At 36.3% G+C, this 72089-nt stretch overlaps 1 long non-coding RNA gene and 1 other non-coding gene across 3 annotated transcripts; one reads left to right on the top strand and one right to left on the bottom strand.

The window, feature by feature from the left end:
• The first annotated feature begins 6250 nt into the window (after positions 1-6250).
• On the top strand, positions 6251-6357 carry LOC142170006 (small nucleolar RNA R71). The gene has a single exon (XR_012699625.1). It is a non-coding gene; the product is annotated as a small nucleolar RNA R71 (small nucleolar RNA).
• Positions 6358-33181: 26824 nt separating this feature from the next.
• Positions 33182-56226, bottom strand: LOC107793896 (uncharacterized). Of its 2 annotated transcripts, XR_012699356.1 has the most exons (4): positions 56065-56226; positions 55724-55814; positions 55265-55311; positions 33182-33309 (listed from the first exon to the last, which is right to left on the bottom strand). It is a non-coding gene; the product is annotated as an uncharacterized LOC107793896 (long non-coding RNA). The 2 variants fall into 2 exon arrangements; XR_001649833.2 differs by lacking the exon at positions 33182-33309 and having other exon boundaries at positions 53617-55311.
• Positions 56227-72089: the final 15863 nt, after the last annotated feature.

Here is a 72089-nt window from a genome sequence, read left to right as displayed (position 1 = left end):
GACGAATGAACATCACTATCTTCACCAATGCTTAGTGCGAACTTCAATTTAGCACTAAATGGTATAGACTTCATGAAGTCTCTATCACTTTCCTCTGGCTTCTTAACTTTATAGAAAATTACGGACCACAGTTGTTTGAAGTTATTAATGATCACATCAAATTTCTGGTCAGTACTCAAATGTCACTCAACCTGAAATGAGTTAACAATACATGCACACTAGTGGAAAGCCAACAAAATCCGAAAAGAGTTTCACCCAGTCCAATTAACACATAACAACCTCCAAAAGATGGCTCGCTACTCATACTTTGCGAAAATTACCATTTTGTTGTTGAGGCAAATTATCAAACAATTGTTGCTTAACTCAGAACTTGCACCTTGTGCAATTGATGGAGGGTACTACCCTCCCAAAGCGACGAGAATCATCGTCGACAATTACGCAACACCATTCAACTTCAATCCCAATTTGAATTATACATATGCATCGAGCCACTTAGCACAAATAAAGCAAAACTCCTCTTTTTTTTCTATCCTAGGGATAGAAAACATTACACCAAACTATCAACATGGGGTGGTGGAATGGGGGTAGAAGAACATGGGCTAGGGTCCGACCAATAATGACAAACCTTAGAATTAGGGGTGACGGGGTAGCTGTGCGGCGGCGGGAAATGGAATAGAGTAGGGAGAGAGAGAGAAAAGAAAAGAGAGGAGAGAGAAAGAAAAGAGAAGAGGAGAGATATACACTTACGAGGTCATCGGATAGTGGTGGTCGCTGGTCGAAGCAGCATCGGTAGGGGAGAGTATCGGAGAGAGAGGGGGGAGTATGTAGCGAGGGGTTGGGTTCTTTTCGAATTATTGAGGAAGGGAATTAAGGAGAAGAGTTTATTTGAGAGAAGGGCTGCGTTTTTTAAGACTTAAAAAAAAATTACTTACTAGTTGTGCTATACCTGTGCTATAATTCATTAGCACACTGTTAAGGAGAAAAATAATTCCCCTTATTATGTTATCCCTGTGCTATACTCTCTTAGCACACTATTAAGGGAATAATATTTTTTGCCTTGTTGTGCTATCACTGTGCTATACTCTCTTAGCACACTATTAAGGGAAGAATTTTTTTTGCCTTGTTGTGCTATCACCGTGCTATACTCTCTTAGCACACTGTTAAGGGAAGAAAAATTCGGCCTTGTTGTGCTATCCTTGTGCTATATTCTCTTAGCACACTGTTAAGCAGATTGTTTTTAATAGTTACAACAATTCGTGAAACTTTCAAGCTAATCCCTTCTAGGGTGACCTTATTTGCTCCACGAACTTCGTACTTGTGTATTAATCCTGCAAGACAAACAAAACTAACCAACTAACATTAATTTACCCTAACAAAAAAAATGAAATAAAATACTAATAATGACTTAAAGTCGTGGGTTGCTTCCCACGCAGCGCCTTATTTAACGTCGTGATATGATGCAGGCTTTCAGGATTCCGTTTCACTCACATATTGGGGCTCTTTTAAGTACATCACATCTTTTTCTCTTTTTTCTTCAATCATTCCAAGGTAGTATTCAACCTTTACCCATTTACTTTAAACCCGTTAGTTCCACCTTCGGACTCAATTTCTACAACTCCACTTGGGAACACTTGCACAACTCTAAATGGTCCTGACCATCTAGATTTCAGCTTACCCGGAAATAATCTCAATCTTGAGTTGTATAACAACACCAGATCTCCGGGTTTGAAGTTCCTATCTAGAATGTGCTTATCGTGCATCATCTTTATCCTTTCCTTATACAATCTTGTACTCTCAAATGCCTGGAACCGGAACTCCTCGAGTTCATGCAACTCTATTACTCTACTTGTGCCCGCAGTTTGCATATCCAAATTCAACTACCGCAATGCCCATAAGGCTTTATGCTCATGCTCCATCGGAAGATGGCGGGCTTTACCAAACACCAACTTGTACGGAGACATAGCGATTGGAGTTTTAAATGCTGTGCGGTAAGCCCATAATGCATCATCCAACTTCCTTGCCTAATCAGTATGAGTCATATTCACTGTCTTGGTCAGGACACTTTTGATTTCCCTGTTGGACACTTTCACTTGCCCGCTCGTTTGCGGGTGGTAAGGTATGGCAATCTTATGGCAAACTCCATACTTTTCTAGTAGCCTTGCAAAAGCTCTATTGCATAAATGAGTTCCACCATCACTGATTATAGCTCTCGAAGTGCCAAATCATGTGAAAATATTTTTCTTTAAAAATCCTATTACTCTTTTTGCATCGTTTGTTGGAAGAGCCACAACTTCAACCCATTTGGAGACATAGACAACTGCCATTAATATGTACTTGTTACCATACGAGATGACAAATGGTCCCATAAAATCAATCCCCCACACGTTAAACACTTCCACCTCTTGAAATGTAGTCATCGACATCTCATGACGGCGAGATATGTTGCCAGTTCTTTGGCACTCATTACAACTTTTCACCTAAGCATGGGCATCCTTGAATAGAGTGCCAATACAAACCCGACTCCAACACTTTCGCAACTGTCCTAGTTCCTCCAAAGTGCCCACCATATGGTGAAGCGTGACATGCCTGCAAAATAGAAGATTGATCTTTCTTGGGGATACACCTCCGGATCATATTATCCACACAGATTTTAAAAAGTAGAGGGTCATCCTAATAATAAGACCGACAATCACGAAAGAATTTTTTCTTTTGGATCGAAGAGAGTTCATAAGGTACAATACCGCTTGCCAAATTGTTAGCAATATCAACATACCAAGGTGTCTCCTCTATTGTCACTGCTAGTAATTGTTCATCCGAGAATATCTCTGTTATGTCTTCAACCTCTACTTTGTTTTCAGCTCCCTCCAACCTTGAAAGGTGGTCTGCCACTTGGTTCTCCATTCCTTTCCTATCGCGGATCTCCAAATCAAACTCTTGTAGCAAGATGACCCAATGGATCAAGCGTGGCTTGGACTCCTTCTTTGCTATCAGGTACCTAGGTGCAGCATGGTCAATATAAACAATCACTTTTGAACCTATCAAATAAGACATGAATTTGTCGAATGCAAGTACCACAACCAACATCTCTTTCTCAGTCACGGTATAATTGAGTTGTGCACCGCTTAGCGTTCTGCTTGCATAGTAGATTGGATGCACAATTTTGTCCTTTCGCTGCCCCAAAACTGCTCCTATAGCATAGTCACTCGCATCATACATTAGCTCAAAAGGTTGCTCCCAGTTAGGTGCAACAATGATTGGTGTAGTCACTAGTCTCTTCTTCAACTCCTCAAATTCTAACCTGCAATCATCAGAAAACACAAAGGAGTGATCCTTTTCAATTAGTTTACATAAGGGATTAGCAATTTTAGAGAAATTCTTTTAAAAATCGCATGTAGAAATTGGTGTTCCCAAGGAAACTTCTTACTGCCTTGACCGAAGTGGGCGGTAAAAACTTTTGTATCATGTCAGCCTTAGCATGGTCGACCTCAATACCCTTACTTGACACTCGATGCCCTAAAACTATACCTTCTTGTACCATAAAATGGCACTTCTTCCAATTCAGCACTAGATTCGTCTCCATACACCTTTTCAACACTCTTTTCAAATTGTTAAGACAATCATCGAATGACTTTCCCACCACTGAGAAATCATCCATAAAGACTTCCATAATATCTTCAACCATGTCAGTGAAAATGGCCAGCATACACCTTTGAAAAGTGGACGGTGCATTGCATAGGCCAAACGACATTCTTCGAAAAGCAAAGATGTCATACGGACAAGTGGATAAAGTTTTCTCCCTATCCTCAAGGGCTATTGTGATATGATTTTACCCCGGATATCCATCCAACAAGCAGAAGTAAGACCTTACTGCCAATCTATCCAACATTTGGTCAATGAACGGTAGGGGGAAATGGTCTTTCCGGGTGGCATTGTTAAGTTTTCTATAATCCATGCAAATTCGCCAACCCGTGACCATATGAGTAGAGATCAACTCATTATCTCATTCTGTAAAACAATCATGCCACATTTCTTTGAAACACATTGGACTGGGCTTACCCAGGCGCTATCTGAGATAGGAAAAATGATGCCCACATCCATCCACTTAATCACTTCCTTCTACACCACTTCCTTTATGTTCTGGTTCAACCTTCTTTTATGTTCCCTAAAAGTCTTGTGCCCCTCTTCCAAGAGAATCTTATGCGATAACAAACCAGATGAGATAATAACAGGTAAAGTAGAGTTAAGCCCTAAGAAAGCATACCTGAGGTGAGCTAGAAGCAGTTTTAGGTCCAACTGTGGTGGCTCCTCTATTGACAATTTCACAGGTGGTGTTTCTCTTTCTTCTAGGTGTAATGGCTCAAACTGAGATTCCCTTTTCCAGAAACCTTGACCTTCAAAAGCCATAACCCACTCTGCTAACTCTTCAACATCAACTTCTTTTAAAATCATCAAACAAGCTTCCAATGGGTCTCTGACATGAAGAGTCTCATCCTTCTCTTGTAGTATCACATCAACTGCCTCCACTAGCGAACAATTTGCAAATTCGCTGGGCCTCCTTATAGATTGTTGAATATTATTTCTTCATTGTTCAATCTCATTTTCAACTCTCCAGTCTCACAATTAATCAATGCTCTCTAGTAGCTAAAAAAGCCCTTCCCAAAATTATGGGTATTTCTTCGTCAACCTGGCAGTCAAGAAACACAAAATCGGCAGAAAATACAAACTTTCTCATTTGAACGAGCAAATCATCCAGAATTCCTGTTGGCTTTTTCACTGTGCGATTAGCCAGTTACAGCAATATTGACGTTTTTCTAGCTCTACCAATGCCTAGCTTTGTGTAGATTGCCAAGGGCATCAAGTTAATACTGGATCCTAAGTCACGCAATGCTTTAGCAAAAGCATAACTTCCAATTATGCATGGGATAGTGAAACTACCGGGATCAGACAAATTTTGAGCCATAGGCCTTATCACACAGTACTACAAGTTTGAGTTAGAGTCACACTAGACAGGTCCTGGAAAGTCAAACTTTCGAGACATCAAATCCTTCATCATCTTAGCGTAGCCTGGAATTTCCCGCAAAGCATCCATCAGAGGAATATTCAATTGAATCTGCCTTAGCATTTCCATGAATTTCCTGTATTGATCATATTTATTTTGCTTTGCCAACCTTTGAGGGAATTGTGTTGGGGTTCGTTTCTGCCCACTGCTCTGTGTCTTTTCCTGATTAGAAGTCTTTTCCACTACCTGTTCTGGAAACTGTTCAATTTCTTTCTCTTTGCCTTTGTCAACTTGTGCTTGTTCAATTACAACCTCTGTGAGCTCCGTCGACTCATCCATCTCGAATGGCACTGGAGTAGGTGGCACTGTCTCTATATTAGATTGAGCAAATCCTTGCTCTCTGTCCAAATCCCTTTCATTCCTGAGACTTACTGCCATTAACTAGTTCTGGTTCTACTATGTTGGATTGATGTGTGTGTCTGTAGGCAATGTTCCTTGTGGGTGATTGTTCAAAGAAATGGACAACTGACCTAACTGAGTTTCAATGCCTTTAATAGCCGATTACATCTTTCCATTAGTCCCAATGATTTGTTGTAGCATGCCCTTGATTTCTATCATATTACTGTCTTCTTGTCTGGTCACCTGCTGTTTTTGAGGTTGTTGGTAAGCCAATTGTTGTTAGTGTTGCTGATTGTAACTCGGTTACCTTTGATAAGGAACAACTTGGCCTTGTGGTCGTGCTACCATATGATTGGTATTGTATTGTTGCTGGGCTGGTCTGTACTGCTGACTTTGAGGTCCCCATTGCTGTCCACCTTGCCTCTTACCCCCAAAATTATTTACATAATTCATGTCTTCTCTGAAGCCCTGATTCTCATTTCTCCACTCCACGAGCAAACATGCGGCTGATTGATGCATGAAGTGCATATGCCTCCATTTGCTGTGTCAATAATATGAACCTGTTTCGTGCCCATCTCGTCAATCTTCATTGTCAGCAAACTCATCTGGGTCATTAGAGTGTCTATGTTTTCTGCATTTGTATTGTTTAGGTCAAGAGCAACAAAATGCACTATTAGAGTGAGTGTTGTATCCCTCGTCATCCAGCCTGAATTTTGAGCCGTCTTTTTAAGAAGAATCTTACACTCTGTGAATGATTTGCTCAAGAATGCACCCCCAGCTGAAGCATCTACATTAGCCTTTAGACTATTAGCCAAAACCATATAGAATCTCTGTCCTAGCATCTGATCCAGGATGTCATGGTGTGGACACTTCACCAATATACCCTTAAACCTCTCCCAGGTTTCTTGCAAAGTTTCAGTTGGTTTTTGCCTGAACTGCAATATCTCATCAATATGCCTTGCAGTCTTGTTGGGTGGATAAAACTTGTTTAAGAACTGCTTGACTAGTTCCTCCCAAGTAGCAATGAAGTTTATTGGGAGTGAATTCAGCCAACTTTCAGCCTCCCCAGTCACTGAAAATGGAAACAGTAACAATCTGATTGCTTCGTGTGTCACATTCGGCTGTCTTTGAGTGACACAAATTGATAGAAAGTTCCTCAGATGTTGTTGTGGGTCTTTGATGTAAGACCCAGAGAACAACCCTTTGTTATGGAGTATGTTGTTTGTAATTTAAAAAGTTTTCGCTTATATCGGAGGGACTGCAATTGCAGTTGCCAGATTGTCAGCAGTTGGTTGCGCCTAATCATATAGAGCAGCCTCCGGCACAAGAGTTGCTACCACTCTGATGTTTTGGGTCAACTCGATTATTTCAATTGTTCCCGTTGATGTTCTCAACGTCACCCGTTTCAATTTTGATTTGTTCATTTTGTTTAAGCTGTTTGCCCTTCTTGATAGCCCGATTCAATGTCCTGAATGCTTTCTCGGGATCTGAGAGACCTTAAAATAGTTCACCAGTTCTCAAGGAGCTTCTAGGCATGCACCTGAGGCACAAAAGAGTTCAAACGTGAGAATTTCAATGGAAATATTTTTAGCACCACGGAAAATTAATATAAACTAAAAATCCTAGCAATTCTTTCAAGTTGTAACTAATAACACCGTTAGTTCCCCGGCAATGGCGCCAAAATTTGATCACGCCCTACTATGCCTTATAAAAAGGAATAAGCAGTCGCTGCAAAAATAATTCGATTCAAGAGTCCGGAGTCGAATACCACAGAGAACCAACCTATTTGCCACAACATTTCAGTATCACTAATGATAAGCTCAGACAACTTCCAAAGTTCAAGATTTGATTTATGAATTAACAAAAATTACTTAACAAAGAAAAATAGACAATAAAAACTATCAACTAGAAAGAATGAGGTTGAATCAAGGATAAAAAAAGGTCTAGGGTTTATGATTTTTCCAATTGCCGGATTAATTCCTAACACGCTAGCTATAATCTCGCCGCACTACTCTCTAAAGATGATCGGTTCTTATTTATTGCAATTATCTCTCGATCAATTACAATAATTTACTAGAAGTATTCTCTCGAATTACTCTAGCTGACAATTCGTACAACTCATAAAGATCACGCCAAAGCTTTGTTATCTCTAATCCCACTTTTAAATCCAAGTAATTAATCTCTTAAATTACTCAGAAGTAGCATTGTTCAATAATAATCTAATTAAGTATTATCTCTCAAGCAATACAAGATAACTAGACACGATTAATCAAGGGCCCTTCAATTAACCACAAGAAGCACATAGTTGAACAATTAGAGAGTAAAAACGGCTCAATTATATCAATACGCAATCAAGAATTCATCCAACAATTGGTTCCATCAACCCTAGATGACAGGTTTAGCTACTCATAATACTACTCAAAAATACATAAACTATTATCAAACCAATATTCATAGAAATAAAGATAGAAAAGTAGAGAGAAACTCTTCGATTCGTCTTCTTGAATGAACTTGAGGATCTTTCGGGCTCAACTTTGCTTCAACAATGGTGTTTCTTGCCTTCTCAGGTCAAGCGCGTGGCTGAAATAAGGGTTAGAAGCTTTTATATCACGTCCCTAAGTCAATTGACTAAGTTGCCCCTCAAGATAAAACGTAGGAAAATTTGCCCTTGTGCTATAGTTGTGCTTCGCACAAGGCCTGGTTGTGTTTTTCAGATTTTTCTGTGCTTTTCTTGTGCTTTTCCTAGTTACTTCACTGCCTGGTCCAATTTTTCTTTTCTTTAAAAATTGTCTTTTAGCTTCATTATTGCTCAAATCAGCTCTATTCTTTACTCTTGGCTTCCTACATAACAAACTTCAACAATTAAGCTCAATTGGTCATCTTTCAACATTCAAAACACCTCAAAAGACACCAAAGTAGGGGTAAAATATATGCGATTACATGTAATTCTAGCATATTATCAGCCGCCTATAAGCTTCTCCACTACGCAATGTTTTTACCCTTCTCTTTTACAAACTCTTCTTCTTCGAATTTTCTTAGAGATTTTCTGTAAAGCCCTCTTCCTCAATAAAATTTTCTAACTCAATTTTTTTACCATCATGTCTTCTACAACTCCTGTCCCCGAAAACTCTGGCCTTCACATTGGTGGTGGCACTTCTAAGAAGAACAAAACCAAGAAAGCCGAAATTGTTCCTCCTGCCACCAACACAATTATCCCATCACAATTAAATTCTGAAACCGATCTCCAAGTACAAAAAGAACCTATTAACCCCAAAAATGGCAGAAATTGGCCTGTCAGTAGATATCCTTCTTCCATTCGCCCTGCTAGTATTTCTGTTATGAAAGAAGACTGTGAATGGAAAACATTGAAATTTTGGCCCTCAATAAAGTGAAAAGGATCACCTTTAGTAAACTGAGGTTCATGTACATTTACACAAACCGTTTTACTTTAAGAATGGGCCAAGAAATTGATCCCATTATCTTAGAATTTTACCACCACTACCAAATCTGCTTGGCCCAGGTAAGCCCATCAATATGGCGTACGGTGACTTGCCTTCGGGTATTGTGCACCCTAGCCGGAGAAACCCTCACTCTTGCCTATTTGATCAACCTCTACTCCCCAAAGAATTTTTGTAGAGGTGTGATCAAACTCAGCAAACGCAGCCACCATGCCATCATTACTAGTGTTGATGATGACAATGACCGTGGTTGGATGGAACAGTTCATTGTCATTGCAACTTAGGCTGTGCATAATTTGGTAAATACCGAATTACCGTACCGAAATCGAAAATTTTGGTATTTGGTATGGTATTTGGTTTAAATTTGTAAACAAATTTGGTATTAGGTATGATATTTCGTATTTAAAAAAATAGTATCAAAATACCGATTCCGTTCCGAAATATATAATAAGTTACACAATACACATATTATTAATTATAACATACTAAGTTAGATAATACTTTTGTTTTGAGGCTGGTAGTAATGCCTATGTACTTCTTTAGGAAAATTAAGGAACAATGCAGGCTGCAGATTTTGACTCTTATTCTCTAGGATGCCAAGAATCTTAACGTAATACTTTTACGATTTTGGGATGTTTCTTCTTGTATATTGAATTACATCTATTGGATTAGTCCTTATTGTATTATTTAAGTTCAGGAATGTCACGACCCAAACCGATGGGAGGCGACGGTCACCCGGTACCTTACTCAACCGAGTACCAACGTAACGTATCTTTCGTATCATACTATCATAGGTAAATGAGCCGGAGAGACTGTCGTGAGATAAGTAGAATAAAACATGAGGAAATACTCAATATAGAGTGACCCAACTTGATATACCGACTTATACATATGACAAATTGGCCTATAAGGCCATACCAGTATTCGTATATATGACATCTATCTACAAGCCTCTAAGAGTACATATATATCATAAAGGTCGGGATAGAGCCCCGCCATACCAATCAATACATATTCAAATCATACTGACCAAATAGGCAACTCCGGAGCAAATGGAGCGCACCAACATTTTCCCTTGAGCTGATAGCCTACTTGGAGAACTCTCAACCTGTCTATCGGGACCTACGGGCATGAAACGCAGCGTCCCCAGGCAAAAGGGACGTTAGTACAAATAAAGTACCGAGTATGTAAGGCATGGTAGTAGGATATAAAAGACACGAAAGAAACATGGAGCAAAGAACTCAACCTGTAATTATGAATAACTCTGTGAATCATGAAAATTTATAATGTCATGCATGTGCATATAAATGCCATACCATGCATAGGTATATGTGTACATAACATCATCAAACCTCTGGGGGCATCCCATCATATCATCTCAGCCACTGTGGGCAAAATCATCAACGTATACTAGCTGATCAGGTGGTGGTGCGTATATAACGCTATAACCTTTTCCCATATCCCATATACATATAATATACACGTATATAACGCCATCTGGTCTTGGGTCAATGTACATGTATACATGAATGAAATGCATAAGAAGTACGTTAATAAGATTTCTCAAAATGTCATAAGATCACTATGCCTTTGATTAATATCATGAAATAAACTTTATCAACTTGCGTATTTTTTTAAGACCCATGAACATATGATAGAATAATAATACACATGGGGAATCAAGAATATAGACATTCCTAGTATTTCTATGAATAGAGTCATTTATGAAAGTTGCGTATTTGCTCATTTCGTTTGTATCCTACAGATCATGCCAAAAGGAAAGGAGGGATAGCCTTAACATACCTTAACTCCGTTGAGTCCTTAATACCTTCCAAAAAATTCTTCAAACAACTCAATTCAATCTACCACATCATAAGGAGATTTAAAATCAGTGCTGAGTAAATGCTAAGTCCGCAACTTAAACTAGTAGCTCGTTTACGTAAATTTGGGCAGCATCTCTCCTGTAACTAGGCCCTCCTCCAATACCATATACCAACAACAACAAGAACACAACAATAACAACATGTAAGCATCATTTTCCAACCTTATCTCCATCACAATATACTACAAAACAGCCCACACACCCTAATCACTTCATACATAAAACGATAACCAAAGTAGTGTCAAACAACAAAACAAAATGTAACGACGAACGACCAGCCCACTATTCCGTCATTATGTGGTGTTTATCCACATCATTTTTCCTCCAAAAATCCACTAAACACTAGAAAATATACAGCCCAAAGGCAACACGAAACAACCCATAAAACAGTCCACTACAAGTCAAATAACTCGAACTCACGGCTTTCGATCACCGTCCCGTGAGTTCTAACTATTAGGAAACGAATTTATCAACATTCCTTGATATTTAAACACTTAAATACAGAAAGTACACGCTTTCTTAACTATGAAATACCTTCCAAAACTCAAACTACAAAGAAAAAGAGAGGGGATATAGCGATACTTACGTCATAGGGATTGTTTTAATATTAACGCTTTTTGATTTCGTGCCCGGGATGATAATATTCTTTGAAACACTATTAGAGAGCTCAAAGACAGGTTTTATGGTGTTCTATGGTCAGTTTCTATGTGAAAATAAAGAGAGTGACTATTTAAGACATATATATCAACTTTTGAAAAGTCAAAGAGGTGCTAGCTTGGCACCCTCTCATTCGCCCATCTTCTGACGCTTATAACTTTTTATCCGGGTGTCGTATGAATGAACGGTTAAGAGAGTTGGAAACTAAATTCCAAGACCTTCAATTTGGTATATAATATGTCCCAAAAATACCTTATATAGCACACGAAAGTTATTTCTCAAAAACCTCTGTTACAAGGCAAATCCTTAGTCGGTTTTTCCGTAACTTTAATCCGATTTTTCCCAAACTTTATATTTTCTATCCAAACATCATATATAGACATATTATGACTTTAAAATTATTTAAATCATTATTAACAAGTCTCATATTCATTACGTCACCTTGGGACGCACAAGGTGTAACAATCTTCCCCCCTTAGAAACATTCGTCCTCGAATGTTAAACTCCTAGAAATCTATAGAAATTTTGGCAGAGTCTCCTTTGTAACTGTACTACTACCAACTTGTTACACAGCAAACCCAACAATACAAATCCACACAGGGCCACAATCATTAATAACACCAATGGCCTCACACGACCAATAACAGTAACTAACATAAGAATCAAGTACTATATACGTACCTAAAGGCTGTGATGTCTCAGTCTGATCCTCCTCCGGAAGTGGAAACAAGTGAGGATACCTAGTCTTCATTTCTTCTTCAGCTTCCCAAGTCATCTCCTCCACATTATTGTTAATCCAAAGTACTTTAACCGAAGCTACATCCTTAGTTCTTAATCTCCGAACTTGTCTATCTAGTATAGCAATATGAGCTTCCTCATATAATAGTTGCTCTATAACCTGAACATCATCAACTGGAATGACTTTAGAGGGATCTCCAATACACCTACGGAGCATAGATACATGAAATACTGGATATACAAACTCCAATTTGGAAGGCAAGTCTAACTCATATGCTACTTGGCCTACTCTGCGTATAATCTTATAAGGTCCAATGTACCGAGGGATAAGCTTTCCTTTCTTACCAAATCTCATAATGCCTTTCATCAGTGATACCTTTAGGAATACCCAGTCATCTACCTGAAACTCCAAGTCTCATCGTCGATTATCTGTATAAGACTTTTGACGACTTTGAGCTGCTAATAGCCTTTCCCGTATAAGCTTAATCTTCTCAACTGCCTATTGTACCAACTATGGTCCTACTAACTTAGTTTCCCCAACCTCGAACCATCAGATAGGTGACCTACACTTCCGTCTGTAAAGAGCTTCGTATGGAGCCATATGAATGCTGGAATTATAACTATTATTATATGCAAACTTAATAAGTGGAAGATGATCATCCCAGCTACCCCTGAAGTCCATCACACAAGCTCGTAGCATATCCTCCAGTGTTTGAATAGTACGTTCAACCTGACCGTCTGTCTGGGGATGAAATATTATACTAAGACTTACCTGAGTCCCTAATCCTTTTGTAAGGACCTCTAGAAATTAGCTATAAACTGAGCACCTCTATTTGAGATAATAGATATAGGGACACCATGAAGTCGTACTATCTCCCTAATATAAAGCCTTGCATAATCCTCTGCTGAATAAGTAGTCCTGACAGACAGAAAATGGGATGCTTTTGTAAGTCTATCGACAATAACCCATATAGAATCGAACTTACGTTGGGTACGAGGTAAGCCTATGATGAAATCCATATTAATCACTTCCTATTTCCAAGTCGGAATCTCTATAGCCTGTAACAATCCACCGGGTTTCTGATGCTTAATCTTAACCTGCTGACAATTAGGGCACTGAGCAACAAACTCTGCTATATCCTTCTTCATTCCGTACCACCAGTATATTCCCTTAATATTATGATACATCTTCGTCGCTCATGCATGAATAGAATAACGAGAATAGTGAGCTTCTCCCATAACCTGCTGACGCAACCTTGCCACATTAGAACACATAATCAACCTCGATATCTGAGGACTCCATCTCCTATAATCTCAAATGGTGTATTCTCCTTTTGAGGGGATGTATCTCTGTAATGAGCTAGCACAAGATCCTCATACTGGCGTTCCTTCACTTCAGTTACTAAAGAGGATGTTGCCGTGTCCTGAAAAGTAACTCCGGTATCACCTGAGTCCAGTAATCAAACTCCAAGACTAGATAGCTAATAAATATCATGGGCTATCCCACACTTTTCTGGCTGTAAATATGACAGGTTACCCATAGATCTACGGCTGAGGGCGTCGACTACTACATTCGCCTTCCCCGGATGGTATAAAATATCAACGTCGTAGACTTTCAGTAGCTCCAACCATCTTCTTTGGCGTAAATTCAATTCCTTTTGATTGAAGATATATTGAAGGCTCTTATGATCCGTATAGATATCAACATTCCATACAAATAGTGCGTCCACATCTTTAGTGCATGAATCACCGCTAACTCTAAATCGTGGGTCGGATACTTCGTCGTGTGCTTTATTAGTTCTCTTTAAACATAAGCAATTACTTTTCATGGTCGTTCTTCCACTTGTTGCATAAATACATGGCTTATCTCATTGCCCACAAATACTGGAATTTTCTGTAACTCATATGATCTCAAATATCATCTTTTAATTTTTTTTTCCCGTTCATTAGCCACGATAGGTGCCACTTTCTTATGGAGTGCATACAATGTTGTTGTGAGACTGTTGTTACAAGACCATTTCTTCCTTATGTCACTATGCTTAAGTTAAAACCTTCTTCCTTATTCCCTCAGTTAGTCTTTCTTTGTATTACTTAAGAGAGACCCTTTGACTCTTGTAAAGCTACGATCTTATTACATCGTATACCCGAAAGAATTTTTGACTGTCTTCTCAGTGGCACCGTTTTTTTTTCGTAACACTTATACGGTACCTTTAACAATCCCAAGTCCTATATGAATATTTCTCAAGGATTACTATGTTATCATATTTGCAAGACTAAATTTCCTATGTTGGGTTTCACTATGTTTATCTTGCACAACCTGCTGATTTGTCTATATCCTCTTGTTTAGCCATGGCTAGGCTCTTCCTGAATCAACTACTAACTACATGTTAGTCCATTCTCATATCTATATTCTGCGTAATCTCTCTTGGATTATATCCTTTGTCTTAACTTATCCCACACACTGGCTCCTTATGTATCCAGTGTTCATTTGTACTTATTTATCAATAACATCTAGTGATGGAACCCTTACTGCCTCTCCTCGTAGTCATGATTACATAATGTTCTCGAGTCGTATCATATCCGTAGGATCTGAATAAATGCAATCTCATTCCTTTCGTCTTTCTACCACATTCTTCCTTTACTATTCCATAGTTACCTTAACACATAACTCTGGCTTAATATTATATCACACTATCTTCCCCCTTTAGGGGAGTACTAACATTTATTGCTATGAAGATTTACCTATAAATATTTCACCTCTTCATATTTGGTGTCTTTTCACATCTTCACGGACTCTTACTTGCCTTGCGGTAACCCTTCTGTACTAGGGATAATTTAATTTCTTACATACAAAGGTGACACCTAGTATAACCGGCACACTTAGTCCCTTAAGCTTAAGTCCGCTCACAATGCTTGTTTTAGGGAAACGTCTTCCTGAATGACCTTTAAAAGTTATTCTTCTGTTGTCCATTCAATTATCGCCCGGAACACGATCAACTATTATCAAATCCTTCGGTCCCGAATTCATGTTCAATTTATCTTATTCACTAGCCCATATTAATTTCTATTACTCCGAGGGTATAAACTAGTAGATTCTTCAAACAACTCAATTCAATCTACCACATCATAAGGAGATTCAAAATCAGTGCTCAGTAAAGGCTAAGTCCGCAACTTAAACTAGTAGCTCGTTTATGTAAATTTGGGCAGCATCTCCCCTGTAACTAGGCCCTTCTCCAATACCATATACCAACAACAACAAGAACACAACAATAACAACATGTAAGCATCATTTTCCAATCTTATCTCCATCACAATATACCACAAAATAGCCCACACACCCTAATCACTTCATACATAAAACGACAACCAAAGTAGTGTCAAACAACAAAACAAAATGTAATGACGAACGACCAGCCCACCATTCCGTCATTATGTGGTGTTTCTCCACACCATTTTCCTCCAAAACTCCATTAAATAGTAGAAAAATATACATCCCAAAGGCAACACGAAATAGGCCACAAAACAGTCCACTACAAGTCAAATAACTCAAACTCACGGCTTCCGATCACCGTCCCGTGAGTTCTAACTATTAGAAAACGAATTTATCAACATTCTTTGATATTTAAACACTTAAATACAGAAAGTACACGTTTTATTAACTATGAAATACCTTCCAAAACTCAAACTACAAACAAAAAGAGAGGCGATATAGTGATACTTACGTCATAGGGATCGTTTTAATGTTAACGCTTCTTGATTTCGTGCCCGGGATGATAATATTCTTTGAAACACTATTAGATAGCCCAAAGACAGATTTTATAGTGTTCTATGGTCAGGTTCTACATGAAAATGAAGAGAGAGACGAGTTAAGACATATATATTAACTTTTGAAAAGTCAAAGAGGTGCTAGCTTGGCACCCTCTCATTCGCCCATCTTCCGACGCTTATAACTTTTTATCTGGGTATCGTATGAACAAACGGTTAAAAGCGTTGGAAACTATATTCCAAGAACTTCCATTAGGTATATAATATGTCCCAAAAAGACCTCATATATCACACATAATTTATTCTCAAAAAGCTCTATTACAAGGCAAATCCTTAGTCGGTTTTTTCGCAACTTTAATCCGATTTTTCCCAAACTTTATATTTTCTATCCAAACATCATATATAGCCATATTATGACTTTAAAATTATTTAAATCATGATTAACAAGTCTCATATTCACTACGTCACTTTGGGACGCACAAGGTGTAAAAAGAAATTAGCTCTAAGCAAGTAATAAAATATTTTTTATGATTAAATTTATTCCTTTATGTACTTTTTTTCTCTCGATGGATTGATACTTGCTGGTTTTGGACAAAAAATGTATCAACATTGCTTAGAACATTTTTATTTTTATATAAGTGAGCACTTTAATTAAGAATATTACGGTCTATGACTCTATACACTAGTTAATATTGAAGCAAAATAAATCGAAGTTACCGTACCGAATAAATCGAAACAGAAAGGAGAAAAGTAGAACCATACCGAATTTATTTCGGTACGGTAATGGTATAGAATTTTAAAAACTGAATATCGAAAATACCAAACCAAAATGTCTAAATACCGCACAGTACCGACCTACGAACACCACTAATTACAACCAGGGACATCCTTCTAGCAGCAACACCTTCTACCCCTGAATCTTGGAACTTTGCTCCTAAGCTCTGCAGCTATCTATTTTCTATTGAATTAAAGAGAATTCCCTTTTTTTCTAACTTTTATTTCTTATTCGTTGGGTTCCACTAGCGGTTAAGAACTTGACCAAATGGATACAAAAGATTCTAGATGTTTCTACATGGAATTCCCGTAGGTGAAAAGAAATTTCTCCCAAATTTAATTGGAAGGCCAAGAATCACGGTAAGTAATTTTTTTTCTTTTTCAATTCCCAACATGACGAAGTACAAATTTACCAATTCTCCTTCATAATGTGCAGGCCTTCCGAAGGGATCATCTATTTTCCCAGTTGTTGATGTTTCCCATGACCCCATGGTGGTCCATCGACAAATTCAAGCAATCCTTGACCGGAAGAGGGCTCGTGATTCCGCTCTTGCTTCCGGTGAAGGTCCATCTTCCTTGAGTCCCCAACCTAAGGATAAAAATACAAAAAGAAGACGTACCTCTACGGCTGAGACTCGGGAGAAGCCTTCAATAAAAGAAGCTCCAACTGGACAGACAACAGTGGTCCTTGATAAAGAAGAAACCGATGATGATACGGTTTCTCTTCAAAGAAGAAGAAAAATATCTCCACCCGCTCAATTGGATGCCCAACAGGATGAAATTCGAGGACACTTCACTGAAATGGGAATAGTTGAAAATGTTGAGCCCCGTTACTGGGCTCCCGTTGTTGCTTCCGGTTATAAGAGTTATACTTATGATATTCCTCCACCTCCTACTTCAACATCAGCTACTGCACTATCAGCTGCTACCTCACCACCGGTATCAACCGAGCAAATGGAAGATGTTTGTTCTACTCAGTCACCCGATCATGGGAAACTTTGAGAATGTTTTCCCGGCACCCATTCGAAACCCTGATGGCAAACACAACATCACTCTTTAGGTTTCTAATGATTTCCACTTACTATCTAAGCCGATGGGAGTTGCCAATTACTTGAAACCCTTGGCTTCGAAGTTCGAACAAGGATTGGAGGAAAATGGACGCTCTTTCTGCCGAGTGTCTGATTAATAACAGCATGCACCTTGCTGCTCAGGTATCAATTCAATTTTATTTTCCTCCATTTTCTCTTGCTACACATTGTTTTTATAACTGTAATCTTTGATCTTTTAGGCTAACCTCCTTGCCTTTGAAGGCTTACAAAAGATGATCTTGGACAAGAAAGCACTTACAGCTGAACAAGATCAGTTTGATGCTGAACGAGATCAACTTGCTGAGCGCTTCCTGGTTCTAAAAGCAAAAGTTGCTCAAATGGGCGATCTCAAAGCCTCATTAGAGCAATATGAGCAAGATAAAATAGTTCACAGCTGAGAGACCGCTCAACTGCACGAAGAGCTTAAGGAGTTGAAAGCCAAGTGGGCTGAGCTACAGGATGCCGTGACTATAGCAGCGTAACGTAAATCTTCTTCTATAGAACAAATCCAAAATCTAAAAGCAAGCGTGCGTTCCAAAACTAAGGAGGCTACTGTTGCTGAGCAGAAGATATCCATGATGGACGAAAGGTTGAAAAAGGTTATGAAGCAAAATCGCGAACACGCGGGGACAAATACTAACCTTAACCGAACCTATGGCATCGTGAGGGCTGAAAACGAACAGTTAAAATCCAAAATTAAGAGGCTTCGAGCCAAACTCCAAGATCAAGAAGACTCTTTCCTCCTCGATAAAACTTATGCAATTTACCAGATGAGGATAAAGACTTTGGAGGAGGCCAAAGAAGGCATTGTAAATATGGATGGATGTATCGCTGAAGCTCTTGAATTGGAGGCAACTGTCTTCAATAACATTCCTGCTCGGCCTACAGCTTCAAGATCCTCGAGCACAAGTTCTGAGTCCTCGAGAACCGAAGAGGAAGATGAAGAAGAAGATAAGGATAAAGGTACTGGATCGGATGCGGAACAACCTTCATATGCAAAAGATGCAGAAGATACTTCTCTTCCATCATATAAGCTAGAAAACCAATTGATATATATATATATATATATATATATATATATATATATATATATATATATATATATATTATAACTATATAAGTATCCAGTTAACAAAAAAGTTTTCAATAAATAAAAGACACAATTTGACTAATTTTTGTGTAGAATATTTTTTTTAATAATAAATAAAGATCGGGAATTGTTTGCATCTGATAACTTTATTCTTCGGCATTCATACTTCCGGTGTCTACCCTTTGATTATGAGAGTTTCATAAGAGAGGACCATGATGTTTATGGTGCCCTTGAAGAGGACGTCTTCTATTCATTCTAGCACAAGTATTTGAAGTTTAACTAACTTTCAAATGAAAAAAATCTTAACATATCACTCGGGAAAGAAATAAGATTAAAACAAAAGGACTTTGATTTATTCCTTCCATTTATAAAATTATATTTACATAAATATTTATTTGCTTCAGTAAATAGAGCTGCCAATACATGTGGCTAAATTGTATAACTTATTTCTATGGGGTTGATCATTCAGTCCTCGGTCCTGATAAGATACAACTTCCGATTCTAACAGTCCCCGGTCTTCATGACACTTTCCGTTTTCTGATATACAATAATTCTTCCCAGTGTTTTGATGCTAAGTATGATAATCCGAATATTGGAGTTCTTGATATCGTTGATGATCCTTCCTCGTAGTATGTTTTACGTTGCTGCTCGTTAAAAACCTTGCAAAAAAAACTCAATTGGGACACAAATTGGACGAAGGGAAAAAGAGTGCAGCACATACTTTCAGTATCAACAAGGATCTTCAACAGTGATACATTTTGAGGTGAGTCACATTCCAATTATTTGGCAATTTCTACCGGAATCAAATCCTCTGCTCTGTACACAAAGAAAAATGGTATTTCTCCCGTGCTTGACTTCGTCGTTATTCGATATGCCCATAACACTCCCAATAGCTCTTCTAGCCAATTACCTTTAGCATCCTCTAATTTCTTTTTGAGGTTTTGAATTATTACCTTGTTGGTCAACTCTGCTTGTCCGTTAGCACTTGGATGATATGGAGAAGATACGATCCTTTTGATCTTCAATCCTTCCAAAAACTTTATGACTTTGAAACCTATAAATTGTGGTCCGTTGTCACAAGAAATTTCTTTTGGTACTCCAAAAAGATAAATGATATGATCCCGTATGAAATCAATCACTTCTCACTCATGCGGTGCTAAATCATTACCCTTAACAGCCGTAGTGTAAGTTGTTATATGCTCTTGTGGATCCGAAGTTTTATCATACTTCGGAATATCGGGCATCTTGAATCTCTTCGGAATAAATTTCGGGGCTGCACTTGGTTTGACTAGCAACTACGTATACTTTTTTGAATCCGGACCCTTCAATACCGGTGGTGCTCCCGGGATTTGATCCATAAGGGTATGGAATTCTCTAGCATTTTGATCCATACGACCATTCATTTTCCTCATGAATCTCATAAGTTTAGTTTTAAAAGGATTATTAGCGTTGTTGTCATTCTCGGATCCACTACCTGCACCACCTGCTTCATTTTCATTAAATCCAAATTTCTCCCTTGAAGCGACATTTCTAATTCTCTGCGTTGTTTGATTTGCATGCACGCCAGAAGGGACTCGAACTCCTCCATTGGAGTTATTGGAAGCATCCAAAAGTGCCTGCTTCAACTCCGTCATTACCCGGTCTTGTCTAATTAAGAGATAATTCATAATTTTCCTTTGTTGCGTTCTCAAAACTTTGACCATTCCAATGACACATTCATTGTCCATATTAACAGGAGTTGAACTTCTTACATACCGAGAATTTCGTTCTTCACGAATCGGAGTTGTTTTATCTCATTCGTTGCGAGTTTCACTAATTGAATCATCACGCTGAAACACATCCTCATGCTCGTTGTTTGTTCCAATATTGAAAGAGTTGTTCACATCGTTAGCTACCATATCTGACTTTTCTTTGACTAAAAAAATATCAAAATGCATTAGTAACAGATGAATGGATCAAAGTAATAACATAATTGTCTATGTCCCGTAGTGGGTGTCAATTTATTTACTCGTAAAACGGTACAGTTAAATTTATAACGTGATTTATAGATATGTAAATTAATTTGATCCAAAAATATAAAATAGCTAAGAACAGAAATAAATTAATTAAACAAACTTGAAAAAAGTACAAGCCTGACTGTGGGCCCAGCTTCTCCGGTAGCAATAATAAGAGTAATATGAAGAACAAAAAAAAAGTTGTTTAATAGAATAAGAGCAGATTTTGGCTTTTTTATACAAATAATTTTTGTCTCTACAATGGGTACAATATATAGCTCAATTCAGGGAGACAAGGTCCCCAAATCATCCCCTTCTTTAATATGAAGAAAATTCCTCTTGATGACTGCATAACGGCTGGGCGTTAATACAAAGATTCTTTGTAACGACTGCTCATTGAATGCTGTCTTTTTCAACCAATATCTTCCTCTCGAACCTTTGTCCTCGGTTCTCGTGCCTTTGGAACTTATTCAGCACCGGTCACATGTTCATAACCGGTGACCGGTGCCTGCTATTTGTTGACTCATATTTTACTTGTCTTTACTTTCATGTGTCAACTCGTCGAACATGCACATGTCATTCATCAATTTTACCCTGTACAATTTCACATATGCGTTTTGCATATTTTTTTGAATTTGGACAAAAGTTACACGCTAATAGAACTTTTCAGCAAAAATCTCATATTTTGAGGAAAAAACTAGGTATATATGTCTATATATGTCTACCTTCTTTGGAACATTTCTTTTGTAAACCAACTGCCCTGGATCTGGAGGGATATGTCTACCTTCTGCCAAACATATTCTTGTAGAACTAATTAATGCACGGAAAACTTTTATACTCATTTGGTGTTTAAACGAAACAAACATATGCATAACATGGCATATAAACTTTTATTACTTACCTATAGTAAAATGACAATATTCTCAATTTAATTTGTGATTCTATAGATTAAATTATTTAGTTCGTTGTAAATACCAGTGCAAACAAGTATTTTGATGCAATGCACCTGAAAATTATCTTGGAAAGATCTTGAAAAAACCAAAATTATGAACTTTAGAATCTCGAGGGTTCAAATTGATCCTGCATTTCTTCTATTAAGATAAGAGGAAAGGACGAGACCTTATCGGTTTATTAGTTTTGAGTTTAATATATAATGTGCCGGAAAAGCAACAGTGCAACACATGATGATATTCGAAGATAGTAAAGGCAACTTTAATCAACAACAAAGAGAAATAATAATGTCATTTACAATTAGGGAAGTACACATATGGTACCCTAAATTAACTTCCATAATCTCATCAAAGATCTTAGAAAATGATTGTTTTTTCTCATTGGAACAGCGAAAAACAGTGCTGGATCCGATCTGCCAGCATGTTAGTAGCATTATGACAACCTACATCATACAAGGGCCGAAGAAGTAGTAGCCCAAATACGAGTTCGGTCGAACCTAGTCGTTTGTTATAGTGTATTTGTATTAAAAAATTATTAAAATATATATAATTATCTAATTTAGACCCTAGTATTTAATATTTGAAATTATCGTTTTAAAATTTAAAACTTATAAAATTGAAATTTTGGCTCGTCTCTGACGTCCTATCATAAGTACAAGCACTGAAGTGTTGGTACAATAGCAGATGTTCATGTTCCAAAAGAAGCTCAAGCAATACCATCATGTGCATGTTCATCAACTAAAGAACTATATTTGGATCTTGTAGATTATATATTCTTGTGTTGGGAAGAAATTCTTACCCAAAACAGCAATATGCTATTAGTATATTTCCCTCTTTGGCATGAACAATCATCAGAATCAGAATTTCTGGTAAGGCAATTTAAAAGATGCAAGATTATCATACTTGAAATTTGGAAAATTAAATTTGATCTAAAGCAATTTTAATTTTGAGTCATCTTTGCCACTACATTATATTCTTCCCTTATACCAAAGCAATTTAATAATTTAAACATATAGAAAAAGTTGTTTTTGTAACATATATTTTAATTTTATACATGTACAGATATTGGGTTGAACCCATAGCACAAGAGCTCCATCCTTCGATGCTGAAAGCCCGTGGTGATGAGGGGAGTGTACGTGGTTGAATAGTTAATGGAATAAAAACCCTGCTAATATTATTTAGCAAATTGTCAAGCTTCTGCAACTTGAGTATGGCATCAAACTTCATAAACAGCGCAAGAAATCATGAACTAGAAAAAACTGATCATAAATAATGAAATATACTAGTTCGTCTGATTTTAGATGACAGTTGAAAGAAAATTTAAAATGTTAATTTGACATATATTTTATTCTTAGTAATAACAGAAGAACCATTTAAACATTTGTTAAAAGTTTATTCAGTAGAAAAATATCACGACCCAATTTCACCTAAAGGTTGTGATGACGCCCAACACTACAGCTAGGCAAGCCAACTAATAAGTTAAACATATATCAATTATTTTCAGAATAATTTTCTAGTAATTTTATTATTTTACTAGCAATATTAAAGAAAATAAAAAAGATACCGATTAATTTAACTTCAAGAAATAATACAAATTCAAATTCTACCAGTGTGTGTGCCAAGACCTGGTGTCACAAGTGTATGAGCATCTAGTAGATTATACAAAAATTTCAAGTACTCTCTGAAATAAAATAGACAGGATAAAAATTCAGGAAGAAGCACTAGTTGCTGCAGAACGACTCAGAAGGCAGCTCACCACTAAGCCTCCGGATAATGCGGGTGCGCGCCGATAGGTCCAAGTATAGCACCTGTCTCAGGTCCTGCACAAAAAGTGCAGCAAGTGTAGTATGAGTACGTAAACAACGTGTACCCAGTAAGTATCAAGCCTAATCTCGAATAGGTAGAGACGAGATAGTCGACTTTGACACTCACTAAGGGTCAACAATAATAAATAGAATAAAATAGAATTATTTAAATCAACATGATTAACAGAGTTAACAATAATTTTATTCAATTAGCAGAAGTAATAAAAATCCTTAAAATGCAATAATTTTCAATCTATTAATTAAATCCACAAGCTGCAATTAAAACAGCAAGGTATCGTGTAATTATTCAATTTATCGTGTAATAATTTTATTCAATTTCAATAAATTTTCAATTTATCAAATAGCTTTACAAGCTGCAATAAACTGTCCAAGTATCGTGAATTTTTTTTATTATCAAGCACGATTTCTGCCGAGGTCATACGGCCCGTTCCAGAGTGTCATGTACACTGCCGAGGGACGTGAGACGCGATCCATAGATGCATCTATCCTGTCTATGCGTTCGGCCCGCTCCACAAAGAATGGAGGACATTTTCTTATATACCTTCGGAAGGAGACTATATTTATTAGAAGATCAATTCGAGAGGATGAACAATTTATTTTAACAATTAATTAATTTAAACAGAAAATTAAGCATATGAGATTTTCATCTTTTAATATTTTTCCCTAACAATTCACAATATATATATCAAATAATTTTAATTAAACAAAGAATATAATTTACACAAGTAATTCATGATTTGAGTCCTAAACTACCCGGACTTTTAGCATAAATAGTAGCTACGCACGGACTCTCGTCGCCTCGTGCGTACGTAGCCCCCATAATTAGCAATAATTATTAATTTAATCACCTATGAGGTAATTTCCCCCTAACAAGATTAAATAAGAGAGACTTACCTCAACTTGCTCCAATTTAATCCACTAGAAGGCATTTTCCACGATTATCCAAATCTGTCTGGCTCGAATCTAGCCAAAATAATTCGATACAAGCACTAAAAATTATAGGAATCAATTCCATAAGAAAGTACTATATTTTTCAATAAAAATCCGAAATTAATTCAAAATTCGTCCGTGGGGCCCACGTCTCGAAATCCGGCGAAAGTTACGAATATGAACGCCCACTCAACCACGAGTCTACCCATATCAAAATTACTAAATTCCGATAACCATTCGACCTTCAAATCCTCAAATCTATCCAAGAGGGTTTTCAAACTTTTCCAACTTAATTCACCAATTAAATAATAAAAACAGTGATGAATTCATGTAATTTAACTAATATAGAGTTAAGAACACTTTTCCCATTGTTTTCTCTGAAAATCTCCCAAAGATTGCCTAAATCCGAGCTCCAAATCGATAAAAATAAAAAATGGGACGAAGTCCCTGTAACGACCCAACCGGTCGTTTTGAGTTTTAGAACCTCGTTCTCTTAAATAAAACTTCCCGTATGTGATTTAATAATTTATGACTTGTGGGGATGGTTGGTTCGGGATTTGAAAGTGTTTGGGTTGAAATCGGAACACTTGGTTCCTTAAGTAGGCTTTAAAAGGCCAAGTTTGACTTTGGTCAACATTCTGAGCAAACGGACCCGGATCAATATTTTGACAATTTTGGTAGGCCCGTATCGTGATTTGGGACTTGGGCATATGTCCGAAATCAAATTCCGAGGTCCCTACCCCGAGATATAGAATTTTTATGAAACAATTAAAAAATATAAGTTCAATTAGTGGCCGGATATCGAATTATGTGTAAACGACCCTGTAATAAAATTTTGATAATTCCAACAGCTCCGTATGGTGATTTTGGACTTAGGAGCGTGATCGAAATTTTATTTGGAAGTCCGTAGTGAAATTAGGCTTGAAATGGCTAAAACAAGAATTTAAGTTTGGAAGTTTGACCGGGGAGTTGACTTTTTGATACCGGAGTCGGAATACAGTTTCAAAAATTTTTATAGCTCCGTTATGCCATTTATGACTTGTGTGCAAAATTTGAGGTCAATCGGAGTTGATTTGATAGGTTTCGACATCGAATGTAGAAGTTGAAAATTTTAAGTTTCATTAAATTTGAATTGGAGCATAATTCGTGGTTTTAGCATCGTTTTATGTGATTTGAGGTTTCAAATAAGTTCGTATGATATTGTAGGACTTATTGGTATATTTGGTTGAGGTCCCGAGGGCCTCGGGTGGATTCCGGGTGGTTAACAGATCGAATTTGGAAATTGAAGAAGAGTTAAGGCAGCTGATATCTGGTGTGATCGCGGGTGCGATAAATTCATCGCGGGTACGAAGTCGCAGGTGCGAAAAATCCATCGCGGGTGCGAAGCCGCGGGTGCAAAAAAATCCATCGCGGGTGCGAAGCCGCATGTGCGAAAAATCCTTCGCGGGTGCGAAGCCGCATGTGCGAAAGATCCATCGCGGGTGCGAAGCCACAGTGCGAAAAATCCATCGCGGGTGCGAAGCCGCAAGTGCAAAAAATTTTGCCGCGGGCGCGATGATCGCTGGACAGTGTGTGTTTAAAGCGGGAATTTGAGCATTTTTGCTCATTTTATCATTCTTGGACGATCTTGGGAGCTTCTTGAGAGGAGCATTCACCTAGCAACTTGGAGGTAAGTTAATTCACACCTATTACAAGTTAAGTACATAGTTTATATACGGATTTAGACATGAAAATTTGTAAAAATTTGGAGTTTTGAAGAAAAACCTATAAATTGGTATTTTTGATTTTTCACCACGAAAATGGTTATGGAATTGGATGGAAATTATATATTTGAGTTCTTGAGATTATGGGTAACAATTCCCTCCGAAAATTTCAGAAATCCGGGCACGTGGGCCCGGGGTAAATTTTAGAAATTTTACCATTTTGGATAAGGTAATTTATTTAATAGATAAATTTCGAATCTTTTAGCATATATTAATTATTTTGTATAATATTTGGATAGTTTCGAATTTTTCGGCGTCGAATCGAGAATTCAACGCGACGTAGTAATCGGAAAGTGAACTTTGAGACGTGGTAAGTCTTTTGTCTAATCTTGTGAGGGAAAAATTACCCCATAGGGATTAAATTAAATAATTATTGCTAATTGCGGGGGCTACATACGCACGAGGTGACGAGAGTCCGTGCGTAGCCACTATTAATGCTAAAGTCCGGGTAGTTTAGGACTCAAAGCATGAATTACTTGTGTAAATTGTATTATTTATTAATTAAATTATTTGATGTGTATATTGTGAATTGTTATGAAAGGTAGTAAAAGATAAAATTTTCATATGCTTAATTTTTGTTTAGATTAAATAAATTTTTAAAAGAAATTGTTCATCCTCTCGAATTTATCTTATAATAAACATACTCTCATTCCCTGAGGTACATAAGAAAAATATCCTCCTTTCTTCTGGAGCGGACCGAACGCCTCGGCAGGATAGATGCATCTATGGATCGTGCCGCACGTCCCTCGGCAGTGTACACGATCCTCTGGATCGGGCCGTACGTCCTCGGCAGAAATCGTGCCTAATAATAATAATTACACGATACTTTGATAATTTATTGTAGCTTGTGAAGCTAATTGATAAATTAGAAATTATTGGGATTTAAAGAATTTTTTTATCTCTGCTTGTTAAGGAATTAATTGTTATTCCTGTTAATCAGATTAATTGATAAATTGAAAATTATTTGAATTGAAGGAATTTAATTAATATATTGAGAATTGTTGCATTTGAAGGAATTTAATTATTTCTGCTGGTTCAATAAAAATTATTGTTAACTCTTTGAATTATGTTGATAAAAATATTTCTGCTTTTATGTTACTTATTATTATTGACCCTTAGTGAGTGTTAAGGTCGACCATCTCGTCTCTACCACTTCGAGATTAAGCTTGATACTTACTACGTACACGTTGTTTTCGTACTCATACTACACTTGCTGCACATTTTATTGTGCAGGTACATATATGTATAGCGGCCTTGTGGGCGCAGAGGTGTGGTTAATAATTGTGGGGGCATAGGTGAGCTACATTTTATATTACGATCCGCAGCTAACAGAGTCTCCTTCAGAGTTATTATATTTTCCTGTCTAATTTATATTCTGGACAGATGCTGTATTTTATTTTAAATTTCCTAGTAAATGCTCATGTACTTGTGACACCGGGTTTAGGAATGGTTGTGAATTATTTAAAAATTTAGTTACTAAAAATATTTATCATTTACTCTATGAGTTTTATCTTTACTATTTCATTGAAGAAATTTTTATTTCAAAAATACTAAAATGGGTAATTAAGTTAATTGATTATGGTTGGCTTGCCTAACAGTGGTGTCCGGCGCCATCACGGCCTTTTTTGGATTTTGGATCGTGACAGTCCTATTTTCAGAACTTAAACTCTTTGCCCAGTGATTTCTTCTGCGCGATCGCGTAGCACAAATTTTCACTGCCCAAAAAATAACCCTACATGATCGCAAACTATCCCACGCGATCGCGAAGTTCAAACCTACAGGCCCACGCGATCGCAAACCATTTCACGCGATCGAGAAGCACAAACGCGTGGCCTTCCCTGCTGCTCCACTTACTCTACGCGAACGCGGCCTCCTCCATGCGGTCGCGAATACCAAATTCCCACAGCTACGCAATCGCAGCCCTATTCACGCGATCGCGAAGAACAAAAATATCACTGCATCAAACAAGCCTATGCGTTCGCAAACTATCTCACGCGATCACGCAGAACAAAATCGCCTTTGCCCAAATTACACTACGCGATCGCAGATAAACTTACGCGATCGCGTATAAGGAAATCAGAAGAAAAATACCAGCAGCTATCAGCAGTCTCCCAAAGGTTAAAAGTGATTCGTTAGCCGTCCGAAACTCACCCGAGCCCTTCGAGACCTCAACCAATTATACCAACAAGTCCTAAAATATCATATGAACTTAGTCGAAACTTCAAATCACATCAAACAATGCTAAAACCACGAATCATACTCCAATTCAAGCTTAATGAAACCTAAAATTTTTAACTTCTACATTCGGTACCGAAACCTATCAAATCAAGTCCGATTGACCTCAAATTTTGCACACAAGTCATAAATAATCTAACAAAGCTGTGAAAATTTTTGGAACTGGATTCCGATCCCGATATCAAAAAGTCAACTCCCCGGTGAAACTTCCAAACTTAAATTCTTATTTTAGCCATTTCAAGCCTAATTTAACTACGAACTTTCAAATAAAATTCTGAACATGCTCCTAAATCCAAAATCACCATATGGAGCTATTGGAACTGTCAAATCCCGATTCCGGGTTCATTTTCTCAAAATATTGACCGAAGTTAAACTTAGCATTTTAAGGCCAACTTAAGGAACCAAGTGTTTCGATTTCAACCCGAACACTTTCAAATCCTGAACCAACCATTCTCGTAAGTCATAAATTAATAAAAGCATATACAAAGAGTTTTATTAAGGAAAACAGGATTTTAAAAGTCAAAATGACCGATTGGGTCATTACAAAAACTTGTTCTAAAAGTCAAAATGACCGATTGGGTCATTACAAAAACTATCGCATCAATAATTAAAAAGTTGAGAATTTAAATTCTTCAATGTCACACAGAAAATAAAAGTGATAACATATGAAAAACAAAATGTCATATAAATGGGGATAGTTTGAACATTGATTAGCCAAATAAGAGTAAGACTTAAGCACTTTATTAGTATCTCTAAGGTAACACAATTATATATCAAAATTGTACACAAAAGTTTTGTTGAAAAAGAAAAACAAACAAGTTGCTAATGGTAGCTACCAATCGTATTTTTATTGTAATAGGAAAATTGGAAATTAGATAGATCTACCAATTGATGAATTGTGATGACCCAAAATGTCATCTTTAAATTTAATAATTATCTTTGTGTTCTAAGACCTCAAAAAATACTATTTATTATTTTTCGACTTGCGTGCACAGTCCGTATAATTTTTCAGAAAGTTTTTATGCGAAAAATTGATTAAAATGTGAAATAGAGCCTTTAAACTCAACTGAGTTGATTTTGGTCAACATTTCGAGCAAACTAATTCAGATCAATGTTTTGACAGTTTCGGTAGGTCCGTATCGTGATTTGGGACTTGGGCGTATGCCCGTAATTTAATTTGGTGGTCCCTAACTCAAGTTATGACTATTTAACGGAAACTAGAAATTTAACGGCTAAAGATTTCCTAAGTTTGACCACGGATTTGACTTTTTGATATCGGGGTCGGAATCTGATTCCGAAAATTTTAATAACTTTGTTATATTATTTATGACTTGTCTGTCGAATTTGGTGAGAAATGGAGTTGATTTGACGTGATTCAGACGCCCGGTTGTAAAAATAGAAGTTTTAAAGTATTCTTGAAAATTTTCTTTGATTTGGTGTCCGATTCGTAGTTCTAGGTATTATTTTGGTGATTTGATCACACGAGCAAGTTCATATGATATTTTAGGACTTGGGTGCATGTTTGATTTGGAGCCCAGAGGGCTCGGGTTGATTTCGGGTGGTTAACGAATCATTTTTGGACTTGGGAAAACTGCAGAAATCTACTTCTGGTTTCCTTCTTCGCATTCGCGAGAGGGGTCTCGCGTTCGCGAAGGGAAAAAGGCTGGTCAGAAAAATTTGCCTTCGCGTTCGCGAAGGCCAAACCAGGCAAGCATCGCGTTCACGAGGTAGCCCTCGCGTTCGCGAAGGGTAAAATTTGGACAACACAAATTTGTGCTTCGCGAACGCGAGGCACTGATCGCGTTCGCGAAAGGTAAAAACCTGGGCAACAGAACTTAGGCTCTGTAAATGGAATTTCGTCCCATTTTCAACCATTTTTTATTTTTGAGCTCGGGTAAGGTAATGTTTGGGCTAATTTCACGGAAAAACATTAGGGTAAGTGTTCCTTATCCTATATTGATTATATCTCATGATTCTATACTCATTTATATCATGAATCCGTAAAATTGTGGGAGAAAAATTAGATTTTTTATAAAATCTTCCAAAAATAAAAATTTAAGATTTGAAGGTCCATTTGACATCGGAATTTGATAATTTTTATATGGTTGGACTCGTCTCGGAATGGGTGTTCGGATTTCGTAAGTTTTTCTGACATTTGAGAAGTAGGCCCCACTGTCGATTTTTAAATAAATTTTAGATTTTTATCCGAAAAATTAGTAAATTCATATGGAATTAATTCCTATGATTCGTATTGAGTATATCGAATTATTTGTGAATAGATTTGACGCTTTTGGAGATAAATTCAAAAGGAAAAGCTATGATCGAGTAATTGATTGGAATTTGCAAAGCGAGTAAGTGTCGTGGTTAACCTTGACTTGAGGGAATAGAACCCCTGAATTATTTGTTATGTGAATTTCATGTGTAACGATGTATAGGCAAGGTGACGAGTGCCTATACTTTGTCAATTTAATTGGTTGCTTAATTATTTAAACATCTTAAATTATTTTAAGATACGAATTAATTATTATAATAATTATTTCTCTCCTATTCTTTGTCAAATATTAATTCTAGAATTCCCGCAATAATTGTTACATGCTTATTTGATTTATGTATCTTAATTGCTACTTGACACTTAGCATATTAAATATTAAACTGCCTATTTTCTCCCCAATTTTCACAATAAATTGTTACTTGTCATTGTTTGTTTCATAAATAAATCATAATTATTGTATACTTGTTGTTTTATAATTTCATATTAATTGTTGCATTTATTGGGGTAGTTTCTTTTATACGAATTGGTAAATGAATATATCGGAGGAGCGGGTTGCACGCCGCAACGGAAATAAAAATGAATATATATTGGGGGATCGGGTTGCACGCCGCAACAAACTTATTAAAAGTCCATATTGGGGGATCGGGTTATACGCCGCAACAGACTTGCTTAAAAGTCTATATATATTGGGGGATTGGGTTGCACACCGCAATAGACTTGATTAAAATAAATATATTGGAGGAGCGGGTTGCACGCTGCAACAGAATTGAATATGAATATATTGTGGGAGCGGGTTACACGCTGCAACGAAAATTGATTGAAATAATAATTGGTTATGACTGATGAGTTGGCTTCAACTATTAAAATGAGTTACCTGATTTATTTTTATTATTGTGGTTATTACTATTATTGCGTACAGGTTAATGTAAGTAACCCACCTTAGCCTCGTCACTACTTCGTCGAGGTTAGGCTCGGCACTTACCAGTACATGGGGTCGGTTGTACTGATACTACACTCTGCACTTCTTGTGCAGATTTCGGAGTTGGTCCCAGTAGCGTACCATAGACTTGCTCGGATTTCAGCTATTTAGAGGAGACTTGAGGTATAACTGCACAACGTCCGCAATTCTGAAGTCCTCGTCTATCTTATTTTAGCTGTGTGTTTGCTTTTAGACAGCTTTATTTTATTCAGACCTGTATTTGTATTATTCTAGAAGCTCGTGCACTTGTGACACCAATTCTGGGATGGTATTTAGACATCGCTATTTTTATGGATTAATCACTATATTTCAAACTTTACTTCCGCATTTCACTTGCTAGGCAAGCCAACGTTAGAATAATATTAGCCATTTTAAAATAATTTTAAATTAATTAATAACAAAGAAACAATGTTAGGCGACATCACGGTCCCGAAGGTGGAAATTTCGGGTCGTAACATGAATGCCCAAGGAAGCTTTGTATATATATGAAAAACCATATAAATAAAGGAAATCATCTCACGTTTAAATCTCATTGGAGACAAAAATATTAGGTTATTTCTTTTCATCTGTCTAAGTTTTGTTGGACGGAGTTACCCGATACCTGTGCTGGTAGAAGATAGCATATGTCGGGTGAATTTAGTCGATGTTCGGGCAAGCTGACCGACATCACTGCTATAACAATAAGGGGGGAAAAGTATTAAAAAAAAGAAGAATAAATAAATAAATCAAGGAAACCTTATCTGTCCGAAATTAGCAAGAACCCCATTGGATCAGGTAATAACGGGCTTTTAATTTTTCGTCTTTAGTCAGATTTGGGAAAACATGATATGAAAATTAATTCGTCAATTGGATGTCATAATTCGTAACATATCCTCCTTTTAAAATACTAAAACTTATCTATATCTATTTATATTATATTAATCTATATCTATCTATCCATATCTATCTATATCTATATCTATATCTATATTATTATAAAAGCACGGATGCTAGAAAGTTAAATATTGAACGTCGAAAATATCCCTATAATATTGACCGACAGTTATACCCTTCATAAACTAAAATTTCCTTTAAACAAACAAATTACATGTTGGATAAACTTGAAATATTAGAAAAAAATTTAAACTATTTGGACGTTGTATTCCACTAAAAAGTAGAATCATGTATGTCACGATCCAATTTCACCTATAGGTCATGATGGTGCCCAACACTATAGCTAGGCAAGCCAACTAATAAATTAAATATATATCGATAAAATTTAAATCCAAGAAAAATAATAAGATACCAAATTCTACCAATGTGTGTGCCAAGACCTGGTGTCACAAGTGTATGAGCATCTAGTAGATTATACAAAAATCAAAATACTGTCTGAAATGAAAATAGGCAGAATTAAAAATACAAGAAGAGGCATTGGTATCTGCAGGACGGCTCAGAAAGGCAGCTCACCACTACACCCCTGGATAACGAGGATGTGCTATGATAGGTCCTCCACTAGTATCTGTCTCAGATCCTGCACAAAAAGTGCAGCAAGTATAGTATGAGTACGTAAACAACGTGTACCCAGTAAGTATCAAGCCTAATCTCGAAGTGGTAGAGACGAGATGGCCGACTTTGACACTCACTAAGGGTCAACAATAATAAATAGAATAAATTATAATTATTCAAATCAGCATGATTCACAGAGTTAACACTAATTTTATTCATTTAGCAGAAATAATAAAAATCCTTCAAATGCAACAATTTCCGATCTATTAATTAAATCTTTCAATTTCAATAAAAATTCCAATTTATTAAATAGCTATAGAAGTTGCAATTCAATTTTAATAAATTTCTAATTTATCAAATAACTTTACAAGCAGCAATAAACTGTCCAAGTATCGTGAATTTTTTTTATTATCAAGCACGATTTCTGCCGAGGTCGTACGGCCAGATCTAGAGTTTCGTGTACACTGCCGAGGGACGTGTGACACGATCCATAGATGCATCTATCATATCGAGGCGTTCGGCCCGCTCCACAAGAAAGGAGGACATTTTCTTATGTACTTCCGGAATGAGAGTATATTTGTTATAAGATGAATTCACAAAGAAGAACAATTTCTCTTAATAATTAATTAATTTAAATAGAAAAATTAAGTATATAAGATTTTCATCCTTTAATATTTTTATCTAACAATTCACAATATATATATATATATATATCTTTATCTAATAATTCACAATATATTCATATATATCAATTAATATTAATTAAACAAAGAATACAATTTACACAAGTAATTCATGCTTTGAGTCCTAAACTACCCGGACTTTAGCATTAATAGTAGCTACGCACAGACTCTCGTCACCTCGTGCGTACGTAGCCCCCACAATTAGCAACAATTATTTAATTTTAATCACCTATGAGGTAATTTCCCCCTCACAAGATTAGTCAAGAGACTTACCTCGTCTTGCTCCAATTTAATCTACTAGAAGGCCTTTTTCACTATTATCCAACTCTGTCTCGCTCGAATCTAGCCAAAATAATTCGATACAATCACTAAAAATTATAGGAATCAATTCTATAAGAAAATACTACATTTTTAATAAAAATTTTGAAATTAATTCAAAATTCGTCTGTGGGGCACACGTCTCGGAATCCGACGAAAGTTACGAAATCCGACAACCCATTCAATTACGAGTCCAACCATACCAGTTTCACTCAAATCCGACTCCGAATCGATACCGAAATCTCAAAAATTTGTTTCTATGAGATTTCTAAAAATTTTCCAAATTTCAATCTCAAAACACTAATTAAATGATGAGAACAATGATATATTTGTGTTTATAGACCAAATCCAAGTTAGAATCACTTACCCCAATGTCTTTTCCTTGAAAATCTATCAAAAATCGCCTCTACTCAAGCTCCAATTTGTTAAAAATGGCGAATGGAACGAATACTCTCTTTTATAATTCTGCCCAGGCAGCCCTCGATCATGGCCTCGATCCTCGGCCTCGATCATGGCCTCGATCCTCGGCCTCGATTGTGGCCTCGATTCTCGGTCTCGATCCTCGGCCTCGATTGTGGCCTCGATCCTCGGCCTCGATCCTGGCCTCGATGCTCGCCTTGATCGTGGCTTCGATCATGGCCTCGATCGTGGCTTCGATCATGGCCTCCAGCAGAAATGAATAATTGCAGCAGCTGTTTTAAGTTCAACTTTTGATCCGTTAACCATCCGAAACTCACCCGAGGCTCTCGGGACCTCAACCAAATATACCAACTTATTTGAAACCTCAAATCACATAAAACGATGCTAAAACCACGAATTATGCTCACATTCAAGTTTAATGAAACTTAAAATTTTCAACTTCTACATTTTATGTCGAAACCTATCAAATCAACTCCGATTGACCTCAAATTTTGCATATAATGACATAACAGAGTTATAAAAATTTTCGAAATTGGATTCCGACTCCGGTATCAAAAAGTCAACTCCCCGGTCAAACTTCCAAACTTAAATTCTTGTTTTTAGCCATTTCAAGTCTAATTTAACTACGGACTTCCAAATAAAATTTCGAACACGCCCCTAAGTCCAAAATCACCATACAAAACTGTTGGAATTATCAAAATTCTATTTCGGGGTCGTTTGCACATAATTCGACTTCCGGTCACTATTTGAACTTAAATTTTTAATTTTTCATTAAAATTTCATATCTCGGGCTAGGGACCTTGAAATTTGATTTCGGGCATACGCCCAAGTCCCAAATCACGATACGGACCTACCGGAACTGTCAAAATACTGATCCGAGTCCGTTTGCTCAAAATGTTGACCAAAGTCAACTCAATTGAGTTTTAAAGCTCTAATTCACATTTTAATCCATTTTTCACATAAAAACTTTCCAGAAAATTTTACGGATTGCTCACGCAAGTTGAGAAATGATAAATAGTACTTTTCGAGGTCTTAGAAAATAGAATTAATTTAAAGATGATATTTTGGGTCATCACACTTTATTTAAGTATACTTGGTTTATGTAACAAATTTAAGTTGGTCAATGACTCTTCCTTCTCATTATAATAAGATAATCTGATCTCACACAAAAAATATTACTTTCAATTATAAGAAATAAACCGGTTCAAAGCAAAATAAAATTAAGACAAGAAGAGCTTTCCCTAGCCCACTGGCATCTTCCCAAAGCAAGAAAAATTTGATTCCATATCGAACTAGAGTTCCAAAATCCAAACAAATAATGCTTTTGGACTTTGGTTCTTATTGCTAATTCTTTGTTCTATGATGCCCAAATATCAAGTAATTGATTGGAACTTGTAGTCGGACTTTTTTTTTTAATACCGTTTGGAATACTACTCTAATACATAATTTAAGGTAGATTGCTATTTATTTGCATAATTTTAATGTTTCAATAATCAGTTTTTTTTTTGTATAATTACTGTTATGTTAAGTGATCGTGTGGCTATGTTATTTATATGATAATCTTATGCGTTTAAATTTCTAACTTTTATGAATATTTAATTGGTTAAAATTCAATGAAATACTTTGGTGAAATCAATATGATTGTTGTTTTGGTTTCACCTAATCTTCTACATCTTTTACTGTAGAAAGAAAAATGATGCTGATCAAATATAATATTTATTGGAGGTTTTTTGTATTTTCCTAAAAAAATATCATGTCCCATTCTTTTTATTAGTGACTTTTACTTTGCTATGCGAAGAGAATTACAAGAAAAATGAAATACTATATTTTCAGGAACTGATTATTAAACTTTGCATATATTTAGATACAATTAGTTTTAGAATACTATGCAATTGAAAATTTATTACTACTTTTTGAACGTGCTTGGTAATAGTAGATTGAAAATATTCGTGCATCGCACGAACATAGAGACTAGTATTATATTAAAAGTACGAAAGCCCTTAACGAAATGTCGTTCGCCTTTTTTGCCCTTAAAAAAAATATTTTTATTGGACAAAACTGTAATTGTAATTGTGATTAAATTATTTTCCTAATATTTAGGACTTAAAAATAAACTAGAATATTGGTTATTAAATCTTTCCTTATTGAACTAGGTTGGGAGTTCAAATATTTAGGAATCTATAATTTATCTTTTTTTTCCCGAATAATTTAAGCCAAGTAACTATTTAAGCAAGATTAACGCCTCTACTTACATATACACAAATCTTGTGTTTAGATTTATGTACAGTTTTCCTCATCTAAGTTCAATAAGAGATACAAAAGTTAGCTTGATATAACATTTGTTTTCAAAATTTTCACGACTATTTATTTTAACAAAAGTTAATATCTTATGGAAAACTATGCCAATTAGAAAAATAGTCTAATTAAAAAAATTGCTATACACATGATTTATATAATCAACATTTGCTAATTTAGAATTAACACTTCATTAGTTGATTGAACTCTTTTTAATGAATTTTTTTTATTTTTTTAAACTCTCTAATATTGAAAATTTGACGTTTATCATAAACCATGAAGGTAATAATGATGACATATAAACATCTCATTTTTTATTCAACCATATCATTTGTCAACAATTTTAAGGTACTTAGTTTACATAAATACAAGGCCTTAATTTACACAATACATGGAGCTTGATTTTTGATATTATATTTGGTTTATATTACTTTAAAAAATAAATTAAGCTAGAAGCATATTAAACTTGTGACTACAATAATATTTTAAACTGTTGCTAAACCAATATAGTTGAATCTTTAAAATAATGATAAGTTATAAATTTTCCCCCGATAATTTTGAAAAGTTATCCTCATCATTGTAAATTCTTGAAATTTTAAAGCTAATTGGTAGTTCTATCAAAGACTGAAATGAATTTAGGATAGTCATTAATTTTATTTGACCTTTGGGCAAACGTAGGAAAGAAGAAGTTTTAAACTCCGCGAAAATACTACAACAACAACAACCCAATGTAATCCCACAAGTGAGATCTGGGGAGGGTAGGATGTACGCAGCCTTACCCCTATCCTGGAAGGGCAGAGAGACTGTTTCCGATAGACCCTCGGTTAAAGAAGATGGAAGAAGCTCTGATAGTAAGTAATAGCAAGACAATATAATTAGAAAACTAAATCGAAGATAGCAATAGAGAATTATGAAAGAGGTACCGATAGCAAGTAATAGCAAGACAATATAGACTCTGCGAAATAAATCTATTAATTTTTTTTACACAAGAATAGGTTCATTTAGCTTACCTATAATTTTGATAAACTAGGGATGGCATATAAGATTTTTATGTTCTTAAGTTACCAAAAAGAAATATGCATCACCATATAGAAAAAAGATCTATAAATACCAAAAATTAAAGAAAAACTAAGAATCACAATTGAAAAAAGAAGGATTAAAAAAGTAGAGCATTAAAAAAGTAGAGCATGTTTCTAATTTTTATCAATCTATTTTGTAATACTTGAAAAAATCAAATAGTTTGTGAAAAATATCTTAACTTCATTTTTCTAAATAGAATATTTAGTTCAGAATCATGACATATTAATATCTTATCTATTTTTATTCTAAAAAAATGGAAACTTTATCTTCATAAATTAGAATTAAGTTGAAAGTTATCTATTGATTTCTTTTACGGTAATTTCAAAAAGATTTTATATGTCATGTATTACTAATACAACTAATTTAATTTAATTCATCGTCATGTTCAGAAGATATTGAGTTTAGCTGCTACATATGTTAATAAAATAGTTTTTTATCATTTAAATAATTATTTGCATTTATTTTAACCAAAATTGTTATTTTTAAAACATTTGTTCGTTATTTATATATTTTTATTAATTGACGCAATGCCCACGTGCAATGCACGTACACTAAAACTAGTACTATATTAAAAGCACGAAGGCCCTTAGTGAAATGTCGTTCGCCCTTTTTACCCTTTAATAATTAATTTCACATTGAATAAAATTATAATTATAATTTAATTATTTTTCTAATATATAGAACTTTAAATTAATTAATTTTTATTTATTAAGAATTTCCTTATTTGAACTATGTAAAAATTCCTAATATTTAGGAATCTGATATTGAGTTAGATTTTACTTAGATAATTTTTCTGTATTTAGTTGTAACGACCCAATCGGTCGTTTTGACTGTTAGAATCACATTTTCCTAAATAAGACTCCTTGTATGTGCTTTACTAATTTATGACTTGTGATGATGGTTTGTTCGGGATTTGGAAGTGTTTAGGTTGAAATCGGAGCACTTGGTTCCTTAGTTGGCTTTAAAAGGGCGAGTTTGACTTCTGTCAACATTTTTAGAAAACGATCTCAGAATCGAGATTTGATTGTTCCAATAGGTTCGTATGATGATTTTGGACTTGGGCGTATGTTCGGATCGGGTTTTGGTTGACCCGGGAACGTTTCAGCGCCTATTGTAGAAGTTGGCATTTTGGAAGAATTTCATAAATTTGGGTTGAAGTGTATTTTAATGTTATCAATGTTTGTTTGGGATTCTGAGCCTAGGAATAGCTCTGTGTGATGATTCTGGTCTTAGGAGCGCGCCCGGATGTTAATTTGGAGGTCCGTAGGTCATTTCGGAGTTATTTGGCGAAAGTTAGAAATTTGAAGGTTTTTAAGAAGTTTGACCGGGAATGGACTTTTTGATATCGGGTTTGGATTCCTATTCCGAAAGTTGGAGTAGGTATGTATGGTGATTTAAGACTTGCACACAAAATTTGGTGTCAATCCGAGTAGTTTAAGTATGTTTCGGCGCGTTCGGAGTAAGTTTGAAGAATTTAAAAATTCTAAGTTGAATCAATTTGGTTTGAGGTATGATTTGTGGTTTTGATGTTATTTGAGGCCTCGAGCAAGTTTGTGTTAGGTTATGGGACTAGTTGGTGTGATTAGACGAGGTCCCGGGGGCCTCGGGTGTGTTTCGGGTTGGTTTCAAATCGAATTTGGATGAAAAGTTGTTGCTGGTTTGCTGGTTCTCGTTTTGTACTTCGCGAACGCGAAGGGAGTCCCGCGTTCGCGAAGAAGGAAAATGGTGGCTGCTATATTGTGCTTCGCGAACGCGAAGAAGGGCTCGCGAATACGGAGGAGTGCTTGAGGAACCTACTCGAATGCGGTGGGCCAGTCGCGAACGCGTAGAAGGAAATGGAGGAGATGGGCCTGAAGTCGTTGGCCTTCGCGAACGCAAAGTGTGGAACGCGAACGCGAAGAAGCAAGGTCAGTTGTCCATCGCGAACGCGAAGAACAATTTTGGGGTAGGGCATTTGGCCTTCGCGAACGCGAGGAATTGGTCGCGAACGCGAAGAAGGGGCGACAGTGCTGGGCAGTGAGTTGTTTTAAACGAGATTTTGGCCATTTTCACTTCATTTCCGCCATGGGAGCCGATCTTGGAGCGATTTTGGAGCTCCATCTTCATCAGCTATATCAAGATAAGTGGTTCCCACCTATTGGAAGTTTAATACTTAGATTATATATGGATTTAGACATGAAAATTTGTAGAAATTTGGAATTTTGAAGAAAAAATCTAGAAATTGGTATTTTTGGATTTTAACCACGAAAATGACTATGGAATTGGATGGAAATGGTATATTTGAGTTCTTGAGGTTATGGGTAACGATTTCCTCTAAAAATTTCTGGAATCCGGGCACGTGGCCCCAGGGTAAATTTTAGGAATTTTACCATTTTGGATAGGGTAATATATTTAATAATCTAATTTCGAATTATTGAGCATGTATTAATTATTTTATATAACTTTTGGATAGTTTCGAATTTTTCGGCACCGAATTGAGATTTTTCGCGTCATTGTGATCGGAAAGTGGGCTTTGAGTCAAGGTAAGTCTCTTGTCTAACCTTGTAAGAGGAAATTTACCCCATAAGTGATTTAAATTAATAATTGTTGCTAATTGTGGGGCTACTGTGATGACCCAAAAGGTCATCTTATATTTTAGAACTCGAATCTTCACTCTTAAGCCTTAAAAATCTTATTTTTACTCTCCTCGATTTGCGTGCGCAGTTCGGGCGTATTTTCGAAAAACTTTTATGTTGATAATTGATGAAAATAAGAATTTTTACCTTAAAAGTTGATTTAGTTGACTTCAGTCAATATTCTTAGTAAACGGGCCCGAATCCGTATTTTGACGGTCCCGGTGGGTCCGTATCGAATTATGGGATCTGTGAAATTTGGTGAGAAACGAAGTTGAATTGACGTGATTCGGATGTCCAGTTAAGAAGATAGGAGTTTTAAAGTGTTCTTGAGAATTTCATTTAATTTGGTGTTAAATTCATAATTCTAGGTATTATTTTGGCGATTTGATCGCGTGAGCAAGTTCGTATGATGGTTTTAGACTTGTGTGCATGTTTGGTTTGGAGCCCTGAGGCTCGGGTAAGTTTTGGATAGGCCACGAGATATTTTGGACTTAGAAATTCTGGTATTTTGCTGTAGCAGGTGTTCTGGCATGTCCTTTTTCGCGTTCGCGAAGGTACTCTCGCGATCGCGAAGAGTAAACTGGTCAGCTGGAATTTTCTTCTTCGCGAACGTGAAGGCTTGGTCGCGAACGCGAAGCGACGGGGGAGTTGTCCTTCGCGAACGCGTAGAGTTAGGCACACCTGGGGGAGAGTCAGTGATCCTTCATTGCGAACGCGAGCATGGTCTCGTGAACGCGAGCAAGGTCTCGCGAACGCGAAGGCTTGGCAGCCGATACTCTTTGCGAATGCGACAGTGGCCTCGCGAACGAGATACACACTGTCGGCCGGCACTTAAAACAGAATCAAACATGGGATTTAGCCATTTTTCCACATTTTCAAGAACCAAACGGACTAGAGGCGATTTTCAAAAGTTATTTCCTTCCCCAAAGTGTTGGCAAGTGATTCTAAATCGTTTTCTTTCAATTACCCATTTCATTTCATGAATTATCAACCTAAAATCTAGAGTTTTCATGGTAGAATTAGGGGTAGTGGGTAGAAACTAGGGATTTTGAAAATTTAGGAATTTAGATTTCAATTTGAGGTCTGATTCCAAAACCAATTATATATCCGGGCTCGGGGTTGAACGGGTAAATAAATTTTGGTCCGAACCTCAGGTTTTGACCAAGCGGGCCCGAGGTCGATTTTTGACTTTATAGAGAAAAATTTAGGAAATCTAAATTTATGCAATATAATTGATCCCTTTAGTAATATTTGATATTATTGAGTCATTTTTGAATAGATATGAGTGGTTTGGAGGTGAATTCTAAAGGAAAAACTGTGATTGAGTATTAAGTGGCCTTCGGAGCGAGTTAAGTGTTGTGTCTAACTTTGACTTGAGGGAATTAGGAACCTCAGACTATTTATTATGTGAAATTCATGTGAGCGGTGTATATGTGACGTGACGAGTACTTATGCGCCGCCAATTTACCTGTTTTTCATGTTTCATCCATTTTTCTTATATTGTCTCTTTCCTATGCCTAATTGCTACCTGTTTAGACTAGTGTTGTTAAATTGATTGTTCTTATCATGTTCATGGACCTTCTAGTGATAATTGAGTATTTATTTCAAAGATTGAGATTTATATTGTGTAACTAAATGTTGAGGTAAGGCTTGTACTTGTTATTTTATCTCCCTGTTGTTAATTGTTCATTACATTATGGTAAGGGAGAGTGTTAATACACGAAGGGTGATGCCGTGCCATATTGTGAGTGTTAATGCACGAAGGGTGATGCCGTGCTATATTGTGAGTGTTAATGCACGAAGGGTGATGCCGTGCCATACTGTGAGTGTAAAAGCACGAAGGGTGATGCCGTTCCATATTATGAGTGTTAATGCACGAAGGGTGATGTCGTGCCATGATATGAGAGTTAATGCACGGAGGGTGATGCCATGCCGTTTCTATTGATTTTATGGTGAGATTGAGAGTAAAAGCACGAAGGGTGATGCCGTGCATTTTTCCTTTACTGTATTCGTTGTTTCTGTTGATTCATAGTACATTGGTTGTTCCAGTTATCATTCTGTTGTAGTTCTTTATCCCGTATTTCCCTCAACATGTTTCCCCCTCCCGATATTTCCTGTCTAGCTCTTCATTACTGTTATTTGTATATACACTGTTAAATTATACATGTTGATTTGTAGGTGCCTTGCCTTAACCTCGTCACTACTTCGTCGAGGTTAGGCTCGACACTTACCAATACATGGGGTCGATTGTACTGATACTGCACTCTGAACTTTCTGTGCAGATTATGGTACCGGCTTGGGTTGATCGAGATTTTGCTATTGGACCGCTATCCGGAGACTCAAGGTAGATCTGTCGGCGTTCACAGACCTTGAAGTCCCCGTCTATCTTTTTTATTCTACTGTTTTTTTCATTCAGACAGTTGTATTTCTTTCAGACTATTACTTGGAGTGAGTTCTAGATTGCTCGTGAATTGTGACTCTAGATCCGGGCAGTAGTAATTAATGAGGTCTTTATATTATTCCGCACTCATTATATTTCACCTTAGCTAATTTGCTGTTATTTACTGAATGGGATAAGAATTGGTTTAATGATTCTCTAACGTTGGCTTGCCTAGCAATTGAAATGTAGGCGCTATCACGGTCCCGACGGTGGAAATTTTGGGTCGTGACAAGTTGGTATCAAAGCACTAGGTTGCCTAGGTCTCACGATTCACGAGCAAGCTTAGTAGAGTCTGGAGGATCGGTACGGAGACGTCCGTGCTTATCTTCTATAGGCTATGAAGTTTAGGAACTTATTTCACTTCTATTCTCCTCTATCATGCGATGTTGTTTTCTCAATACTGATTGAACTCTTCTACTCTTATTCTCTCGCAGATGGCGAGAACACGTACCTCTTCCTCAGCTGAGCAGCAGCCAGAGCCTCCGGTGGCAGCTCCTACGAGGGGCAGAGGTCGAGGTTGAGGCCGCACCAGAGGTCGAGGCAGGGGCAGGGCACAGCCCAGAGCCCTAGCAGTAGCCCCAGCAGTGGAGCCTCAGATAGATCTTGAGGAGGAGATTCCAGCCCAGACTATTCTTGCTGGACCAGCTCAGGTTTCGGAGGGGTTCATTGTCACCCCAGTACTTCAGGATGCTTTGGTCCGTTTGGTGGGCCTTATAGAGAGTTTGGCCCAGACTGGCGCATTTCCCATGGCACCAACAGTCTCTCAGGCTGGAGGAGGAGCCCAGACTCCCACTACTCCCGCTCCGGAGCAGATAGCTCCCCAGTATCAGGCTCCAACAGCTCAGCCAGTCGGAGTAGTTCAGCTGGTTGTTGTGGCACAGGCCGAAGATGAGCCAGCTATGTCTTTTGAGGCTTTGTGGAGATTGGACAAGTTTACCAAGCTCTTCCCAGTTCACTTCAGTGGTGCTACTTCAGAGGATCCCCAGGAGTATCTTGACAGCTGTCACGAGGTTCTACGGAACATGGATATAGTGGAGACCAATGGGGTCGATTTCGTTGTATTTCAGATGACTGGTTCCGCCAAGAAATGGTGGAGAGATTATTTGTTGACCATACATGTTGGGTCGCCTGCCCTTACTTGGGACCAATGCTCTCAGCTTTTCCTAGAGAAGTTTCTGCCTGTCACATTGAGAGAGGAGCACCGCAGTCAGTTTGATCGTCTCCAGCAGGGCAGTATGACTGTTACTCAGTATGAGACTCGTTTTGTAGATTTGGCCCGTCATGCTATTCTTCTACATCCCACCGAGAGAGAGAGGGTGAGGAGGTTCATTGACGGACTTTCTCAGCCTATCAGATTGCAGATGGCTAAGGAGACTGGGAGAGAGATTTCTTTTCAGGCGGCTACTAATCTCGCCAGATGAGTCGAGATTGTTTTTGCTCAGGGAGGTCAGGGGTCTGACAAGACACCTTGTTATTTCGCCGAGTTCAGCGGTGCCTCACCCAGAGGCAGGGGTACTTTTGGTAGAGGCCATCCTCCCAGGTTGTTTCATTCAGCACTTCAGGCATCCCACTTTGCCTCAGGTGGTCGTGGTCCTCATATGCCTTATTCCGACCAGCTAGCCTACAATGCATCACCAGCTCCTATTAGTGCACCTCCACTCCAGAGTTATCAGGGTGGTTACTCAGGTCGACAGGGTCAGTAGTCACAGCAGCCGAGGTTATGTTATACTTGTGGTGATCCGAGGCACATTGCTAGATTCTACCCTCAGGCAACGGACAACTCACAGTATCAGAGTTCTCGTGCCATGGTTCCGGCACCAGTTGCTGCACCACCTGCTCAGCCAGCCAGAGGCAGGGGTCAAGCAGCTAGAGGTAGAGGTAAGACTTTTAGAGGTAGAGGTCAGGCAGTTAGAGGTGGAAACCAGCCAGTTAGAGATCGTCCCAGGGACATAGTTCAGAGTGATGGGGCCTAGCCCCGGTGTTATGCTTTCCCAGCCAGGCCTGAGGCTGAGTCATCTGACGCTGTTATCACAGGTACTGTTTTAGTTTTCAGTAGAGATACTTCAGTTCTATTTGATCCGGGGTCTACTTACTCCTATGTGTCATCCTATTTTTCTTTATATTTGGTTGTGCCCCGTAATTCTTTGAGTGCTCCTGTGTATGTGTCCACACAAGTGGGGGATGCTAGTGTTGTATATCGTGTTTATCATTCGTGTGTGGTCACCATTGGGAGTCTTGAGACTCGTGTAGATCTTCTACTTCTCGATATGGTTGATTTTGATGTCATACTGGGTATGGATTGGCTGTCACCTTATCATGCTATATTAGATTGTCACGCCAAGACGGTGACCTTAGCCTTGCAGGGGTTGCCTCGATTAGGGTGGAAAGGGACTCTTGGCCATTCTACCAGCAAGGTTATCTCTTATGTGAAGGCTCGGTATATGGTTGAGAAGGGGTATCTAGCTTATTTAGATTATGTCTGTGATTCTAGTGCGGAGGTTCCTTCCATGGATTCAGTGCCAGTTGTTTGTGAATTTCCAGAGGTGTTTCCTGCAGACCTGCCGGGGATGCCGCCCGACAGGGATATTGATTTCTGCATTTATTTGGCTCCGGGCACTCAGCCCATTTCCATTCCGCCATACCGTATGGCCCTGCCAGAGTTGAAAGAATTGAAAGAACAGTTACAAGATTTGCTTGATAAGGGCTTCATTAGACCTAGTGTCTCGCCCTAGGGTGTACCTTTGCTGTTTGTGAAGAAGAAAGATGGATCGATGAGGATGTGTATAGATTATCGGGAGTTGAACAAAGTCACCATCAAGAACAAGTATTCATTGCCGAGGATTGATGATTTATTTGATCATCTTCAGGGTGCCAAGGTGTTTTCGAAGATTGATTTGAGATCTGGCTACCATCAGTTGAGGATTAGGGTATCCGATGTCCCTAAGACAACTTTTCAGACTCGGTATGGGCATTATAAGTTTCTAGTGCTGTCATTTGGGCTGACAAATGCCCCAGCAACATTCATGGATTTGATGAACCGGGTGTTCAAGACCTACTTAGATTCCTTTGTGATTGTGTTTATTGATGATATCTTGATCTACTTCCGCAGTCGGGAGGAGCATGAACAGCATCTTCGGATCGTTCTTCAGACTCTCAAAGACAACCAATTATATGCTAAGTTCTCAAAATGCGTGTTTTGGTTGAGTTCAGTTGCTTTCTTGGGTCACGTTGTATCAGCAGAGGGTATTCAGGTGGATCCTAAGAAGATTGAGGAAGTCCAGAACTGGCCTAGACCCATATCAGCTACAGAGATCCGTAGTTTCTTGGGATTGGCGGGTTATTACCGTCGATTTATGGAGGGATTTTCATCCATAACATCCCCGTTGACCAGGTTGACCCAGAAGGGTGCCCCGTTTAGGTGGTCAGACGAGTGTGAGGCGAGCTTCCAGAAGCTCAAGACAGCTTTGACTACGGTACCGGTATTGGTGTTACCCATAGGTTTAGGATCTTATACAATATATTATGACATATCTCGTATTGACGTAGGGTGGCAAGGTTATTGCATATGCTTCGCGGCAGCTGAAGGTTCACGAGAAGAATTACCCTGTTCATGATCTAGAACTAGCAACCATTATTCACGCGCTGAAGATTTGGAGGCACTATCTTTACGGCGTGCCATGTGAGGTATTCACGGATCATCGGAGCTTGCAGTATTTGTTCAAGCAAAATGAGCTTAATTTGAGGCAGAGGAGGTGGTTAGAGCTATTGAAATATTATGATATCACCATCTTGTATCATCCCGGGAAGGCCAATGTAGTGGCCGACGCTTTGAGTAGAAAGTCAGCTAGTATGGGTAGCCTTGCATATATTCCAATTGGTGAGAGACCGCTTGCATTGGATGTTCAGGCCTTGGCCAATCAGCTCGTGAGGTTGGACGTTTCTGAGCCCAGTCGTGTTCTAGCTTGTACAATTGCTTGGTCTTCTTTGTTTGAGCGTATCAGAGATCGGCAACATGATGACCCTCATTTGCTTGTCCTTAGAGACATAGTGTGGCATGGTGGTGCCAAGCAGGTTACTGTTGGAGATGATGGATTTTTGAGGATGCAGGGTCATATTTGTGTGCCTAATGTGGGTGGACTTCGTGAGTTGATTCTTGAGGAGGCCCACAGTTCCCGGTATTCTATTTATCTGGGCACCGCCAAGATGTATCAGGACTTGCGGCAGCATTATTGGTGGAGGCGAATGAAGAAAGACATAGTTGCATATGTAGCTTGGTGTCTAAATTGCCAGCAGGTAAAGTGTGAGCATCAGAGACCTGGTAGTTTACTTCAGAGGTTAGAGATTCCTGAGTGAAAGTGGGAGTGTATCATTATGAATTTTGTTGTTGGAATTCCACAGACTCGGAGGAAGTTCGATGCAGTTTGGGTCATTGTGGACAGGCTGACCAAGTCAGCGCATTTCATTTCTGTGGCAGTTACCTATTCCTCAGAGCGGTTGGTAGAGATTTACATCCATGAGATCGTCCATCTTCACGGTGTGCACATGTCTATCATTCCTGATCGAGGTACGCAGTTCACCTCGCACTTCTGGAGGGCAGTACAGCATGAGTTGGGTACGCGGGTTGAGTTGAGCACAACATTCCATCCTCAGATGGACGGGCAGTCCGAGCGTACTATTCAGATCTTGGAGTATATGCTCCGCGCATGAGTCATAGATTTCGGGGGATTGTGGGATCAGTTCTTGCCCCTTGCAGAGTTCGCCTACAACAACAGCTACCAGTCGAGCATTTAGATGGCTCCCTATGAGGCATTATATGGTAGGCGGTGCCGATCGCCAGTTGGGTGGTTCGAGCCGGGAGAGGCTCAGTTGTTGGGCACAGACTTAGTATAGGATGCCTTGGATAAGGTCAAGATTATTCAGGATTGACTTCGCACAGCTCAGTCCAGGCAGAAGAGTTATGCTGACCGTAGAGTTCGTGATGTTGTATTCATGGTCGGGGAGAGAGTGTTGCTTCGGGTATCACCTATGAAGGGTGTAATGAGGTTCAGAAAGAAGGGCAAGTTGAGCCCTAGGTATATCAGACTTTTTGAGATTCTGGAGAGAGTGGGAGATGTGATTTACAGGCTTGCGTTACCACCTAGTTTAGCATATGTTCATTCGGTATTCCATGTGTCCATGCTTCGAAAGTATCACGGCGATCCGTCCCATGTGTTTGATTTCAGCTCTCTCCAGTTGGACAAGGATTTGACTTACGAGGAGGAGCCGGTGGCTATTCTAGCCCGGCAAGTTCGCCAGTTGAGATCAAAGAGTTACCCTTCAGTTCGAGTGCAGTGGATAAGTCAGCCTATTGAGGCAGCTACTTAGGAGTTCGAGTCCGATATGCGAAGTAGATATCCCCACCTTTTCACCAGCCCAGGTACTTTTTTATGTTAGTTCGAGGATGAATGATTATTTTAGAGGTAGAGAATGTGATGACCCAAAAGGTCATCTTATGTTTTAGAACTTGAACCTGCGCTCTTAAGCCTTAAAAATCTCATTTTACCATCCTTGATTTACGTGCACAGTCCTGGCGTATTTTCGAAAAAATTTTATGTTGAAAATTGATGAAAATAAGAATTTCTGCCTTAAAAGTTGATTTAGTTGACTTCGGTCACCATTTTTGGTAAACGGGACCGGATCCGTATTTTGACGGTCCCGGTGGATCCGTATCGAATTATGGGATCTGGGCGTATGCCCGGAATCGAATTTTGATGAAAATTAAAAATCTGAAAATTAATTATTTTTAAGAATTGATTGATGTTGGGCATTATTAGTACCGGGTCCGTATTTTAGTTCTGGATCCTGGTACAAGTTCATTATAATATTTAAGACTTGTCTGTGAAATTTGGTGAGAAATGGAGTTGAATTGACGTAATTCGGACGTCCAGTTGAGAAGATAGGAATTTTAAAGTGTTCTTGAGAATTTTATTTGATTTGGTGCTAAATTCGTAATTATATGTGTTATTTTGACGATTTGATCGCGCGAGCAAGTTCGTATGATGGTTTTAGACTTGTGTGCATGTTTGGTTTGGAGCCCCGAGGGCTCGGGTGAGTTTCGGATAGGCCACATGATGCTTTGGACTTAGAAAATCTGGTATTTTGCTGCAGTAGGTGTTCTGGCATGTCCTTCTTCGCGTTCGCGAAGGTACTCTCGCGAACGTGAAGAGTAAACTGGTCAGCTGGAAATTTCTTCTTCGCGAACGCGAAGTGATGGGGGCGTTACCCTTCGCGAACGCGACCAGCTCCTCGCAAACGCGTAGAGTTAGGCATACATGGGGGAGAGTCAGTGATCCTTCATCGCGAATGCGAGCATGGTCTCGCGAACGCAAAGGCCAGAGGGGGTAACCATCGCGAACGCGAGCAAGGTATCGCGAACGCGAAGGCTTGGCAGCCGATACTCTTCGCGAACGCGACAGTGGCCTCGCGAACGCGATGCACACGGTCGCCCAGCACTTAAAACAGAATCAAACACGGGATTTAGCCATTTCTCCACATTTTCAAGAACCAAACGGACTAGAGGCGATTTTCAAAAGTCATTTTCTTTCCCAAAGTATTGGTAAGTGATTCTAAATCGTTTTCTTTCAATTACCCATTTCATTTCATGAGTTATCAACCTAAAATCTAGAGTTTCCATGGTAGAATTAGGGGTGTTGAGTAGAAACTAGAGATTTTGAAAATTTGGGGATTTAGACTTCAATTTGAGGTCGGATTCCAAAACCAATTATATATCCGGGCTCGGGGATGAATGGGTAAATGGATTTTGGTCCGAACCTCGGGTTTTGACCAAGCGGGCCCGGGGTCGATTTTTGACTTTTTAGAGAAAAATTTAGGAAATCTAAATTTATGCAATATAATTGATCCCTTTAGCAATATTTGATATTACTGAGTCATTTTTGAATAGATATGAGTGGTTTGGAGGTGAATTCTAAAGAAAAAGCTGTGATTGAGTATTAAGTGGCCTTCGGAGCGAGGTAAGTATTGTGTCTAACTTTGACTTGAGGGAATTAGGAACCTCAGACTATTTATTATGTGAAATTCATGTGAGCGGCGTATATGTGAGGTGATGAGTACTTATGCGCCACCAATTTACCTGTTTTTCATGTTTCTTCCATTTTTCTTATATTGTCTCTTTCCTATGCCTAATTGCTACGTGTTTAGACTAGTATTGTTAAATTGATTGTTCTTATCATGTTCATGGACCTTCTGGTGATAATTGAGTATTTATTTCAAAGATTGAGATTTATATTGTGTAACTAAATGTTGAGGTAAGGCTTGTACTTGTTATTTTATCTTCCTGTTGTTAATTGTTCATTGCATTATGGTAAGGGAGAGTGTTAATGCACGAAGGGTGATGCTGTGCCATATTGTGAGTGTTAATACACGAAGAGTGATGTCGTGCTATATTATGAGTGTTAATGCACGAAGGGTGATGCCGTGCCATACTGTGAGTGTAAAAGTACGAAGGGTGATGCCGTTCCATATTGTGAGTGTTAATGCACGAAGGGTGATGTCGTGCCATGATATGAGAGTTAATGCACGGAGGGTGATGCCGTGCCGTTTCTATTGATTTTATGGTGAGATTGAGAGTAAAAGCACGAAGGGTGATGCCGTGCATTTTTCCTTTACTGTATTCGTTGTTTCTGTTGATTCATAGTACAATAATTATTCCAGTTATCATTTTGCTGTAGTTCTTTATCTCGTATTTCCCCCAGCATGTTTCCCCCTCCCGATATTTTCTGTCTAGCTCTTCATTACTGTTATTTATATATACATTGTTAAATTATACATGTTGATTTGTAGGTGCCTTGCCTTATCCTCGTCACTACTTCGTCGAGGTTAGGCTCGACACTTACCAGTACATGGGGTCGGTTGTACTGATACTGCACTCTGCACTTTCTGTGCAGATTTTTGTACCGTCTCGGGTTGATCGAGATTTTGCTATTGGACCGTTATCCGGAGACTCAAGGTAGATATGTCGGCGTTCACAGACCTTGAAGTCCCCGTTTATCTTTTCTGTTCTACTGTTTCTTTCATTCAGACAGTTGTATTTTTTCAGATTATTACTTGTAGTGAATTCTAGAATGCTCGTGAATTGTGACTCCAGATCCGGGTAGTAGTAATTAATGCAGTCTTTATATTATTCCGCACTCATTATATTTCACCTTAGCTAATTTGCTGTTATTTACTAAATGGGATAAGAATTGGTTTAATGATTCTCTACCGTTGGCTTGCCTAGCAAGTGAAATGTTAGGCGCCATCACGGTCCCGACGGTGGGAATTTCGGGTTGTGACAACTACGTACGCACGAGGTGACGAGAGTCCGTGCGTAGCTACTAATATTGCTAAAGTCCGGATGGTTTAGGACTCAAATCATGAATTACTTATGATAATTGTATCCTTATTTAATTAAAGCAATAGAATTAGGTTGCAAATTGTTAGAGGAAATGGTAAAAGATTGAAATCTTACATACTTGAAATTTTGTTCAGAATATTTAACTGTTGTAGAAATTTGTACATTCTCCTGCGTTAAATCTCAAAAATGTATATATATATTTTTATTCCGGAGGTTCATAATAAAATGTCTTCCTTTCTTGTGGAGCGGGCTGAACGCCTCGGTAGTATCTTGTGGAGCGGGTCGAATACCTCGGTAGTATAAATGCATCTATGGATCGCGCCGCACGTCCCTCGGCAGTGAACACGACACTCTGGATCGGGCCGAACGACCTCGGCAGACATCGTGCCTAATTATAATAATTAGGCGATACCTTAATATTTTATTGCAGCTTGTGAAGCAAATTGATAAATGAAAAATTATTAGAATTTAATGAATTAATTATTTCTGCTGGTTAATGAACATTATTATCATTTCTATAAATCATGTTGATTTAAATATTTACATTTTCAATATTATTGACCCTTAGTGAGTGTCAAAGTCGACCTCTCGTCACTACTTCTTCGAGATTAGGCTTGATACTTACTGGGTACACATTATTTACGTACTCATGCTACACTTGCTGCATATTTTTGTGCAGGTACAGATATGTCTAGCGGTCTTGTGGGCGCAGAGGTGTGGTTAAAATGTGGGAACTTAGGTGAGCTGCATTCTATATTACGATCTGCAGCCAACAGAGTTTCCTTCAGAGTTATTTATATTTTTCTGTCTAATTTATATTCCGGACAGATGCTGTATTTTATTTTACTCTCTAGTTAATGCTCATGCACTTGTGACATCGGGTTTTGGGAGTGGTTATGGGTTGTTTACTAATCTTAGTTGCGAAAATATTTATCACTTACTCTATGAGTTATATATTTACTATTTAATTGAAGAAAATTTCGATTCAAAAATACTAAATTGAGTAATTAAATTAATTAGTCAAGGTTGGCTGGCATGATAGTGGTGTTAGGTGCCATCACGACCTTCAATGGATTTTGGATCGTGACATTAGTATAACTATTTTGCTTACATATAACCCTTCCATGTTTCCAAGTTTTTACACATTAGGAATTGTAATGAATTTTTTCTTGCAAAGTTTTTGTCTCGGTCTAATTTTATAGAATTAAACACCTAAGAATCATTAAGCATGTTCTCAAATTTCAGTTCTTAGTCCATTTCTTTTTTGGACCATGTGAGTAGCGTAAAGTCTAATTTTTCATATGTAGACAAAGTATTTAAGGTGACTTATACATTATTTATACTTAATACAAGTACTTTAATTTATAATGACGGATAACACATACATCATTTTATATATTAAATACCATTCTCATTAATTATTTTATTTAAAAATTAAAAATTAAGTAAAAGTTTTGCTATAATAGGAACTCTTAATATTAAGAATTCAAAATTGAATAATATTTTAATTTATATTAATTATATTTTTACTTGAATTGCGTAAAATAACTATAACTCCCTTAGTTTAATTCATGTCCAAAGAAGAAAACTCAAAAATTTAATTTCAAATTCCTATTTATCAAGATCTAATAACAACTGAATAATCTATATGAACGAACAAAGTTACACCGATTTTGACAATTTTATTTTGAATTAAGGAATAATCACAATATCAACGTATATTTTCTTCTACTTTGAATGATAAATTCAATTAATATTACTATATTGTCAATTTAAACGAGAGAAATGAGTTTGAATATAATAATAAATAAGTAAACAAAAAATGACAAAATCCACAAAGAATAAGTAAAAACTATTTGTTACTAAAATTGATAATATTAGTCGATGCTCCTTCAATATTCAATGATATTTTAGGTTCTCAAACTTTGTGCCTTTTGCTTTGTATTTTAGATGTTACTGACATTAGTGATAAAATAATTTCAAATTTCATAATAATATTAGTTAATAACCAAAAACACAAAAGTGATATTGCATTTTTTAAGGAAAAAAAAAAGAACACTATTTTTGGAACCTTGATTTGAAGAGATACTTGAGGAAAACATATGTGTTGTATTAAGATAAAGCAAGGAAAAATATACAATTGACAAATAATAATTGTATATGACAATATAACAATTAACGATTGAAAAATATCATTTTTGAAAGTTGGTTATTCAATTATTCTTCACTTTCACGTGCCCAAAGGAGAGAGTCCTTTTAGAATCCATTAATAATAAGTAACTTCGTTACAATCTTAACCTCTTACTTCTATAAAAATATATATGCGGTTATGTGCTTGGATAGAGAAAAAAAGCTCACTCCAAAATAAAAAAGAATAGATTAATTAAAAATATAGCGATTGAATAATACCTTTTGCGATAATAATTTAATATTTTGTTAGATTTAATTTTATAACTCAAATACAAATTTTAATATAATATTTATGTAACTTTATAATTTTATATTCATTGAGATAAGGTACATGTGCACGCGCGTATCCTAATATATCTATCTATACTGTATTAAAAGCACGAATGCCCTTGGCGAAATGTCATTCCCCTTTTTTATCCTTTGTAAGTGCATTTTAAGCTGGATAAAACTGTAAATATTAATAAAGTATTTGTGGAAGAAAAAATGAAATTGCGTAAAAAAAAAAGGAGAAAGAACAAGAGAATAAGCGAAATACGACTTCTTCAATTAATATCCATAACAAAAAGTGATTTTCGTAGGGTAAAAAAAGAAAAAAAGAACTAAAAGGAGGATAAGCAAGAAACATGCAATATCCTTTTAAATTTCCGTGGGTTCAAAAGGAAAAAAATTATAAGAATAAGTAGGAAACTTATTATAAATGAATATCCCTATTAATTTCAATGACACCAGGGTTTAGTCTCTCTCGGCTAAAGATTTCATTATTGTTTTAAGAGTGTTTTTTTGTGTCTTTTACCTTGTTGTCTTTCATTGTTGATTGTTGTTTTAACTTGAAAAGAGTCTTGCTTTGATTTCTCTTTTATGTTCTTTTTAGTTTGCCATATGACAAGTTTAATATTTTCATTAGGGTTTTTGAAGCCTTAACCGTTGATTGTGATTCAAACTCTTTTATTGCTTATTAGTGCTTTTACTTTTATTTACCATCTTCTTTTATGTTCTTAACTTGGTATTGTCTAACCTTTGTGTTTTCTTCCTCCAAGTTTTAGGTTGCCGATTCTAAATCTTAGAAACTTTTGGATCTTTTAAAAACTAACACAACAAAGTATATCGAGGTAACTTATTATTTATTTTGTTCCTCACCAAACGAGATATGAATTACGCCTTAGCATGTGAGTCCCTTAATTTTTTTTTTTTTTTTTTTGTTTTATAAAATATTATTGTAACATTTGAAAGTTTTCATGGTTTAGTTTGTTGTTACTTTTGTTTTTGATGCTTTTATAGGATTTTGGAAGAATTATTTTCCACTAAAGTCTTTTTCTTTTCACCATCCAATTTAATTTTTTAGGATAAAAGATAATGTTGGTTAATACTTTGAGTTAAAAGAGGATTTATGTTTGAGAAAATATCTAAACACTAACGTAGTCATATTATTTTATATTTATATACTGACATCAATATTACACAATAATACACTAAAGCTAGTAATAGAAAAACTGCGAGGCTATTTACAAAATTACAAAGAAAAAATAACAAAAACTTTAGATGTTTACCTCCTCAGGCCAGTTCATGTTGCCAAAAGACCTAGTAGGTTTAGCAACTGCGAAAGAAAAATAAGAATCTAATTTATAATAAGTTGTTTGTTTTCCATAATAAATTGATACTACAAAATCATTTCTGTACCATAAATAAAATAAGGCTGCAAAATTGCAACTTATTTTCCATATTAAAAGTATTTGTTAGCATAAATACTGTAAAAGAGAAAAGAATTAATGAATCCCTAATTGCTAGGTCTTTATAGAAGCCCTAAACACTAAACTCTTAATCAATTTCAGTGGAACCTGCCGACTAATCCAGATTCGTTTTGGAAGAACTTGACCCGATTAATTTAGATTTACACCATAGAAAGCTTACCATGGGAGATTTTAGGGTTCCTAACAAAAAGGGAATATCATTCTCAAACTCAAACTCAAACCTGGAAAACTTCTAATCAACGGCGAAAAAAACTTTACCATTCTTGAGGCTTTCCTGTTGAATTCCTGGACATTCTCCTCCCCTCCAAAAGCCCCAAGCCCGAAAAGGGTTTGCTGAATATTTAGAGAACTGCAAATTTCTATTAGAGCTTAGAAAAATCCATAGGCAGACAAATATGCAAATAGAAATCAAGAAAAACTATGAAATAACTTAGGTCAATCAAGAAAAACTATGAAATAACTTAGGTCTAATGAGAGAAAGAGAGAAAACAGTGGGTGACAGATAGAGAGTGAGCACGCATAGCTTCAAGCATGAATATATATCTCATGTAAGAAAACACCATGGGTGCTCACTCTCTTCTGTCACCTCCTTTAATTACCCCAACTTATTTAGGACTAAGACGTTCTCGTTGTTGTTATCTGAACCTTGAAGTCTAAGTCTCGTACTGCAAAAAGTGAAATTTGGAACACATAAAATAAGAACCCTAGACTTCAAAGAGTTGCTACTATTTTGCTGTTCCATAACAAGGGAACAAGGCTATTGATATATGATTTGATTTGTGAGGAAATAGTGTGTAGTCTTATGGCCTTTATATAGGATGAGAACCAGACAGTTCCATTACGTAAGGAATAAATGTGTCTCTCTCTTTCTAGTAATATTTTATATATTTGGGATAATAACAAGCGCAAATAGATAGAGATTTATATGTGCGCACTAAACAGAAGAGTCCAACTCAAAAGACTACTTTATAAGTAAGGCACATTATATTCAATCTATAAACTCAATTACCAATAGTCTTTACTATGAATGAAATACTCAATTGGTGCACAAACGATGGACATCGCTTGATCGAGGATCAATAACCTCATTTTCTTTCGATTTGACTCTACTTGGTCACGGCTGGCATTCCTTAGTTATGGGTCCAGGCCATCAGTCCAAGTCGCGTTCTCAAGCGTTGATCAACCTACTCTAATACTAACATATAATAGTTACTTTTATAGAAAATAATCGGTATATATATATATATATTTAGCTAGCAAATTTAATTAGTTTTGGCTGACCCCTACTTGCCCAAAACAAAAACCCTTGGCTGGACTTACCAGAGACCTCTATAAATTCAAATTACTCTTACCGATGCTTCTTGTAATTTTACATAATTTTTATTTATCTAGTAGCCACCCCTCATCCTTTGTCATCTTTATTGGCCTAATATGGACAGAAAAGTTTCTCAGTTGATGACAAGAGGATTACATGCACAAGTGAAGCAGTGGATTCTGAGTTTTCTTGCCATTTGGATAATTTCCATAGCTGTGAAAGCTGATACATAACCATATTTTAGATGGATTTCTCTTCTTTTAACAAAAGCTTCATGTGCTTTAATCGAGATTTTGCATAACAGTTTCATATATTCTAGAAAAATTACTTGTTAATTACAACTATTTGTGGTCCAAACACACACCTGAAAATTAAAAGGCCAAAACAGTGCATTTCAAAATGAAGGCAACTGGAAATGTGAGCAACATGATTGATGCAATTTACCCATAGAACACTGAAAAGTACTACAATTAGTAGGATTAGGGTTTAAGCAAAGGTCAGATGCAAGTGTGTTATCTCTATATAAGAAGATCTAGAAAAAAACTTAAGTTCTTAGACTTCTAAATTTAGGTTTAATTTATCATTGATTAGATTATAAACTAACATGAGAATATGTATTAATTAACTACTATATGATTTAGTAATAAAAGTATGTGAAAATATATCACGTTTTCATTTAAATTGATTAAACGTCGTGTACGACTAAATTTATACGGTAATGTAAACGGAAATTACAGGATTATAGGATTATAGTGGCAGTTCTTCTTCCACCCTCCCTCCCCAAAAAAAAAAAAAAAAAAAAAAAAAAAAAGAAAAACCCCACCATACCGCATTCCCCTGCGAGAAAAAAATTACTAGCATAACTTAACATAACTAATGATGTGTAAAAAAATTATATTGTAGTTGTATTTTAATGGATTATAACAGATTATTTAATTTAACAGTAAAAGAAAATGGCACTCTATCGGATTAAAGTCAAAAGACAAAGGGTAAAATGTCAAGTTAGAAATAGTTTATGAAAGATTGACCAATTAAAGATGAACGCACGTTCATATACGTGAAGCCACGAGAAGATCTTCCACATACGGCGCAAAAGCAGCTTAAAGTATATATGCTTTATATTAATTTAACCTCAATAATGCAAAAAAAAAAAAGGAAAAGGAACCTTTGACGAATGCTGAAAAATAATGTGTCCAATTAATGCGCAATCTGCCAGAATTCACTGGCCTTTATTTTTCTTAATATAAATAAATTCCATTTTGTGGGGGCTTAGATTTGATGCTTAGTGTAAACTAGTAATCAAATTTCTATGGGAAAAGATTACTCTCCTTTTTGAATGTCTTGATGAATCATTTGTGTTCCAATGGTAAAATTTACTTACAAGGTTTATTACATCAAACCACACGAATATACCATAATTAAGTAATAGGAGTAATAAAAGATGAAAATATACATTGATTAATTATAGTTTAGTGATAACAATTACATATATTTATTAGATTTGTATAAACATCAAATGCAAGTAAATTTTTATCCATCTGAAAAGCAGGTCATCTTATATGTATATTTCATCGTGTTAATTAACCCAATCATTAAGCTCTTATTTTAATTTAGTTGAATGATATCCACATTAATTAAGGATTTTCCATAAAAACCATTACTTAAATTCAATTTATTAAATGCGCCTTTTCTTACTAAAAAGCATTACATTAATTTGAGTTGCTAAAACTTATTCTACCAGTATCTTAATGAGTTTAACTTATTTATGCTAATACTGGACATATATTTTATATTATCACGTTATTCAAAAGATATTTATTGGTAATCCTCCATAAAGAAAACATAGATTGTAATCTTAAAATTAAGATAAATTATCTGCTAGAATATGCAAAAATAATCTAATGATATAAAATTCTTCTTCAATATCAACGCATATAAATTAAACTCTTAATTATAAGAATATGTTGCTCCTATCCTACCTGACAACACTACTAACCTGAAAATGTAGCAGTTCAACTTTTATGCAACATATTGAACAGTTGTAATTATTTATCTACATATAGTTGTTATGGTGGTAGGATCCATTATAAAGAAAGGTTGACTCTCTAATGAAACAGTGAGGGCTAAGTGTCAACCAGATTAGGCTATAATCTTAATGTTATATGCCTTAATCTAGAAATGAATGATTGCGCTGGGTACATGCTTATTGATCTAAAAATGACAAGTGGCGGTGGTCATTGCACGAATATAGTATTTTCATCAAGGAGATTCAAAAACTTTAAAAATAAAAAAAAGAGAAAAAATTAAAGAATTCAACATATAATATACATATATAAAAAAAATATTTTTTTATATAATTTTTCGACAAAGGGAGTTGAACTTCCTTCGGAACCTAGCTACGTCCATGGTGATGGCCATACTATAGTTCAATGTGTCCCAGTTGGGCATCACTAATTAACATAAGCGAATACAACATGTTAAACTGAATTTATTAAATTAAATTCTTAGCACTGAATTTACTATTTAAAGTATGGGTTCAAAAATTAAATACTTGTTGAATATTTATTATTTTTTATATTTAAATTTATATTCCGTGTCAAAAATATTGTATTCAGTTAAACTGCCAAACGAAAGCTACATCGGCCGCTGCTAGTCACCAATCATGATTAATGTTTTAAAAGGCGTGGGCGTAAGGCGAGGCGTTTTACGTATGTCTCAGCGGGGCGTAAGCCCCATAGGTATTTAATTTTTAATATTTTATAAAATTATATAATTACAGTAAATATTTATAAACATGTAAAATTGAATAAAAATTGAAGAAAACTATAATTATGTGAATATATATATATATATATATATATATATATATATATATATATATATATATATATATATATATATATATATATATATATATTATACCATCCCCACAAAAAACTAGTCAAAACAATCTATTATACGCTACTTAGAAGCACAAGTAACTTGAGTCGAAAAGAATGAAGTTTTCTACATGGAGGAACAAAAAGGATGACTAACCTGCAATTTGAACTTTGAACTTGCTGCTATGAAGTAGAATGAAGTTCTCTTTATATTTGTAAAAAAAACTGAATATTTTGTTGCTTTTGGGAGATATGCAGACTAGCGGACAAGATAAAAAATTGGGAAAGACCATGATTTAGGGGTTCAATCAATAAAAAAGGTCTTGACTTTTAAATTTAATACATTTTAGTTTCTTTTTAAAACTTTTGAGTAATTACCAAGGTGACTTTTGAGAATTTGAGTATTATATGAAGGACTTATTCAACAAATTTTATTTTAATTTGAAAAAGTCTCTCAGGCTTACGCCTCAAACGCTTGGGCGTACGCTCTCAATTACTGGGCGTACGCCTCTTGAGATTTTAGCCCCACACAATCGCCTCAGGGCGTTTTTGGTGCGTCTCGCCCCCGAAAACGTATTTTAAAACACTGATCATGATAAGCATATTCTGGCAACTGTCATGACGAATAGTATGGCAGGTATATATGCCACCATTGAATCTTTGTTTGGACTCAGAATATATCCTCTTGCATTTAAAATTCCAACACAACTAAATGTAGGTTACTCTCAAACCTGGATACTGTACTACTTTATATATTCTTGTTACTCAACTTACCTACAAGTTTTTAGCAACCATCTTCAGAATCTCTACTTCTCTTTTTAACTGTCTTTAACGTTGCATATGTAGATCTAATATTACTTTTCAGATTTTAAATAAATTAAAAGACACATCCGCATTTAAATTTACCACAAAGTTAGTACAGATTATGTTCAGTTGCTTAAAAGATTTCACCTTTGAAGTTTTGCAATAGATAAATTGGTTTGAGCATTAATTAATACTCTATGGCAGGGGTGTATATGGGTCGAGTTGGTTCACATTTTTTAATTACCAAACCAAACCAATTGTATCGGGTTATTAAATTTAAATACCAAACCAAACCAATAAAAGTCGAGTTTTTTAATCTCGGATTTTCGGATTTTTTTCATAAAATCTTCATAGCACAAAACGTAAAATTTGTGCTCCAAATATTTCTTTAATCCTGCTAAGACAAAACTATATAAGGTATTTTTCAATAAAATAATATAAATATGAGATGAGTCATGGCATTGTACTAAAATATTCAACAATAAAGATAATAAAATCGCATAAAATAAATATTATTAATAAAGCATAATGAAAACAAACATAATTTAAAATTATGACTAATAAGTACTATTATTTACATGACTAACCACTAAAAGAAAAATAAGTTATACATTTTATCTAAACAATGAAAAAGCTAAAAAATAGATATCCAACACTATTTTCATCCATAGTACAATTGAATTGAATGTCTTTTATTAGCATTAGTATTGATTTGATTTTGGTTTAGGATTTATTTGAGTTACTAACATTTATGGACTATAAAACTTATTGGAGCATCCAAAAATTATAAGTCCAATCTTGAAATAATAAGTTAAAAGATAAAACTATGAAAAAGCTTAATAAATATTTATAAACTACACTACCATAAATATTTTTATGTATTAAATATATTTAAAACTTCTATACATATAATGTCGGGTTGGTTTGGTTTCGGTTTGACTTTTTTTAGTTAAAACCAAACCAAACCAAATATGGTCGGGTTTTCTTTTCCAACACCAAACCAAATCAAACCAAATCATAGTCAGGTTTTTTTTTCGGTTTGACTCGAATTATCGGGTTAGTATGATTTTTCGGTTTTATTTGTACACTCCTACCCTATGGTACGCCGTTATGTTGCATATATAAAGTAACATATGCATTTTAGTTGATCATTAATATGGCACGTTTTAAAGTTGTTGAATTCTTCTATTTACTCAAATATTTGCATCTCAGGCAGTCTAATAAAGACTCTTCAACTTAAAAAATTTCATGTCTGAACTTTAAGAAAAGAAAAAAAAAATCAAATTCGAAACCTGATCAAATTAAAAATGGAAGCATATTTTTCATTCAATCAGACCTTATGATTCCTCCAATTTTCATACATCTCAATTTTGACTATCTAAATAGTTCAGATTCCTTTTTTGTGAAGATCATACAATTGCAAATTGGTGAATCATGTTATCCCTTTTTTCCCAATCCGGGGTTTGATATCTTTATTGAGATTTTACTGATCGAAACTTTTTACTGTGATGGTAAAACAATACTTTAGAGGTAAAGTGTTCCTTGCTAAAAACGATTTAATTCTAAAAAATCTACACTTTTAGTTAGAGGTATACAAATGAAACCGATAAATCGTACAAACCAGATAATTCGAGTCAAATTGAAAAACAAAATCCGACTATGGTTTGGTGTTGGAAAAACAAACCCGATCCTATTTGGTTTGGTTTGGTTTTAACTAAAAAAAAGTCAAATCGAAACCAAACCAACCCGACATTATATGTATAGAAGTTTTAAATATATTTAATACATAAAAATATTTATGGTAGAGTAGTTTATAAATATTTCTTAAGCTTTTTCATAGTTTTATCTTTTAACGTATTATTTCAAGCTTGCGCTTATAATTTTTGGATGCTCCAATAAGTTTTATAGTCCATAAATGTTAGTAGCTCAAATAAATCCTAAACCAAAATCAAATCAATATAATGCTAATAAAAGACATTCAATTCAATTGTACTATGAATGAAAATAGTGTTGGATATCTATTTTTTAGTTTTTTCATGGTTTAGATAAAATGTATAACTTATTTTTCTTTTAGTGGTTAGTCATGTAAATAATAGTACTTATTTGTCATAATTTTAAATTATGTTTGTTTTCATTAAGACTTATTAATAATATTTATTTTATGCGATTTTATTATCTTTATAGTTTAATATTTTAGTACAATATCATGACTATCTTATATTTATGTTATTTTATTAAAAAACACCTTATATAGTTTTATCTTAGTAGGATTAAAGAAATATTTGGAGCACAAATTTTACGTTTTATGCTATGAAAAAAAACCGAAAAACCCGAGATTAAAAACACCAATTTTTATTGGTTTAATTTGGTATTTAAATTTAATAACTCGATACAATTGATTTGATTTGGTAATTAAAAAATCTGAATCAATCTTGACCCATGTACACTCCTGCTTTTTATTAAAGACGGAGGAATAATGACCTCACGAACTTTTTATGAAGAAATATGTTCTCATCCTATCATCCGCTTTCACTTTCGGCAACAATTAATGGACGACCTTTGGAAAGGAAAAGTGTCATGCAAATTGTGATTCATTTTGGTGGCTGTATCCCATCCACTACTTTCTTATCGATCAGTCACATTCTTATATTTTCCTCCTTTTCCCCCCTCTTTTGGACTCAATCAGTTTTTCCTTCAGGCTTTAGTATTTTAGAACATAAATATTTCAGATTGATGGGCTTATACGATGTCACGATCCAAAATCCCATCACAAGCGTCGTGATGATACCTAATCTCTAAAACTAAGTAAGTCAATTTCCATTACATTTCGAAACTATTTTTTTTTTTATAAACGAAACCAACAACGGAAATAATTATAACAACCTCCCAAGAATGGTAATACTGAGTCACGAACTCTAACATAATACATGAAATGATCTCAATGATCGAATACTCAATACTGTTTGATTAAAAATTAATAGTACAATAAAATGAACAGACTCCAAGGGACTGCAACGACCAAGCAGCTCTACCTTGAATCTTTTGCGATCACACTCTAACTCTGTCCAGGTCCGATACCTCCAATACCTGGCTCTACACAAAAATGTGCAGAAGTATAGTATGAGTACACCACGATCGGTACCCAGTAAGTATCAAGACTAACTTCAGTGGAGTAGAGACGAGGTACAATCAAGATACTCACTAGTCAAATAACATGTACAATATAGCAGTATACAATAGTACTGGAAAATAACTAGCAATGATAACAACAAACTCAACCAGTAACATAACAACAAGGCAATAAGAACATCATAATTATTACTCAGGCGAATAAGGAACACAAATACAATCAACAAGTCAAGTCCTTCAAATATAAATCCTTCACATATTATTCTTTAAGATAAATATCTTTTGAATATACTTCTTTTGAATAATTATCTTTCAAATATAATTCTTTTCAATAAATATATTTTCAAATAAAAGTCACCATGTGACACCTCATTTCACAACATTCATATTTTCCACGGCACCTCGTGCCCATATTTCTATCACCATCACACCGACAACTCACGTGTCAATAATAAAATTATCATATTTTTCTCCGGCACCTCATGCCCATATTATTTTCATAACTGCACGGACAACTCACGTACCAAAATATCAATGTATATAAGATCTGCATGATCAATTTATTTTCAATAAAGTAAGGTTAAAAATCTTTAAATCAAGTAAGAAATCAACAAAAAGATAAGTTTATTTTAGAAATCGTTTGAGTGAGGAAAAATGACATTTCTATTAAAATAAAGCATCAGCTAAACTACTGATTTGGATATAGAATTTATTAAATTAAACATACTAGAAATTTTTCTTTTATTTAAAACAACTCAATCATCAAAAACAAGTTCAACCGAAAAATACAAATCCTCAAAGTCTTGTACGAAAAAGTCAAGGTCAACACAATACACCAAGAAATATAAAACAATTAATATCAAGTCAAATAATACATCACGAAAAATACAAGAATTTATAAATTACGAAAAAATAAAATAACCAAAGGCAAGTGCATCCATAGAAAATATCAACAAAAGGGCACTCCCGAAATACTGCCTCGTAGTCCCAAAAGTAAATATACAAGACAGGAAAAATCTCCCGAGGTACCGCCTCGTAGTCCCAAAAGTAAATATGCAGGGGAATCTCCCGGAATACCGTTCCGTAGTCCCAAAGTAAATGTGCAGGAAAAATCTCCCGGAATACCGGTCCGTAGTCCCAAAGTAAATGTGCAGGGCAGGGGGATCTTCCGAAATACCGTTTCGTAGTCCCAAAGTAAATATGATTTCAACAACTGCACATCAAGTGCTCACATATCACATTTGCCACAGAAATCAACAATACATCATTTTTCACAATAAGGTGCCCATGACTCGACCATAATGTGTACAAAATCTTAACAAAATATATTTTACATAAATTCAAGGTGGCAATCACACCAAATCATCATATAGAAACAATTTCAACAAACAAAGATCTAGGCATGACAAATAGAGGATTTAATAAGTGCCAATAATTTCCAATTTAATACATAAGGGCATCTAAGAATTTTTAATCAATGAAATTCGCACATATAAACAAAGTACGTACTCGTCATCTCGCGTATATGGTTTTCAATTACACAATTTGCACATAAAACTCAATGCCTAAGGAAAAATTCTCCCACTCGAGGTTAAGCAAGACACTTACCTTTTTGAAGTTAGGCCGATATTCCAAAATCGCCTTCTTGCTTGAATTGACCTCCGGACGGCTCCAATCTTTCTTTAGCCTTCCTTATATTACTACGAGGTTCCGAAAATTCTAGCAACTTCAATCTATTTAGAAGCATAACAAAAGTGAACCATAATTAGGAAGATTTTCATGGCTTCAACTCATTTGAGCATTTTATCAAACACTAGGTGTGCAAATTTGGTTACAAGGTTCTTCTACAAGATTTCTTTCATTCCACAATCCAATCTTTACTTATTTGATCTCAAAAATCTTTCTACAAATCTTATTGGTACAATCATATATACATAATACTCTTACACCCAAGAATCATACTCCCAATCACCAATCTTTTACCCCAAACTCGAAATTGAAGAATAGGGATTGAATCTTACCTCTTTGATGAAGATCTTGTGATTAGCTTCCTTGATCCTTGAAGATTGGATGATTAGAATATTAGGTTCCCTCCTTACCTCTCTAAAATACTCTTACCTCTCTCTAAAACCCTCAGAAAAATACCCCAAAATAAGCCCCAAAGCCTATTTATCAAAATGGGGTTGGGTTACGAAAATAGAAAAATTAACCCTCAGAAAGCAGGTCTGCGGTCGCATAATGGACCACAGAATGGGTATGCGGGCCGCAAAACTGATCGCAAAATTGATGCCCAGAACAGGGCTCTTCCGGTCCATTCTGCGACCAGTTTGCAGTCGCAGAAGTAGTTTTGCGATCGCATAATTGTTTTGCGATCGCATAATTGGTCGCAGAATTGTATTTTTCCAACCTTTGGTAATTGGGTCATAACTTCTTGTAGAAATGTCCGAATGATGAACGGTTTGAAACGTTGGAAACTAGACACATAGACCTTTCTTTTGATAGGTAATACACTATATAAATCTTCATAGAAAGATAGGTATTCTCGTTTGAAGTTAGGTCTTGTGCGAGCTCACTTGAAACTTAGTCTATTATGAAATTTCCAACTTCAACATTCGATGCCGAAACCTACCGAATCAAGTCCGATTGACCTCAAATTTTGTACACAAGTCATAAGTGACATAACGGACCTATTCCAATTTTCAGAATTGGATTCCGACCTCGTTATCAAAATTTCAATCTTCGATCAAACTTTCCAAAAATCGTCTATTTTCCAACTTTCGCCAAAATGCGTCGAATTGTCCTACGGACTTCCAAATCCAAATCCGAACACGCGCCTAAGTCCAAAATCACCATACGAAACTATTGACATCATCAAAATTCTAATCCGAGGTCGTTTGCTCAAAAGTTAACTCTTTGATCAACTCTTTCCATTTAAGCTTCAAAATGAGAATTTCTCTTTCAATTAAATTCTAAATCTTCCGAAAATCAAACTCGACCATACCCGCGGGTCATAATACATATTATGAAGTTGCCTGGGACCTTAAGTCATTGAACGGGGCATTAATTCTTAAAACGACAAGTCGGGTCGTTACATTCTCCACCTCTTAAACATACGTTCGTCCTCGAACGTGCCAAGAATCTTTCTGAGGACTTTAAATTACTGAGTGTATTTTTACACACATACTTGTGGGTGATTCTACGTTCCAGCAATTTAACACGGGTCCGACGACACCATCTCAATGAGATTATTTCTTTTCTCCATTCTTATAAGCTTTAAAGTAAATTCCCTAACTCTCCAATCATTTCCATAAGGCCTAATTTTCACTTTGACACACGATATTTGTCTCAACTGGCTATAGTAACTCGTGCCCACGCACACATCAACTTTCTTGATAGTGTTGAAGTACTTCAAACAAATTTCGGGTTGCTACATTCTTCCCCGCTTAGGATCATTCGCCCTCAAACACATAACATATTTATCTCTTCCTTTGCAAATCTCAATCCTCCAAATTTTACTAACTCCCAAATTTTTCAGAAATTTCGGCAGAGTCCCCCTTATAATTGGGCCTATCCACCTGCTAGAGTAATACCAAAACCACTCCTAACAACACAATAAAATACCACAAGGTATATATCAATAACACCAATCTCAGCATTACAAGCACTGCATTATCATAATGATATCAGGATATGAAGCACATCATATGTATGCTCATCACCACATCTCTGGTCTTAAAAGTTATTCATAATTAATTCCAGCATTATCAATTAATCTCATATTAACTACCAACTCATTTCAAAATTTTCACAACATTGACAACAGAATGTGAGGCATGAAGACCTCGTGATTGCTTACTCGGATTGATGAGTCGCATTTAACGTTACTTGGGCACTCATCTCATAGGTTAAAACTCAATATTTACAGCACGAAAATGGCTGAATATGCAGAGAAAAATATACAAGAATTATCAAATAAGCCTAACAGACATGACTCCATATTAATACTATTGTACAATTAAATTTCACAAAGGAAATATTTTAAACTCATAAATATTTCACCACAAGGACCTCGTCCTTACATAACTTCCATCGCGGCTTGCAGCCCGGTTTAGATATTTCACATCATGTAAAAAAAAGCGAGGATCTCGTCTTCAACTCCGAATCACAAGTATGTTGCACATTGTGCCAACTGTAATTTTCAATTTCTTTTCTTTCTTTTCTTCAATATATTTCATAAATAATTTTCACAATATATAATGAACCCTCATATTTCTTGGCATATAATTCATAAAATTAAAATCAATTATTCTGAAATCACATCAAAACTCACAGTAGTGAGAAATAAAAAGTCACGTTTGGACTTATAGCCCTCAATGATGTACAAAATAAAAAAATGATAAACACATGCTAACATCATCAAACCTCCCAACAGGGATACACATGTGAGTGGTTCACAAAATTTCGAAGCTTACCCATAAGCAGAGCATAATAGGAGGACTCACCTTAATATTCAGATCCAAATCAAATTAAGGAAAATATCCTTTTTTATAACAAATCAGGATCATACCTGTAACGACACTATCTGATGTATCGGCCTCAACTAAATCATAGCATTTATAACAACGAGTCGGGCCTTCACCTCTTAGGCGCCCACTACCCGTCTGTCCTTCACCTCTAACTGACAGTGCACATGAAGTATTAACTGGAATAAAGCTTGTAGTTGGAGTGTTATGATGAAATCCACCCCTCCCAAGTCTGGGATAATTTTTCTTGATGTGTCTAGTATCACCACACTCATAACAACCCCTCTGCGGATTCGACTGCTCACATTGAGTCTGTGTCGGACAACTGAAATAACCATTATAGGAACCCCGTGCCGGTGGTGCATTAAAAGAACTTACTGGAATACCTCGAGTATTCTGGAATTATTTCCATGACCCCGTTGATACTGAAATGTAGAATTATTAACGACGCGGGAATACCGCAAGTCCCAGCATCATCCCATACAAAACTCAGCTCTTAATCATATACAAGTTTCAGAGAACCTTTCAATACAACATAAATACATCTCAGGCCAAAACTCATATAACACATGACCCCGCAATCTGATCGTTGATAGTGGACTCCCTCACTTGGCGTGAAGCCATAGGACACATTCTGATGATCCATAATACTAACCTTCATCGCTCGTAGGACACCGGTCATAAGACACCTCAAGCCATTTATTTGGCGCATGTCATCCTCGTGATAGTAAAGCTCGCTTCCTCCAGTGCCTTTTTTGCGTATGTACCCTTAGTTAAATAGAAATCCCATACGAACTACATAGTCTATAATACCACCAACTATTTCAGATCTACATCCACCCCATGACCCTACCACAATTGTGATGATTAGGCAATTAATTAAACCTTCTTAATATCATACTTATCAACCAGATGTCAGAACCCGTTGCACTTCAATGTGCACAACTGAATGATCTCTCAATACTTCCGCATCCTCGATCTGGAGTACACGTTGTAATAATGATTGAGCAACCCTGGCCCCCTTATAACCCCTCTATAGTATCACGAACTGTTGGCGCAAAGTTGATACCGAGTGCGCAATTTCATACATGAGTGGATGAAAAAGAATATAAGATATATGCTTCAAGCTGAATAAATGCCGCACGATAAGGAATGAAAGAAGTGAAATTTCCTAACAGTTTTGTAGCCTCTCGAAGATAAGTACAGACGTCTCCGTACCGATCCGCAAGACTCTACTATACTTGTTCGTGACTCGTAGAACCTATGAACCTAGTGCTCTGATACCAACTTGTCACGACCCAAAATCCCACCACAAGCGTCGTGCTGGCACCTAGTCTCTAAGACTAAGTAAGCCGATTTCTATTACATTTCGAAGCTATTTTTTTTTAATAAACGAAACCAACAACGGAAATAATTATAACAACCTTCCAAGACTGGTAGTACTGAGTCACGAACTCTAACATAATACATGAAATGATCTCAATGATCGAATACTCAATACTGTTTGATTAAAAATTAATAGTATAATAAAATGAACAGACTCCAAGGGACTGCGACGAACAAGCATCTCTACCTTGAATCTTTGCGATCACACTCTAACTCTGTCCAGGTCTGATACCTCCAATACCTGGCTCTGCACAAAAAATGTACAGAAGTGTAGTATGAGTACACCACGGTCGGTACCCAGTAAGTATCAAGACTAACCTCAGTGGAGTAGAGACGAGGTACAGTCAAGACACTCACTAGTCAAATAACCTGTACAATATAGCAGTATACAATAGTACTGGAAAACAACTAGCAATGATAACAACAAACTCAACCAGTGACATAACAACAAGGCAATAAGAACATCATAATTATTACTCAGGCGAATAAGGAACACAAGTACAATCAACAAGTCAAGTCCTTCAAATATAAATCCTTCACATATTATTCTTTAAGATAAATATCTTTTGAATATACTTCTTTTGAATAATTATCTTTCAAATATAATTCTTTTCAATAAATATATTTTCAAGTAAAAGTCACCATGTGACACCTCATTTCACAATCATAAAAATTACGGGTCTCAGCCCACATTCATATTTTCCACGGCACCTCGTGCCCATATTTCTATCACCATCACACCGACAACTCACGTGTCAATAATAAAATCATCATATTTTTCTCCGGTACCTCATGCCCATATTATTTTCATAACTGTACGGACAACTCACGTACCAAAATATCAATGTATATAAGATCCGCATGATCAATTTATTTTCAATAAAGTAAGGTTAAAAATCTTTAAATCAAGTAAGAAATCAACAAAAAGATAAGTTTATTTTAGAAATCGTTTGGGTGAGGAAAAATGACATTTCCATTAAAATAAATCATCAGCTAAACTACTGATTTGGATATAGAATTTATTAAATTAAACATACTAGAAATATTTCTTTTATTTAAAACAACTCAATCATCAAAAACAAGTACAACCGAAAAATACAAATCCTCAAAGTCCTGTACGAAAAAGTCAAGGTCAACACAATACACCAAGAAATACAAAACACTTAATATTAAGTCAAATAATACATCACGAAAAATACAAGAATTTACAAATTACGGAAAAACAAAATAAGCAAAGGCAAGTGCATCCATAGAAAATATCAACAAAAGGGCACTCCCGAAGTACCACCTAGTAGTCCCAAAAGTAAATATGCAAGACAGGGGGAATCTCCCGAGGTACCGCCTCATAGTTCCAAAAGTAAATATGCGGGAGAATCTCCCGGAATACCATTCAGTAGTCCCAAAGTAAATATACAGGGGAATCTCCCGGAATACCGTTCTGTAGTCCCAAAGTAAATGTACAGGGAAATCTCCCGGAATACCATTCCGTAGTCCCAAAGTAAACGTGCAGGGAAATCTCCCGGAATACCGTTCCGTAGTCCCAAAGTAAATATGCAGGGGAATCTTCCGGAATACCGTTCCGTAGTCCCAGAGTAAATGTGCAGGGGAATCTCCCGGCATACCGTTCCGTAGTCCCAAAGTAAATGTGCAGGGGAAATCTCCCGGAATACCGGTCCGTAGTCCCAAAGTAAATGTGCAGGGCATGGGGATCTCCTGAAATACCGTTCCGTAGTCCCAAAGTAAATATAATTTCAACAACTGCACATCAAGTGCTCACATATCACAACTTGTCACAGAAATTAACAATACATCATTTTCCACAATAAGGAGCCCATGGCTCGACCATAGTGTGTACAAAATCTTAACAAAATATATTTCACATAAATTCAAGGTGGCAATCACACCAAATCATCATATAGAAACAATTTCAACAAACAAAGATCTAGGCATGACAAATAGAGGATTTAATAAGTGTCAATAATTTCCAATTTAATACATAAGGGCATCTAAGGATTTTTAATCAATGAAATTCGCACATATAAACCAAGTACGTACTCGTCACCTCGCGTACATGATTTTCAATTACATAATTTGCACATAAAACTCAATGACTAAGGGAAAATTCCCCCACTCGAGGTTAAGCAAGACACTTACCTTTTTGAAGTTAGGCCGATATTCCAAAAACGCCTTCTTGCTTGAATTGACTTCCGGACGGTTCCAATCTTTCTTGAGCCTTCCTTACATTACTACGAGGTTCCGAAAATTCTAGCAACTTCAATCTATTTAGAAACATAACAAAAGTGAACCATAATTAGGAAGATTTTCATGGCTTCAACTCATTTGAGCATTTTATCAAACACTAGGTGTGCAAATTTGGTTACAAGGTTCTTCTACAAGATTTCTTTCATTCCACAATCCAATCTTTACTTATTTGATCTCAAAAATCTTTCTACAAATCTTATTGGTACAATCATATATACATAATACTCTTACACCCAAGAATCATACTCCCAATCACCAATCTTTTACCCCAAACTCGAAATTGAAGAATAGGGATTGAATCTTACCTCTTTGATGAAGATCTTGTG

The sequence above is a fragment of the Nicotiana tabacum genome, chromosome 15 (genome assembly GCF_000715075.1).
Source record: "Nicotiana tabacum cultivar K326 chromosome 15, ASM71507v2, whole genome shotgun sequence".
In the NCBI taxonomy this organism is placed as follows: Eukaryota; Viridiplantae; Streptophyta; class Magnoliopsida; order Solanales; family Solanaceae; genus Nicotiana; species Nicotiana tabacum.
The sequence above is the reverse complement of the archived record's forward strand: the minus strand, read 5'-3'. Positions and strand labels throughout refer to the sequence as shown.